The sequence below is a fragment of the Talpa europaea genome (genome assembly GCF_964194135.1).
Source record: "Talpa europaea genome assembly, chromosome: 8".
Taxonomy (NCBI): domain Eukaryota; kingdom Metazoa; phylum Chordata; class Mammalia; order Eulipotyphla; family Talpidae; genus Talpa; species Talpa europaea.
The window spans coordinates 61518605-61590693 of record NC_140075.1 but is presented as its reverse complement, the minus strand read 5'-3'; the positions used below and the strand labels follow the sequence as shown (position 1 = coordinate 61590693).

General features: G+C 43.7%; 1 gene segment (V, D, J or C); it reads right to left on the bottom strand.

Annotated features, from left to right (window-relative positions):
• Nucleotides 1-40135: 40135 nt before the first annotated feature.
• LOC311175356 (T cell receptor alpha variable 1-2-like) lies at nt 40136-40634 on the bottom strand. The segment is given in 2 exons: nt 40508-40634; nt 40136-40431 (listed from the first exon to the last, which is right to left on the bottom strand).
• Nucleotides 40635-72089: the final 31455 nt, after the last annotated feature.

Here is a 72089-nt window from a genome sequence, read left to right as displayed (position 1 = left end):
GCCAAGACCTTGGATTATTCCAGTCACAGCTAAGCACATTTTTTTTTTTTTTTGGTGTATTCTGCAGGATTCAAGATTTTGTACTCTTTGAATTTTTATGTTTTCTTTTAGAGACCATAGAAAATACACATTCTAATACTCACCTTGACATTTTCTGGGACAGTCAGGTTAATATCAATTCAAGTGATAAGTATTCTGAGTCCACAAGGATATTTTCCCTGGTACTAATGCCTTTGTATTTCTCCTTGCACACTGTCCCTGTCGCTCCGATTTTTCTTAGCTTCACTAAGTAGGAAGTACATGCTAGAGAACATTTTCTTTAGGCAAAAAACAGTAACAGACACATCTTAAGAGAAAGTCAGGGTACAATGTCTTACAGTTTCCATAAATGGACATCCTTGCAAGACCTTGCACAAAGTAGCAATGCCATTCTGATCAGCAGAATCCCGTTTCCCAGTGTCTTACATGTGGACAGTGGAAAGGTTCAGTTGCTCAGGACTGAATACCCATACACTGCATGATCACCATGTGGGATTCAGGTAGCAAGATGGGCAGTCAGTGCTATAGGAAGGCATCATGTCAAAGTTTGGGGTAGATTTGCAGTTTTTCCTCAAGTACATGTAAAGTTGCAATATCCACTTTCCAGTAATTTCCTTAACTTTCAACCTTCTTAAGTTTTAGTAGTAAACTGAGCTGTAATTCCCAATAGGAAGCTTTGAATCTCCAAAGATGCGTAGGAGAATGTCTCCCAGTCTCGCTTATTGAGCAGGTGTTAGGTGATTGATGGGATCACGTCTATGGGAATTTTTAAGAAACTGATTCTCATGCCTTGCCCTGGTGGACGCTTCCTGCGTAGTTGGCGGTTGTCACCCACATCTGTTGTGAACTGGCCCAAAGCCAACAAATTTTGTTCTCTTAATTGGAAAGGAACTCAAATTTAGGGGTACAGGGAACCACAGGATGTGGACAATCTGAGTCTTGGGTGCCGCATAAGGAAGATGCATCTGTTGGATTAAGCAGGTGGTGAGACAACTGAGTCAGCAGCAGACACAAGCAAATTCCCAGCACCCGGGTCCCATATGTCCCATCACTTTTCACCTCCCTCTTAAAACATGGACTTTTCAGGCTTATTAGCCAATATGAATAGTCAGGTCAGACAACTGGATCAGTGTGATGGCATAAACAGCGCTGAACAAGAAGATCCTGCCTCCAGATAAGATGGAGACTGGATGGTTTGGGGTATGGAAGCCAAAAGCTATGGCAGGCTCATCCTAAGCCCTTCTGTCAAGAAATCTATTCGGAGAGAAAGTCACTGTAGATAGACAGTTTTTCTCTTGTTGTTGTATTTTTTTAATCTATTAAAATAGAGGTTAATAAATTCTGGTGCAACTGTCTCCCCTCCAGACAATCAATCTGCATTAATACTTGAGTCAAACAGTATGCAGGATAGAATCTCAATTTTCATCATCAAATTCTCTATGTGCAGAAGCAATCTGGGAACTGGGAGAAATAAATCCAGATGGGAATATGAGGTGATCAGAGACTTGCTTTATACATAACCCTTGGAGTCTTTCATTAGAGCGAGGGGGAGATTTGACTTGGGAGTCAGCATCACTTATTTTACCTTATTTTACGTCCAGACTAACACAAGACCATGCTGACTTGCTCCAGGTTATTTCTGAGTAGAATAGGGCTGCCATGAATAAATACATTGTAGAATGTGGCATGTTATTAGGGAAAGAAAAGCAGACTGGAGAGCTTCTTTCTCCCAATGAAGGCGTGCAATCTGCACAGCTCCCTTTATAGTCCACCCTCTCCCCAGGGCATAAGTGCTTCATTTATCCCTGTGAATCTAAGTTTCAGTTCTGAGCCTTTATAGTAGTGATATGCAGCTAAACCAAACTTTTCTAATGACAAAATACAGAGATGAAGTAACTTGATCTGTATTTAGGTAGAAACTTCCAAGTCTTTCTGAGTCATTCAACTTTAAGATTCAAAATGACAGTGAAGTTGAGGCTCAGTCCCCAAACGCAGCTCTGGGGGTAGATCGCTGAGAAAAATGCCCTCCTATGGCGCAAGGTGGTGCTAACTTTCAGGCCTGCATGGGTTAGGGAGGGGAGAAGGATAAGACAGAGAAGCAAAACACAGGAAGAGGAAATACATTACTTCCTTATTGAGATGCAGGTAATCCTGGAACTATCTTTGTTGGAGGGCATAATGCTCTGGGTGATGAAGGTTGAGAGGAAGTGAGTTAGTAGAGTGTGAGAAGATTTTAAAGAAGAAAGTCTGATTTTATAAAGTGGAGATCCATGGATCTAGATTAGAGAAAGATATTTGGAAATAAATGCTGCTGATGACTCTAAGTGAGTGACTGCGTATGGGACAATAACGGCAAGAGCGCTTTTCGCTGATGTGGAACTGTTAGGGGGAAAGGATGTCCTGAGATAATCTCATACAGGCTTTGTGGACCCCATCCCCACTCCAGACTAAAGCCATCAGGACATTGGGGAAGACAAATCCCATCACCACCAAGGGGAGGGTGGCTGGGACCTGAGGGTAGAGTTGGGCAGCCAGGTTGGATATAAAAACCAAACACGTGGGCCTTGCTCACCCTCTGGCTCGCGATCGCTCGCCTCCTGGCTTCACCGCTCCTGGCTGGCGGCCAACTCTGAGAGCGCCATTTTTGGGATTCCTGATCAGCGGATCGGGTAGGACTCATTTAAAACTTTGTCTCCCACTTTTCTCCCAGAGCTGTACATTTCCTCATTTCCCCTTCCCTTGTAAATAAACCTTTTATTAACCTTTCACGTGTGCCTGCAGGAGAGCATTGATAAGTCCTTTTAAGCGCGCGGGTGAGGACCCACAGTCAGGCACCCCGTTTTGTATCGGGGTTGCTCTACAACAGAACTGCACCAAGGTCACGCAAGCTTGAGCTCTTTGCTCCTGAGAGCAACCAGGACAACAGATATGAAAGAGAAATAGCCACAGAGATTTCTGTAGAAATTAAAAATTTTAACTCGAACATTGACCTTGCAATGGAAATGAGAACACATCAGGAAACCCTGTGGGAAATACTAGAAAATAAAAATAAGCCAGGACATTTACAGAAAAAGAGGAAATTCCTTGTTTAATGAATGGTCAGATTTAACATAACTTATAATATTCAATTTTCCATCATAATATTCGTGTCAACACTTTAGTGAACTTAGGCCTGGAAGCCTTGTGTTAAGTAAAAATGGCAGCTGTTATTTTGTGTGAGTTTAATCAGGGAGACCTAGGGGACAATTAGTCTGATCATCATTCTGCTGTTTAGCAGAGCCTCCGTCTCAGAAGCACATTGAGATGTCTTGTGTTTGTCAGGTTTTTTAGTTTTGAATGCGGTTCAGGGCTGTTAATAATATGAGGACCTTGACCCTTACACTGTGTGTATGTCTGATGTGGGACACCCGTAATGGAGACAGTAATGACGTATTTGCAAGCCTTACCTAAGGCCTCATTAATATCGGTACCTCAAGCCATTTACAAGATTGGATTCTGAGACTATAATATAGGAATACAGACTTCCTGGTCTCTTCCTTACTGTTCCCAAATATAAGCAGATGATCTTATGGTTATTTGAGAGTCAAGTTAATTTCTTGCAGAGACATTCTAATGAGTTCTCTTAGAAGGCCTAAGAAGTTTAAGACTAAAGACAAGCCACAGCCTGAAGCCCAGGCTGCTGATGAGCACAGATGGGAGGATGTTAACAGCCAAGAAATATGAGGTCTCTGGCGCCTTTCCCAGAACTGCCAGGCTAAGACCTTGGCAGAAACTCAACAGGAAACTGAACTCTATTTGCATATCCTTTTATACATGGGAGATTAAAAGCTTCAACCTTGAGTGATCACAGTTTTTTAGAATCAAGATGAGGCATTAAAGAGGAGGAGGAGCATCCCAAGGGAGGTGAGCTGGAGGCGATGCAAGGTAGGTATGAGGTTGGCAATGACTTTCAATCCCCTTTGATTAATCATGAGTGTGTTTTGTTTAGTTCTTTTTTGATTTTCTCCTTTTTGGGTCACATAAAGGAAGCAGCTAGGCAGAAATCTGTGCTTCCTAATCCTGGAATCTGTCAAATCGGATCTCCTTTGTCCTACCACAGCTTCTCTTTCCTTTCTTGCTGGGCAGACTTACAGCTTGTTAGTGCTGAAGGCACCTCTGAGAGATCATCTACTATATGGTACCTAAAGAGGGTTACAGATTTATCTAAAATCACACACAAAAAAGTTAAGCATTCTGACTTCCAAACAATTTTTTTTCCCCCGACAGGATGCTTTTTTCTTTCTTCTTTTTTTTTTTTTTTTTTTTTTTGTAGGTACAAGTTTCCTCAGATCTCAGTTAGCTTCCTTCCAACATGCGATTTGGCTCAGATACTCTTCACATCTTCCCCCATCAGAACATGCCTTTCTGGCGAGAGCCACACTGATTCCCTGGCTTTTCTCCCTAGTTCCCTTGGATAAGGTCCTTATAGTTATTTGATAGATGTCAAAGGACTGAAATGAGGATATTTATCTTTGGGATTCATTTAGGTAAACTCGTAAGATAGCAAAAACTAATCCTATATAGACAGTGTGGGCAGTAGGAGAATGGAGAAATATCACCCCTCACAGGTTAGTATCTAAACCTTGTAGATTTCTTTGTAAGGATGGAAAATATTTCTTTCCTCTTAAAAGGTTGCATTAATTAAATGTATCCTAAGACTGCAGTGGTCTCTCAAAGATTAATATAAGGTGAGCTTTCTGAAAATTGAGACTCCATTGTCCAGCCATTGTCTTCGACATCTGAAGCCAGTCTCATACAAAAAGGTTTGGCAAGAAAAAGAATTCTCCTTGTTACTCTGGTAAAACCAAGACAGGACTGGTCTGCCTTCATCCGGTATAGACAAGGGGCCATGTAGACACAGTATGTTATTGCTGAGCCAGACGCTCATAAGGGTGGACTTGTCCTTGACACTTTTACTGTTGGTGCAAGGAAAGAATTTAGAGAGTTTGTGTGGGGAGATATTTACGATGAAGATTTTTCTAAAAAATGTGCTGGCTTGGCCACACTTTGGATTTCTTGGTTTGGAAAAATGTTAGTGGTCATTATCAGTGTTTCCTCCCACTTTAGATCCTTTATTCTTTTCTCTTCTGGGTAAAAACTGTCTACACCAGACCATTAAACGTAGGGAGGGGCAGAGCATTAGTGTTATGGAGCTCTCTTGGTGTGCCAGTCACCCAGCTGTGCCAGATGCTTTCAGACAATTATTTCATTTAGCCCTTGTAATAAATCTATAAAATAGGCATTATTATCTCTATTTTATGAATGAGGAAATAGAGGTTTAGAGAACTCTTGTTCAGAGCCCCATAAGAGTTAATGAGGAGTTGTGATGCTTAGCCATTTTTGTCTGATTTCAGAGCCCATGATCTTTTTACTACTAAAAGAATGCACATATAAAAACACACAAGCAGTTTATAGACTGACAATTTTTTTAGACCAAAATTTAAAATGACTTCATTTAAAAATAGACAAAGGATGAAAGAATATTGCCAAAGTTAAGGGCTCTTTTCAGATTGTTTTTAAGTTCAACTCTATTAATGCTTTGTGACTGATTGAATATGTTTTTGTATATCACTTTACTTATCTGCACTATATTGCCACCTTTTTAAGAGAGGAAAATACACCCACTTAAATTATGCCATGAAATTCTTTAACACAGTAAGGATGTTTTCATGGATCTGCAAATGTGAGAGAAAGAATAGGAGGTAGATATTTGGAACTCAGAGAAAGTTTGCTTTTTCTTTGCTTTTGCTTTTTCTCCTTCAATGTCTTAGAAATCAAAGGCTAAGAAAAGCAAGCATGATGGGAGGCTAGTCCTGCCTGAGAGGAAGGTAATTGTCAGACTTCTGGACCACCCAGTCATCTTTAAGAACAATTCCTCTAGCCAACAGAACTTCTGGAAGGCTCACTCAGGGCTGATTCCTTAAGGTCCCCATCATATTTTTCCTCAACCCTTTGGCCCAACTAGCACCAGAACCAGTAAGTTGGGAGATGAAAAGACTGGGAAAATTCAAGGACCAAAGTGAAGAAGTGGTGTTTCAGATGAAAATGAGAGAGTAGTTCCAGGGCATGATCAGGGTGGAGGTGTGGACCTGGGAGGGGGTGATATCCAGCTACACGAAGATCACTGAAGGTACATACAGATCCCCTTGTTCTGCCTCTCTGGGAGATCTCCAGCCACCTCAGTTTCTCCGTGGCTCACAGAGGTGAAAGCCCAATACTACTCCACGAGTCATCTAGTTCAGTCTGTTGGTTTGTAAATACAACTGATTGTTGGTGTTATTATTGCTGATAACAAATCTTCCTTCCATGGAAGATTGTCATGCTTAACATTCTCCTGAAGACTAATTTTGGAAGCACAGTCATGTGGCCTTTCTGGAGTTCAATGGTACCAGTTTATCCAGAAGAGTCAAAGTCAAAGCCAGAGGTGTTGCAGGTGATCATTAGGAAGTCCCAGCATTTCTCACAGTCCCTTTAAAGTCAGTGACTGGACCTCTGGAAAAGAGCACATTGATAGGAAGTGTAAGAGACAGCCATCATACTTGCTCCAACACGATGACTCCTGCATTATCCTGGAGAAACAGCTCACGGAGGACCAGTCAGGGCAGATGCCACAAGCTAGAGATGGAGGGTAGAAAAGTGCCCTCTCATCCCCACACCACGGAGGCTAGCCATCTTCTTGGATGCAACACATAAGGGCAGTGTCGTGGGGACCCAATGGGAAATAGTTCTGCCCTCCTTGCTTGGCTTCTTTTTATAGAGCAGAGGCTACTGTAGTCAGAAAGGCTGTTAAGTGGAAGGCACTGGACACATTCTTTTGTTTACAGTCTTAAATGATTAAAAACAACAACAACAACAACAACAAACCCAACTTTTAACAAGCTCCAGAAGCTCTCTTGATTGTGTGACAAGGTGATTTTGGAGGCACACTATTTCCAGGCTCAGCCACCCACCAACAGCATGACCTTGGGTAATGCCTTAAAATCATTTTGTTTTGTATCTTTATCTGTGGAATAAGAACAACGGGTTATTGTGAGGAGTAAACAAATTAAAACACGTGAACTACTTCTAATAATGACTTGCACACAGAAAAACACCCCATGACTATAGTCCATGAATTATTATGATTGTTATTAGTACCTCTTTGTATGCTGATGATTTCCATTTCAAGGAGAGTTTTATTTTTAACTTCGTTTTGCTGAAACTTCAGGATGTTTTCTCAGCTCACAGGAAACAGGGACGACTGATCATAGAATCATAGAGGCTGAGAACTGGAAGGAACTCAGGCTAGAGCAGTTCCAGCCTCTTCACCTTGGAAATGTGTCTGGGGAGGTGACGAGATGGACTTGAGTTCTCAGGGGAAGGACCCAGGTTTTGAACCCAGGTCCCAGTCTAGCAGCTTTCTTTTTCAGTGTGGAGTAAACATCACACTCTACAATTCAACATTTTCTAATTCTCCAGGACTTATTTCTGCAGCTACCTTGGGAATGTAGCAGGCCTGGGACCCGGTGGATGGGGCAGACCAGCGCTGAGTGTGACAACTGTCATCCATGTCATTGTCTAGACTCCCTGGCTTTCTTGTCCTTAATGTAATTTTCATATTGTTGTCTTGCCCTGAATTTGAAAAAGAAAGAAGGGGAGATTTTGTCTGTGAATGAAAGAGGTTTCTGGTCATCCATCCAACCATTGCTCAGTGGAGAGGATTAGAGGCACTGCTGGGGGATGGAAGGCAGGGAGTGAGTAGCAGAGTCCCTCAATGGATGAGGTTCATTTAGGCTGAGATGAGAGAGGGAGGCCAGTCTTTCTTCTTTCACCTGGCAACACATACTGAACACCACGGGCTCAGTGATGCCAGGTACCCATCAGAATGCAGAAGGACCCAGGGCAGGGTTTGAGAGTTCAAGGAGTTCCTTTGGAAAGAGGTAGAAAGCAAAGACTGAACTGTAGCCGAGCCTCTGAAGTTCTTTGAGGGCTCTGTACTCCATCAGCACAGAGGAGACTTCTTACTCTTTGAGCCTCAAAGGTGCTTACAAGGGACTCAGCTTGGCTGGAAGGAGGAAGATCTCCCAGTTGGGATACAAGGGAAGAATAGCTTTGTAGGGATGAAGACTGGAAATGCATGAGGAATGGGGTGTTTTCCTGCGACAACCAGGAGTCAGGCCCTGGCGGAGGGAGATTTTGACTGGGAGTTGGGAGACATGTGCTCTTTTGCTTGATTAGGTGAAGGTGGGGAAGTCATTTCATTTCTTCACTTTCTACATCTTCAGTTGAAGATGTTGATTAAAGTTCCTCCTTGTAGCATTTTCTTTTTGTGTGTGGGTAGGGAAGAGAGAAGAAGCTGGTCTGTAGGACTGAAGTAGCCTTTCTGTGGAAAGGCTATGGACAGGACAGTGGTGATTTGACGGAGACATGGACTGTGAATCCACAGGTTGTAAGTGGATTCTCACCACAGAGGAAGGTTCTCACCATGGAGCCACCTCTCTGATCCATCACACATTTGTATTGGCCCCTTTGTGTCCTTATTTATAAACTTGGTGCATGTAGCACTTCTTCAGTTGACAGAGGCAGTTAACCCACCATCAGTCACTCCTTCTGCAAATTCATGAGGCTTCATGAATCAGGAGATCTTGAACATGATAGAGCTTCTACTAACACACCCTCAGGCTCTGTCCCTTTGGTATTGTCCTTGTGCAGTTCATGCCATGAACCACTAGGCTAGTGGGGCCTCCCTTGGCTAGAGAGGCTTCATAAAATGAACATAATATGCTGACTTTCCTTCTCATGGCCTCTGAGTTGTGCTGTTTATGTATGTCAGATGGTGAGGGAGGATGGAAGCCAACTCTGGGGCCTGCCCTGGCTTGGAGTCACAGCACACTCGCAAGTCCCGAAGCTTTTCTAGGACTGTAAAGATACTTCAGCCTTATCCGCAGTTACTCCATATTCCAGGTTGATCTGTGACTGGCTTCCAGGAGGGAGGAAAACCCAAGAACCTCACTGAGCTGCATACATATTTTATTTCAGTCTACTGGGACTGTTTTGGGAGGAATTTTGATCTGCAGGTATGGGTGAGGCTGCAGGAGGAGAGTCATCTTGGGGGCCAGTGAGAAGAAGGCATCGTCTAATTTATAGCCTCTCCTTTATGGTGGGGGGGAAACACTCATTAGTTCATAGAAGGTGGTCACGTAGAGAGGGTGAAGAGACAAAGGGCTTAATGTTCCATGTCCCCTGTTCCATTTGTCAATAATTCCATTCTGCCATCTTCTTCTTCATGTTGTAGGTGCTGACCTTTTCAAAACTGCTTCCTCCCCACTTTGTGCTAATTAATGGAATTCTATCACTTGGTCTTGAAAAATGATAGTCTGAATTTGGTGAAAGAGCGCTCAGTAAGAGAAGAAAGGAAACTGCTGCCTGTTCCCCCAAGCTACAGAAAAGCCGGTATTATTATTGTGTCATAAAATTGGACATAAAAATGTTATTTCTAACAGAAAATTTTCACAAACAACCACTCCAAATCTTACTCTCTGCTCAGCCCCAGGCCTTTGGTAAAATATAACCCTCTCACTGTAGCTTTTCTTGATTCCCTGATTTAAAATCATTATCTTTCCCCAATCCCCATGACATGCTCTTTCTCTCTCCCGGCACGTCTCCTTCATCACCATAATCACCATCTAGCTTATATCTTATTTATTTTATTTTATTTTTTTTTGTTCACTAAACTCACGAGCTTCTGAGTACTGTATTCCCAGTGTGTCTAGAACAGTCACTGGCACATAGTAGGTACTTAATAAATTATTACTGAGTAAATAAACGAGCGCTGTTATATTCTATGAAAGCAATTTTGATCTCTGAAAGTCTCTACTTTGGATTGGTTTCCTTTTTAAATAATTTGTGTCCCTAGTAATATATTTATACTGGTATTTCTTTTTCTGAAAGCCATACATATTCATGAGATTTTGTCCGTAAGCCAAAAAAGGATAATTTAAACTTCTCTCTTCCCTCCCATGTGTCCAGGTAAATAAAAAAGTTACAGCTATTCGATATCATATTTACATAGAATGTGAGAACCTACCTTGTTTAAATTAATGCAAGCAACTGTGTTCTGGCTGGACAGCCTGTGTCCTGTCACCAGGCCCTTTTACTGGTGAGTCTGGCAGGCTGGGAGGCCAGGCCTCCACTAGCTGACCGTTGCCTGGAGAGATTTTGAACATCCATGGGAGGCCTTCAGGGGATTCCTTCAGTATTTCAAACACGCTGCTGTATGCCATCACCATTCATAATGTATGTGTGTGTGTATGAATTGCTAAAACAAATGAAAAAGCAAGACCCCAAGGGATTCTTCTTTCTTGAAGTACACCGTAGTTATTTGGTGGTGGTGGGGATGGGGTGAGAGGAAACTAGGAATTACTTTTTTGTTTAGCAAACTATGTTATTGTGGCATTTGATTATGGAATATCATGCCCCAGCAGATCTGTTTGGAGAGAAAAGTTTGTAAAATTTCTTTGTGAACTAAAATAGAAATGTTCAGCTTTCCCCCCGGCAATGCAAGTCACAGGGTGTGGGTCTTTTGATTAAAAGGAGAGAAAAGAGCAAAAGGCCCGCCGTTCTCCCCACTTTGTCCCTGCGATGGGGGGTTGTTCAAGGAATGTAGGAACACTGATGTCTGCTCGCCAAGAGTAAGTTATATGGCGTATTCTTTATCAGCCCTTCAGAAGACCATGTTATAGAAAAGAGCATTTATTAGTGGATAGATAGATGAGGCTTGGGAAAGCATCTCAGAGGGCAAAGTGAACACCCTAGCATCCTGCCCAGCGCAGGGTACAAAGTACTTACTCTTTAAATGCTTCACTCACTCATTCATTCAAAGCATTCTTGAATGCCTATTCTGTGCCAGACTTATTCTCAGTACGAGAGTTAGGCAATGAATGAAACAGACAAAATTCCTGCCATCTTGGAAAGCTAGGTAACAAAGAAATACGCAAGTAAAGCATAACACATCAAACGCTGATAAATGTGATGAAGAAATTAAGCAAAGGGGAGGGATGGCATTTGCTAAAAAATCAATGAAGTGCTCTGAAAAAAGATAAACTAGAGCTGTATAATTTTATCATTTCTGTTACTCTTTGGAGGTAATATATTGACTTGAAGCGTAGTAAAGAATTCTCAGTTCTGGAGTTGCCTCGCCTAGTCAGTGTGGAAATGGATTAGCAGCGCTTCTTGTTTGAGACGCTGCAGCGCCTGAGACCTGACCTAGAGAGGAGACAGTTTGCTTTCTTGGCATGGTGGTGCCTGTACCTAATTCACTACAGGGCTCTCTGGTGTCAGCTGCTCATTTTGAAAGCAGAGAACTGTGGTTGAAAGACTGCGCCCTTTTATTGTCTTGAACCAAGTCAGTGAAAATGGAAGAGACAAACCAGGACCCTTTGCCTCACAGTGGAGATGTGTGACGGTCGAATTAGCAATTCCATGGACCCCCAGAGACCTGTGGGATTTCTCCAGCTCCCATCGCACCAGCTGCAAATCTCCATAGCTGCCAATTCAGGCAGGCCCCTGAGAAGTAAAGGGGAAGCCAGTGAGTGCATTAACACCCCGGAGACTAAAGGTGTCCAACAAGATGTCACCTTTGATGAGCATCAGAAGGCAGGGATGTGTGTGCCCAGGTCGTGCCCCCAGGCTGCTGGCCTGGGGTGGTGCTCAGTGTGTGAGTGGCAGGGGACTGGGGAACAGTTGTAGTCCTGCAGCCAGGGCAGTGAGGAACTCAGGAGAACAACCTGGAAGCTGAAATTGCAATTGGTATTTTATTTTATTTTTTTTTATTATTTTTTTTAATAGAGGCATGTTTTTTTTTTATTTATTTGTTTGTTTGTTTGTTTTGTTTATACATGCACTGGGTACAGTCAGAAGCGCGGGAGGGTGAGAGAATTCACCAGAGCCAGAGCGGGGAGCAGAACAGGCAGAAGGACCGAAGTACACTGCTGAGGGGAGCAGCGGGCGGCAGGAGAGGTCTGCGCGCCACGTGGGACCCTCCTCCGGTGGCCGGGGGGCAACCGGGGATCGAACCGGCGCCGCAGTGGCCGCGGGCAGCTTCTCAACCCAGCGCTCAACCGCTGCACCACGGGGGAGGCCCTGCAATTGGTATTTTAAAGCAAGGAGGGTAGGTGTTAGATCCCACCAGCCCTATCTTCTCTTGTGGGGACTGGTCTACAAGTTGAAGGTAACCTCTGCAGGGCACATGACTGGGCTTCACAGTCATTCTTTAATTCTGATATAGTTTCAGGTGGTGCCTTTCTTTAGTGTACACAATAGCCAGGACAGTCAGCCTCTGGCTCAGACCCAGATCCTGGCTCTGCTTCTGTAACCTTAGGTAAGCTACTCAAGGTATCCCTATCCGTAGGCTCAGTATCTCTATCTGTAAAACAAGGCTGTCAATAACAACCTCATAGGGTTATCATATAGATTGAGTTGATGTCTGCAAACTGGTTGCATTTTATTAGCACTTATTAGAAGTGAATTTATTCACTTCTCAATTACTCCACTTTATAGATTGCTGTTTCTTATGATAAGTTAAATGTATTGAATAGCTGCCAGGTGCAATGCAATTTACTTACTTTCCTGATTGTTTTTTTTACAACACACTGTGAGTGGGAGCTCTTATTATTCCCATTTCATTTGGAGAGATACAGATGATTTTAGAAGACAGTGTGGAGCTTATGCTGCGATCACACTCTTAGGGTTGGGAAACATTTGCGAGATCACCCAGGCCCACTGCTCCGTGTCCCGGTTTCCTGATGATTGTCATGGAGCATCAGCCTGAACAGGCCTGGGGGCGAGGGTACAGTCCCCGAGGTTACACATGCCTGACACCTCCTGGAGACTGCTCCTCTCAGGTTCCCTCACCCCTGGTAACACCCTGTGTCCTCTCAAGCAAACTTTGGGGTCTGGAAGGTATAACCCTCTGTTATTAAGACTGTGGTACACCTGGGCAAGTGTCTTAGCTTTTCTGTCCTTTGCCTTAGGGTCCTCGTTTGTAGAATGAGAATAATAATAGAAAATGTATCCTAGATTGGTTGAGCAGATTAAATCCTATAATATTGTAAGTGTTCAGAATAGTCCTGGTATAGAATAAGCACTTGACAGATGCTAGAGATTATTCCAGCAAACACAAGCTTATCATTTATTCAGATATGTTTCTTCCTCTATCTCCTCAAAGATATGATTCCAAAACTTTGACAATATCTGCATAACCAGTTTTCAACCTTTTATAAAGTCACATTTCAAACTGGGAGAAGAGTTATACCCATTCAGCCTTGGAGATGAGCACACCTGCTAACATCCATTCAGGGAATAATAACTGGATATAAGTAGCAGGCAGTGGACATGATGAGCCCTGACAGGGCCTCAGTGGTAATATGGACACATCCTTAAGACAACGGGTGCAGCTTCTCAGAATGTGGGACTCAGGGTGTAGTATCTGGATGGGGCTCTGGGAACCTGATTTTATCCAAAGGCAGAGTCAATAGCCAGAGCCTTGCAGACAGTTCAGTAAAAAAAAACATCCAAATGGGGTGAAACTAGGTATTGGCTTATGTTGGGATCTGCACGCTAGGACAGAGTTAGTTGGAATGGAGTTGGGATGGAGAGTAGAAAAGGGAGATTCCCTGAAAGGTGAGAATGTAGCTGTTTGGGAGATAAATGATGAGAGCTCATGGGGAGCTCTAAAATGCTTGGAAAAATTATACATTATAAAAATTAATGTTACTGAACATAGTGTGTATGTGGTTACATATGTGGATATACATATTTCTTTAAATCTATAAATCTACGAAAGGTCAGGAAGGCTCATAAGAGGTAGGAAGTAGGAGGATGGGGAAGACTCTTGGTGGAACAGTGAGGAGCCCTGACTGGAACTGAACATACGTGTCTGAAATACATCTGTCAGCCTCTTTGTACCTCTATGGAGGGCAGGATCTTACATTTAAAAGGTAAGTTGGGGAACTATCTTCTAGGTATTGCCTGAAATAGTCCAAACAGGCTTTAAACATTTATTTTGAATTAAGAATATGATGTATAATAAACTGTATATATTTACAGTACACAACCTGACTTTGATATACCTGCAGATCCATGAAACCACTGCCACTGAACATATCTGTCACCAGCAAAAGTTCAAATGAGGCTATTTAGAAGCCTCATTTGATTTTCTAGATGAGGTCAGAAAGAAGGCTTTAGGTTCAACCTCAGAATAGCCTGTCAATCATCAAAGTCTGGAGAAGTACAGTGTTTAAGATAAAAGTGGAAGATTAAATTGAGCTGTCCAAAGATGGATAAGGAAGGGCCAGTGGAAAATATTTTCCATTGTTTTTTCCTAGCACATATAGAAGAAGTAGTAAAGGGGTAGGTGGGAGGGAGGGTAAAAGGCCATACTGGGCCAGCAATCCTGAGAATAGTACAGAATGCGAGAGATGGAGTCTTGTGTCCATGCTGGGCATGACAGAAGCTGGAGCGTACTCCATTCCTAACCTCCCTCCTCTGGAACAGTTAGATTCATGGTGTGCGTGGCTGGGGAGAAACCAGACGTCATCCACAGTCAGAGTTTGTAAAGGGCCTCTTCAATCTATGCCACATCCCAAGTACTTTGGGTATGCGAGCAAATAATTTTAGGAAGCTCCAAGAAAACAGTTAAAGAGTTGTTAAAAGCCAACATTCATCCAAATAAACTGAGAGAAGTAGTTTTATTAAAAGATTGATGAATTGGACAGCATCCCCTCTAACAAATGGAGAGGTTCTACAAAATGGAAGGTTTCAATAGTCAGAAAAGAGATTATTTCAGGCAAAGCCACCTTCCCCCTAGGAGAAGACTGGGATCTTACCTTGCAGATGACCTCACTCCATTCCAGAGGGTTGGCTTAGAATTCCACTTTTTAGGAGAGGCTAGAATTGCAATCAGGTTAGGTAGTAAGTTTTGGTGGGACCCCGGCATGAACACCACCATCTTGAGTCCCCTCCCTGCATTGCTGCCCCCCACCTCCACTTTAAACAGAGAATACAGTGAAAGTACAATCCCCAGGCACTGGTTCTGTCTCCCCTTTCCTGCCCCACACTGGGCCACAGGGAGGTTTCTTTCCCAGCACTGTGGGGACTCAGGGCCAGGCCATGAGTGGCTGAGCCTAAAGAAAATGCAGGAGTGCCGGCCTCTCCTCCCCCACTTCTCAAACCACTATTCAAGAGGAAATTGTGATCCAGCCGGGACTGCTGTTCGACACAGACCTCCCTAGTTTTTGAGCAGCTTGGAAGTGGCCCTGCAGCAGGGTGTTATCAACTGTACAGTAGTAAGATCCTTCATCTCCCTCCGATGCCTTGAGGACCTGAAGTGCAGCCTGGTTGTTTGAACTATCAATTTCACCTTTGAACCTGCCCTGGAAACCAGGGCCGTAGCGACCCCCTTCTCGGTATATAAAAGTCATTGTGTGACCCTGGGTCCTCCTGTACCAGCTGACGTAGTAGGCAGACATACTTCCTCCTTGCATGGAGCACTTGAGGGTGGTAGACGCTCCCACAGACACAGTCACCATTTGGTCTTGAGGCACCAACACGACAGCTGACATGCCGCCTGAGAGGAGAGACATGAGAGCACTCTGTGAGGGCCAGGCCTGAGATCACTGAGGAAAGGTGCTGTCTCCCAGCGCTGGGGTCTGGTACCTTGCTGCTGTGTCTCACTTCAAGTTCTGGGGTCCACCTTACCTGCCCAGAAGAGGGTGAGATGGACGAGGAAGCACAGCTCCTGCATGGCTCCACTCAGGGACAGCCCGACTCTCAGCTCGCCCTCTCCCTGGTCCCGCCTCTGAGTTAATATCTTCTCTGTGACGCACTCATGCCTGAGGAAACCAGCCCCTGGGCAGACAGCTGTTCTTCTTTCCTAGAGGGGGTTTTGTCAATCACCAGAGGGAGGTGCGTAGAGCCTGTGGCCTATTAATGGGGTGACTCTACCACCCTGAGATTGAGATCGTGGTTCAAATAAGGAAGGAGGCCCACTAAGAGGAGATTAAAGCGGCTTATTTGATTACTAATACGATTTGTGCTTCCTGACCTACAAGTTAAGTTTGATATTATTGCTCCCTTATCACATTAGATGTATATGCTGCATGTTCTGTGGTGATAGTTAACAGTTAATACCAAAAAGAATTACTGACATTTACAGTTATAATCAAAAGGATTGTCAAGCAGGGAGATCACACGTCTCTGCTGGTGTTGTAAAGACTGTTGTGTTTACGGTAAACTCCCTCCAAGCAAAGTTGGAGAAGGGTGATTCCCTCAGTATAAAAGAGCAACCCAGGGGGCACTGACTCCGTGAGTCTGAGCTTCCCAATCTTTATTGAACCCATCTATCTTCTCTTCTGAAGAGTTCTTAGGTCACCTATGTTGAATTACACACAGCAAAATATTGAAAAGAAACTTAGAAACTGAAAGTCTAGTTTCTATCTTTCACCATGCAATTGACTCTCTGTTTCTATCTTTAGGTGGTGATAAGGGTGTCATGTATGCAAATGTGAAAATATAATGCTGCACATCTGAAACTTAGGTCATGCTATAAACCATTACACCTCAATACAAATTTATTTTTAAAAGGGAAAAAAAAAACCCTGAGATCACCACTACATCCCAGTTCATGACAGCCTTCAAAAGAGAGGGGTGTTTGAATTCTTGGGACCTATGCTTTTGAATTTTAAGACCAATAATAGATGAAATTTTGAAATCAAGCTGAGAAATGAATAGTGGGACCTAGAGGGTGCAGCAGAGGCCGGAGAAGTTCATTAGGTAAGCAATGACACAAGAGCAAAGGCAGCCCCCGACATGTGAGGATGGGGACAGGATCTAAATTCTCTCCTCATCTCCCTGACCTACTATCCATTTTACCCACATCCCTAGAGGGCCATCTGCAAGCACTGGAGGTGGCCCAGTCTTTGCCATTACAAATTTGCACCACCAGTTCCCACATGACTACACAATGGTGCTGGTTCTCAATAGTTCTCTGGAACTTATGAATTTGGTCTTTTCCTATCAGGTGACCTACTTCATGGCACAGCCTATAAATATAATTTTTTAAAAAGATTTATTTATTTATGCATACAAGAGCTGGGGTACAGGCCAGAGATGTGGGGGGGTGGGTGAGAGGATTCACCAGAGACAGAGTGGGGAACAAAACAGGTGAATTGACTGAAATACACTGCTGAGGGGAGCAGTAGGGGAGACAGGAGAGGTCTGCTTCACCATGTGGGTTGCTCCCTGGCTGGCAGGGGATTGAACTCATGCTGCAGAGGCTTCGGATTGCTTCATAGTGCGGTGCTTAACCCTTTGCCCCACCAGGGAGGCCCCTGGTCATATTTCTTATGTACCATACCCCAAGGGTTCACTGACAATGCCAGATGTACTCTCCCCTCTCTGGAGCTTACACTCCATCACCAGTGCCAGTCATCACATCATGCTCTGCGTAATGGACTCCTCCGCGGCAGCTGTGGTAAGTACTCTGCAGAAGCAGGGTTATGAGAGCATGGTATAAAGGCCAGGAGGTCAGGAAGTCAGGGAAGGCTTCTCTGAAGAAGCGACTTTGTAGTTGAGAGTCAAAAACAGAAGTTACCCAGGTATGCTAGGTAGTGTCTGTCCTTCCAGAACCTCTCTGCTGCCGACCCCTGGAGGCTACCCAGATGGACACATCTGCCTGGAGCACTTGCTCTCTGGCAAGGCAGAGGCACCATCGGGGGATGGGGAGACAGGAGGAGCCTGAGGTGGGGTGTTGCGACCCAAGGTGCTCCCTGCCAGGCTGCAGATTGGCAGTGCCCACCTCCTTTGCTGGAGCAGCAGTTCCTCTCCTGTAGCTGCAGTTCCTCTTCTGTAGCTGCAGTTCCTCTCCTGTAGCTACAGTTTCTGTAAAGGTGCCCCCACTCCAAGCTTCAGGTGAAACTTCTAGTGGTTTCTCAGGGTGTTTCATCATCTTTCTTGGGGTTTCTATAACCCAGCTGCATTATTTTCCTTCTATTGTCTTAATAAAACATTACAAACTAGGTGGTTTAAAACTGAGGGGATTTATTATCTTGCAGTTCTGGAAGCTTGAAGTCTGAAATCAGCAGAGCCAAGTTCCCTCTGACACCTGGAGGAGGATCCTTTCTTGTCTCTCCCATGGTGTCTGGTGGCTTGCAGCAACCTCGGGGTTGTGGAGTTTGACTTGCACTTGAATCACTGCCATCAGGCGTTCTCCTGTGTGTTTTCCCATGGCTGCCTCTTACAGATATGCCAGTAACAGGATCAGGGGCTCAGCCCACTCCAGTAAGATCTTGTTCAAAAGGAGTATATCCATTGCAATGACTACCTCCACGAGAAGTCACTTTCTGAGGTACTGGGGGTTAGGGTTTTAACTTGTCTCTTTGGGGAGGATACAATTCTATCCATTGCAATTCCTACCTCTGTAAATTGTACCTTTCCATGGAGTCTCTCTAATCATGCCTTGGAGAGTACCCTGTCTCCTGTTGGGACTTCCTGATATGCCAGATGCAGGGCCATTCTGTATAAGAAATAGATAGTTAGGGAGGAGAAAAGAATATTCTATGTAAGAAGTGAGGACATGTTTAAAGAAAAAAAAAAAAAACACCAAAAACAACAACAAACCCAAGGCAGGAAGAACTGTGGGTTTAAATCTGCATTAATATCAGAAGAATGGTTAGCAGGACTCAAACAAGCCTGTTTTCCCAGATAACTGCTGTTGAACTATCTCAAATTATTCCAGAAGTCATTCTGAAAAATCCCAAGAATGTGCTTATGTTTATGACTATGATTTATATCTCCCACAGGTTAGAGGTAATTCCAAGAGTTTATTGCTAATGGGCAAAATCAGCCTTTCCCTAGGCCCGAGGAAGAGAAAGTCGGTGCAGATAATAAGTGCCAATTGAAGTCATCCTGGCCTTCAAAAATGCTTATTGAAGTGAAATGATTTCTTCTGCTCACAGGATATCTGACTAGAAAGTGTGTTGCCATCTACCATGTACAAGGAGACCAAAGACGGCCAGAGAGGAGTGGATTCCCAAGGCCATAGGCACAGGAAGAACCCCAGGTCTCTGGGCAGTGACTGCGAAGACAGCTCACGTCATCTCAAGAACTTCTGTCCTTCCCCTCAGCAAAGAGAAGGGTTAAGAAAGGCATTGCTGATACTAATACGAAGACAGCCATGAGTGCATCTTGCGTTGCTCTTAGTTCAGGAAAGCTGGAGATGGCTGTGGGACTGAGGTAAGTGGTTATTTCATTTTCAGGGCCAGGGTGGTGCTTGGGGTCCCAGGCCAGTCAACCAGCAGATGTCACAGCAATGGAGGAAGACCTATTTATTGTTCTCATTTGGAACAGACAAAAGAATGAAAGAGTTGAGGCTGGTAGGGACCTGAGCAAGCCTTTCGAATCCACGTTTCAGGCTTCACTTCCTTATAACCTCAAGCAAAGTAGCTCTTTCTGTTCTTCAAGTGAGTTCTTTGAACTCATACTCAGTTGCCTTGAATTTGCAGACTGTTGAGAACAGGCTGCTGGCTAGTGCCACCTTAGACAGAATGCCTCAGATAGGATGCTAATCTTGTGACTGGGTTGGATGGGGTCTTGGGGGTCCTCTTTTATCATTGCTTGTTCTCATTCTGAGGAGGCAGCTTTGCTTTGTGGAGAGACCACTGGATTTAGCTTTGAAAGATCTGGGTTTGCATCTGACAGCCCCATTTAATTGCAGGTCACTTAACTTCACTAGGCCTCAGCTTCTTACATGATAAAATGGGGCCATATTGTCTCATGTGGTTATGAAATAATGGATGTGATTGCACCTTGTGGACCTTCTCCTGTTAGGCCTGCATAGGGGTCAGCTGACCTGCATGGAAGGTGGGAGGGGAAACTTCAGTCTGTGAACTGCCTGGAGGCAGAGGGCAGCACCATGGGTGGGGGAAGTACAGGAATAGGTCCCCTCCTCTCTCATGGCAGTTTCAAGAATCTCCAAGGACAGTAGACTGGTTGACTTCTCAGCTCTAAGAGTAAGTTGCCCTGGAGCCAGGGCCAGAGTCTCTTGGTTGGTACATCAGGTTCAGGGAGCCATCTCGCTTTCTCTTATGCCAGTATATAGAATAATTATTTATTTTCTCCCCCGCCATCTGGCACCGCAAAATTTTGCTTCTTCCAAAAGGAGCTAACATCTCTTGCTGTTCCAACAAGGCATCTGACTTGATTCCTGAAAAACAAAATCAGCATAAAAGGAAGTTAGAGAAAGGAACCCTATCTGAGAATGAAGGGACTGAGGTACTTGGTGGGATTCCAGAGCCATCTTCCATTTCAGTCTTCCTGGGAAGTCTCGCAGCATAATTTCATCAGGGAGTCATTTACTCGTTTACCCAGTTATTGGGCAAACACTCACTGGCTTCTAGGGTGTGCTCAGGGCTGGTCTGGGCTCTGTGGAGGAGACAGTTTTGGGCTCTTTGGGGCCCACTGGACCAGGAATCTGCAGGGCCTGTTGTTCGGAGGCTCCTGGTTGTTCTTACCTGGGCAGCGGGCAGCAAGAGGGGGAACAAGCAGACCCTTGGCCTTTCTCTGGGTGCTGAAGGGCTCTGCTTCTGGCACCTCTCTTTTTTCCTCATCTCAGCCCTCAGCACCGCAGCTCTTGGGCTGGCTATGGACTATGCGGAGACAAGCCTGAATCAGCCAGATGTTCCATCCCCAGAGAACAGCCACCCCAGCTGCACAGTCTAGGACCTTTTTCTTTCTGCTTCTCAAAGCAGCATCTCCTTCCCAGAGCAAGGCCAACATTTTGGCAGGGAAGATGTTGATATTTAGCTTCAGGCACTTTTAATGCTTCTTTTTCCCATATGTGGATGTTCCTTTTATTTCTGTGGCAATATATTATTTTGGATCTTTTATTTATACACTAAGGGAGTAGCTTCCTAGGAAGGGAGATAGATTTTGCCAAAATGCCAATCTTCTAAAGGACAAGAACCCATAACTGTCACACAGAATTTAACAGAAAATATTATTGCCTTGGATTTAATTTTTAGTAGCAGTTAAGTGCCCACTATAGTACTCTGCTCATATCAAGAGCCCTGTCAATGTTGACTCTGGACTAAAAAGAACACAACAGAAAACAAACATAATGGGAAGATGGAGTAAGTGGAGCGGACAATGAAAGTTAAATGAGAAAAAGCAAAGTTAAAGCATGAAAAAGGTTTGATGGAGTTTTGGAGAATTATCTACTGAAAGGACAAAGACCAAACTAAAAATAAAATAACTTAGATAAGAGGAATGTGAAGGCAGAGAAAAGTTGGAGCAATGTTTAGGATGATTACTTCCATGCAGTGGTTCTTAATTTTAGCTGCACATTGGGTTTGCCCAATTGGGGGAGTTTTAAGAAATCCCGGCAACCTGGTACAAACCCCAAAGAGACTGATTTAATCAGTCTTGAGGGAGGGGGAGGTCTGGCCATCAGGATTTTAAGAAGCTCCTTATGTAATTCTGATGTGCACCCAGGGTTGAAAACTACCATGTAAGAGAATCCTTTGGGCAAAAGAAAAAAGCCTTGCTGGGCAGTAAAGGTTTACGGCAGTGCTGTCCCCAGGGGACGAGGCAAGGCCTGTGGCAGGGTATCACCCGGGATCAGGTGGTCTGCCCGTCTTGTGCTCCTTTTCCTTCCTCCAGGACCCCCAATCACCAGCTTCCTCCTTGGAGATTGTTACCTCCCCCTCCTTGCGACTCAGAGGGTGTGACTCCTGTTTAGGTCAGCATCTTTCATATCCTTTCCTCCCCCCAGCTCCTACAGCACAGCTGGGCACTTAGTAGGTGCTTAGGAAACTATGTGAGGTACTGTGGTCCTTCTTCTGTGTGATTTGAAATGGCCTAAGTCTACAGGTTTGGTCCCTCCTCTTAAGCTGCCCAGATCTCCCAGACCCAAATTCTGCCCTGCCCAACTCCCTCTGAGAGGTTGGATCAGCCAGCGGAGTCCACTAGCTTGATTCCTTACTTTGGACAACACATCACTCTGTGTGTGTTTATGTGCATGTGTGCGTGTGAGTATGTGTGTATGTATTTATACCAGATGGACAGTGGGTTCTTGTTATTTTTTTAACTTCATGTTCTCTTTCTCTCTCTCCCTCTATCCCACCCTCCCTCCCCCATTTTTTTGCCCTGTCATTCCCAGACTCCCAGCAGACCATAGTTTTCCAAGGGGACCTGCCATTAAGTATGACCGTGCGTCCAGTGTGCTGCAGTGGCAACCTGTTTTGGGAAGTGGTGAACGCTCTCCTTCTTTCCTGGAGTTGTTGATTTCACAGTGAAGACTTGCTGCCGTGGAGAAGGCTGTGGGTTGAATGTAAAATTATTGCTATCTCTGGAAATCCTCTTTGATTTCCCCTGCTTGCTGGAAGAATCACAGAGGCCCAATAGTCCTCAGGTAGAACATGGAGAGGCCAGAACAGAAGTTTTCATGATGATAAAAGACTAATCTTTTATGTTTGTTGTCTGCTTATAAAACAGCAGAAACAAAACAGGAGTAATTTTGTACAGCCATCTAACCATGTCCCAACAGAGAAGTAAAAGCTGGGAAAATCTGGATTGGGAGCAGATGCCTTATTAGTTAAAAGAGACCTGCACAGAAACCCCCCTCCCTTTGTCATCTTTCTCTGCACATCGGAAAAAGCACTCCTTACTTTTCTCCTCTGAAATGGACAGCAATGTTTTGCTGAAGGTTCTAGGTTGGGACTAGGGCCAGGAACAGGTCAGGGGGTAAGGAGGAGGTTTTTGTCCTCCTTTGGTGATGGGAATTTACAAAAAAGCAGAATGTGCATTATTATTTATAGGAGCGCTGGAGCTTTAGGACTATGCAACTGAGGAATTAAGATCTTATCATATAGATCTTATATCCTCCACCTGCCGGCTGTTTCTCAGGACAGGGATGGTGACAGAACTGTGCTTAAGGAAATTCCCTGCCTCGTCTCCCATAAAGAAGATAAATCCTTTATCCTTTAATCAAAGAGGGAGGGAGGGAGGGAGGGAGGGAGGGAAGGAGAGGAGGAGTAGGAGGACTCTATGGAAGTGAGACCCTCCCCATAAACCCTCAGTGGGAGTGAGATGACCCTGTCATCAGGTGGGCTTTATGCTAATGGAAGAGTGTCAATGCCAAGATGAGGAGGCCTCACCTCTCTCCCTTGGGAGAAGTGTGTGTGTGTGTGGGGGGCTTCCACAGCCAGCACTGTCTGACCCCATGCCGCTGCCTCCCACAACATCTAAATAACACATCATCATGCTCTTTCTGGGGATCTTCCTACCCGACACAGCTCCATAGGGGCTCCCTAGCTCTTGGGTTCTGAGCTCACACACTGGTTAGTTTTACCAGAGGTAGGGAGAAAAGAGGAATGAGCCTGAAAGAATGCCAGACACGTGGGTCAGCTATAAAGTTATGGCACTAATGAAGCAAGGGATGTAGGGTGTCTGGGGGAAGGCAACTGTGTCAATAAAAAAAGTGGCCCTGAGGGAGCTCTGGGAGATAGAAGAGGAGAGTCCCTAAGCCAATGGAGTGTTAAGTTAGTATTTGAGGGGATGTTGGTTGGCCTCATGACAACTTGGATCCCCATCCCCAGTGCCCTGGTCCCAGGAGCCACATCACACCCTGCCACACCCTGTGGATCCCTGTGTCTGGTTGGCTATGCAGGGTTTGTGGGGAGTCCTTGGTGAAAGTGGGGATGGGTGAAGGGCAAAGGCCTGGAGTAGATGCGGGATGAGCTATCCTGTCCACCCCGGCTAGAGAGTCCATGGCCAAGGTGGCTGTTTCACGGTCACTGTCGCGGTGCTGTGTTGAAGGCTCGTTTGGATGCAGGTGCAGTTCTAGCCATCCCAGAGATGACAAATTAAAGGACTGTTAACACTGAGCTGCATAACGAACACTTAGTATGAGTGAATGAAAAGATCATTGACTAGAAAGACAAGCTACACCTCGGCAGGGCTTTCATTGTCATGGAGTCTGAAACTTAGCTCACGTCCATGACTGAGAGTGACTGTGAGAACTTGGGAACTACCAGAATAGAAGGAAGGAAATATAGCGCGGAGCAAGAATGCCTGTTTGACGAACAACCTCGGCTTCTGTCAAACTGAAATAACGTTGCCAGTGAACTCACAGCACTTGACAAAGCACATGGTGTCAATCTACATCGACAGAGGGTCCAGGCTGAGGGGCGCCCCGGGGCTGCATGTAACAGAAGATGCAGGGGAACCGCCAGTGCTGAGGAGATAGACCCAGGAAAGGGGATTTTTGCAAGATTCAGCTGACAAGGCCCTCTCTCTGTCAGAATACCTTATTTTCTAAAGTGCAGTCTCAAGTCCCAGATTGCTGACCTGAGGCTGCCTGAGGTCACGGAGGCCTCCTCACAATGTGTTTGAGCTATGTTTGGGACTGCATAGCAAATGCCGGCAAGCAGAATTCCTACAGCCGCTGTCGGCCTAGAGGGCTCTTTGTTAATAAGTATTATAACACAAGCTTTATGTTTATCTAGGGAATTGTGATAGGGCAGGGATGCTGTTGGGAAAAGAAAATATATTTTAAGTTGTGATGGCAGTTGAAAAGTGCTTATTTTTGCAGAAGGAATGTAATCCGAACAGTTTCCCTTATTTTGATAGACTAAACCCAAAGTGGCAAGGCCAAGGAAAATATTTTTAGGGACACTGACATAAGAAAAAGCAGCCTGTGTGTACACACAGACACTGGGCCCTGGGGACCCTGTCCCGGTATAATCAGGGCCCCTGTGTGGTCATCAGGCACCCCTTGGGCATGTCATCAAGCACAAAAAGGCTCTTGACTTTTCTCGTAACAACACTTAGGTTGCTCTTTTCCGCTACAGGTGTATGAGACTGGGCTTGACTGCTAGAAGAGGCCTAGGGAGAGGCTTGGGAAAGAACAGCATCAAAATTCAAATGAGACTATGGTGATGGTGCGTGGGTGCGCGGGTGGGAATTTTACGGGGACTCCACTTGAGAGGAAAAAAAATACTTTGTACAAAAAGGAAGAATGATGTAAAATATATTTTTAAAAAATTCCCCTCCCCAGAAAAATTCAGAGGGAGGAGAGGTGCAGTTCCCACATGCTATTATTAGAGCCGCTGGTGAAACATCTTTTGCAATGCAGGGGGCCTTCCTCCTTTGGCCTCCTCTTTGGCTCTGAATCTAAACCAAGGAGTCAGCATTATGGGTAAAGCTGCTGCACTGGTTGGGTAGCAGAGTTCAGGCAAGCCCTGGTCATTTCCTTTTATCTCTTCATTTTAAAGTAAGGAGTAGTTCCAAGGGGAGACTGTTGTGAAGATAAGTCATCCCTGGCTGTAACATACCAGCGTCGCCAGATGGGGTGTGGGAATGTGGGCAATTTAGAAAACCTTTGTGGCAGCTTCTGTGACCACGAGGGATGATATTGTCTCCACTTAGCATTTTTAAATTTAAGTATTCACCTCATGCCAATATATGTAGCTGTGTTCCCTCATCTGAGGTTGTTCATTTGGAAACACAGAAGGATGAGGCATTATTTCTTTAAATAAAATATTCTCTTTCATTACATGCGTGTCTCAGTCATCCCTAAAGCAGAAATTCAGCTCAAACATTAAATTCAATAATCATATATGAAGCACTTACTATGCCATGCGCTGTGGAGAAACAGACCAAGGATCCCTGCCCCCGAGGGGCTCATAAATTAGGAGGAGCATAAAGGAAGTGTACAAACAATCATGGAAGAGGAGAGAACACGGGGAATGATTCGAGAGAGGAAAGTGCTGAAGTGGTTCCTCTGGGAGCGAGAGTACGTCCTGAAGAGGGGGCTTGCACTGGAGGTAGAAATTTGGGAGTTATGAGCACATAGACGGGCTGTAACACCATGAGCATGAATGAGATCACCCAGGGAGAGGTAAGGACAGAAAGAGGGACCCGGGCAAGGGCCCTGGGGGCTCTGTATTAGGAGAGGAGGAAGAGCCAGCTAATGTGATGACGAGAAGAGGCCAGTGATGTACATGAAGCCCAGCAAAGTGGGGCATCGCGGAACTAGGCCTGGAAAGAGCTATTTCAAGCAGGGGCCAGTGAGCTCTGGTGAAGCAGAGGGTGGAGAGTCTGCATGATGGACTGTTTCGGTGTTTGCTTTGTGTCTGTTCCTTTTATTTTAAACCAGTAAGTCTGTGAAGGCAGGGTCCTACAGAAGGGACCATGATTGTTGTGCTCACACTAGATTCCCAATGCCTGCCCCATGGCTTGGTACAGAGCAGGACTTAGTTGATGCATAAGATGCATAAGATGTAGGGCCTCCCTGGTGGCACAGCGGTTGAGTGCTGGCTTGCGAAGCTGCCCGCAGCCTCTGCAGTGCCTGTTCAATCCCTGCCATGGGGCGAGGGTCCCATATGGCGCGCAGACCTCTCCTGCCGCCCGCTGCTCCCCTCAGCAGTGTACTTCGTCAGTCTGCCTGTTCTGCTCTCCCCTCTGGCTCTGGTGAATTCTCTTACCCTCCCGTGCTTCTGACTGTACCCAGTGCTTGAATAAATAAATAAATCTTTAGAAAAAAAAAGATGCATAAGATGTAGTTGTTGAATAAAGGAAGGCAGAAGCGAAGGTCAGATTGAGATGTTTCCACTTATTCAGTAGGCCGGAGTAATCACTGAACAGCATTTTCAGATTCCTAATATAGAGATCTTAACAAAAAATACAAGGCTTCTTTGGAGGCTTGTACAGACCTGTTGGTCTCATGCAGACGTCCTCTCAACACCATAGAGTGCCCTTGGATCTGGATGCACAGAAATGAGGAAGCAGTAAGAAGCCTTCTGGTGATTCACTCATAATCCTTAAGGGCAGGGTTAGCCATTAGAATCTCATCAGATATTTATGGTTATGCCATTATAGAAAGAACTCTGTGATTCCAATCCTGGATTAAATAGGTATCTTTATAGAAAGAACTCTCAGAGCATTTCATATGATAATAAAGAAAAGTGAATATTAAGAGAGGGCTATTAACACAGGGCATTTTTTGACCTTGGAATTCTTTTTAGTTACTGAGTAACTGTTAACATCCTAAGGGATGGAGACATTTGAAGAACAATTTGGTAAATGTTGCCCCCAAATTTTCCTAAGAAAACAAAAATCATATCAATGTCTTTTTAGCTGACGTGAGGAGATTCCCCATACGGATATAAATCACACGGATGGAGTCAAACGGTAGGTTGTGTTATTATTCTGAAGTGTTTGATGCCTCCTTCCACGTGAGAGGATTATCAGCTTCTGCCCATTTCTATGCCACTGTCCATCAGTTCCCGCCCATTGCCATTCCTGCAGAACCTTCTGCGGGAGGGACGTGGTTTTGGGCTGGGCTGTGGAAGGACTGGTCCGTGAGAGTGAGGGGACGTGATGGACACTGTGAGCAGAAGCTTTCGGGAGAAGCCTGAGCTTTCGCCAGCAGCTCCCTTGTTCTTTGTCCTCTGCCAGGACAACAATGTGCCCCAAGCAGTGAGTTATTGTTCAGCCTGGATTCTGGCACGGGAGGACAGGAAGCAGCTCCTAGCGGTCACCAATGGCCTCCAACTTGTAGTAAAAACAGGAGCAAACAGTAAATGTTCCATGTTTAAGCTATTGAGATGTTGGTGCTGCTTGCTACTACAGCAGAGCTGACTAATACAAAGAGGAAAATACGCAAGACTGATCTGAATATGCTGGCTCTTCCCTGAGCTTCCAGAGGAGAGATGACTTTAGAGGAGAAGCAGAATGAGTGTCTCCTTTTAGATCTGATTTTATTTTGCCCTTCACAGGAGAAAAGTTGTACTCTTACTTTGACTAAAAACAATTCCATGAACTGAAACAACTTAATCAGCTTAGATAAAGATTTATAGATTTAGCGTAGGCGATAAGGTGCTGACATCTCTGAGGAAAAAAAATCTTGATATTTCAAACTGAATGAAATCAAAGAACACACGAAAGCAGAAGTTCAAGGCCAGCCCCACTGGCATAATTTGCCTCCCTGTGAGTACATTACTTTCCTAATAGTCTCTCCAGATTTCCTCACAGTTCCCATTAGCAAGGTGGGGAGGGGGTCTGCCTGGCAGTACCAAATCCTGAGAAACCCCGGAGGTTTGGGCAGGCTCTTTACTAAGAACAAAAAGTCAAAGGGGTGATCACCGTCCAGGGAATCATGTTCTCCTTTCTCTCTCCCTTTCCTCTTTGCTTTTCCTAATTTTTTGTCTTCTCAATCCACGCTGGTAGGGTTTTGGGGTATATAATAGCAGCATTTGGGGAAGCTCTAAGCTTTATTTTGTGGGATATTTGTCACATCTGTGGTTAACGAGGCCCGACGAAAATTCTGATAGACATTCCTCACAAAAGGAGACCGTCTTGTCTGAGTTCAGTATTTTCCCATTTATTTTCAGTTTATGTACTTATGTTAACTGTGAACATCATAGCCAAAGGGCTGTGTGCAGTACCCCGTGGTGTGTGCGTGTGAGTGTGTGTGTGTGTGTGTGCTGAGGATGTGTGTCTTCTCTCCCGGGTGATCTTAAGGACCCTCCAAGCACATCCACTGCCGGAAGCAAGTGTTTGCTCTGTCAGGAGTTGAGCTGGGCGGTCACTTTCTTCTCTCTGTTCTCACAGCTGTTTGTTCTTGCCTCTGTTATTAAGTCTCTATTTTCATGTCTGTTTCTCCCACTAGAAAGAGCACCTTAGGACAGGAACTGAGATCTTGTCGTTTTTGTAACTCAGCAAGCGGCTCAGCACCGGGAATATTGTCCTTGCCCTGTACATATTTGAGAGATGAGGCTATGCAGCCCCATAATTATAGACTTGTGTATTTTAATAATATAGCTACTGAAAACAGCACACAATATCCAAAACACCAAAAGGGCTCATCATAAGCCTGTCCAGGAGTCACTGAGAAAGAAGTAATCAGAGGGGCCCTCTGATTTCCTCATCACTGGCCAGCATTTTGGGGCAAGTTTCGCTTACCTGTCCCAGGTTGCTATGTGGAAACACCCAGAAATATGGAGGACGCTTTGTTCTCTGAGAAAGGGCTCTTGAGTATGTCAGGCCTCTTAGAGAATGGGTGAAAATCACTGGCCTTTGAGCACCCCTGGCCTCTGGCTGAGGGTGACTCTAGGGTTTCCAAGACTCTCAAAAGTGAGAGTACAGCAAGACTTGGACATGGCTATAGTCCCGAGTCAGTTATGATCATCAAACTCTGGGAAATCCTAGGATATTGGGAAGTTATCTATTAATTCATAGAAATTTATTTATGTAATTTGTCAGGTTCAATAATAAGCAAAAGCAGGTATAGTTCTTGATCTTTCAGAGCTTACAAATGAGTGAGAAAGATATTATCCAAATTTATGAAATATCATTACAAACTGATCATGAAGCACCTTAAAACAAAACAAAACAAAACAAAATCCGAACTTGCTGGGAAGATCTCAATTCTCCAAAGAATTGATGTGAAAACTTTGATCCAAAAGGTGGGTAGAGTTAAACAGGTGATGAAGAGAGAATACTATGTGCAAAGTTACTGGTTTGGGAGGGCATCTCCTGCCCTCCCAATTCAAATCCTGGTAGGACTAACTATTTGATAGAAATATGGCAAATGGGGGAGAGAGGTGTGAGGGGCTGGCACTGGGTGTGGGAAGGGACAGACTGTGCAGCATCTTAGAGGCCACGGTAAGGATTTTGGTCTCTTGAATGATTTTATTCAAAGGAGAAAATGGTAGCTTAGACCAAGGTGTTGGTAGTGGAGGATGGTGAGAAGTGCATAGATGTGAGATGATGATGTTATTCACCGAGGTAAGGAATCTTAGGAAAGGATGCTCTATGGAAGGAAGAGCTTGACTTAAGTCTTGGAGTTGAGTTGAACTTTCTTTGAGATAGATATCTAAGTGGATGTGTTAAACAGACATTTAAATGGGCACGTGGGAACATAGACATAATTCATCCATTCAATTCAGATTTATTGACTTCCCACCACAATGCTAATCATAGTACTGAGAATTGTATGGAATAGAAAAATACATTGACTGGATTCTCCTCTTGAGGAGCTTAAAACTTAAGAAAAAGTCATGAGAAATGGTTGAGGGTATTAGGTATAGAGAAATGAGGACTTGGGTGGTTGACTATAATAGCTATATTCAAATATTTGAAAATATGAAGAAGAAATAGAGTTTTGCTCCTGAATGTATAAAAAATACCAACATATAAAGTTATAGGGAAGCAGACTTTGAATTTGTAGATCTATTTTTTTAAATTGAGTAACATTGGGTTACATTGCGTTTGTGTATTAGAAGTATAGGATCTCCCCCTGCAGGTGCTGTTACCCCACACCCCCCCACTACCAACACTCATAGTCCATCACCATAGTCCATTATGCTTCCTCCCCACATTGCTCTCCTCTGGTAGTCTTAGTTCTAAAGTCTAGTGTTAATTCTTAGTTTGGCTTTATTTGACCTTTTGTTTGGCTTCTCTATATTCCACATTTCAGTGACCCATCCAGTATTTGTCTTTCTCCTTCTGACTTATTTCACACAGCACAATCCCCTCCAGCTCCATCCATGTTGCTGCAAGGAAAGGGTATGAATTTAGTGAACTCTTAATTACCTTTACCAATTCAGGGAGAAAGAACACATACAATATCAAAACGTTAGCTGACATTCATGTAACTCATTTGGCTTTCTGCACAAGTACTTGGCCACATCCATGTTATGCTAAGTCTGTCGGTGGCCCTGTTTTCACCTTCACGTATCATATCAAAAGCTTTTAAAATAACCTGCTGTTTAGCTCAATGTGTTGCTCAAGGTATTTAATTTTAATTCTTGTCTGGCTTCTTTTTTCATTGTTTTGTGTACAGAGTCTCACAGATCATTGGTGGACAGGCTAATTGTTTTCTAATTGTTCATCTTCCTTGGTTCCAGGGTCTGTTATGCAGGCTCATCCCATACCCATTTCAGGTTCTGAGTCACCCCATCCCATCATAAGTCAGAGGTTCATGTCCTCATCCCTCCTGCAGGACAAATGGACAATTAGAGACACACACTTTCATCTCCTGTCCCTTTTCTTCCCAATCACTCTTAATCAGACTCATGTTCTTTTTTTCTGGCTTGGTCTTGAGTGGAAGGTATGTGCCACAAGATCCTGGGCTGCAGTGCATAATCCATGAAGGGCATATGGTGTCATTATACAGAACATTGACTCAATAAATATTAACTCATTTTCCAGTCTTCCTGTGGATGAATTAGAAATGGTCATACCTAGAATTTATGTGATGCCTTCTGCCAAGGAGCATAGAAGGACATAATAGCACCTCAATGAGAATATTTATTATATTAGTAACACAAATAATTGGTAGCCTTATTTGGGGATGACTCATTGCTTATTGTGAGTCCTACACTTGGCTGCACTTCAGAATCCCTGAAGGAGCTTTTTACACATACAGATTCTTAGGTAGTGCTTGGGAAAAGCTGATTTATATCTCTCCACCTCCAAGAAATTTTTCAAAATGATGGCGTTTAGGCCAGTGCTTCTCAAACTTTAATATGCATATAACTCACCTAGAGAATCCTGTTACAATGCAGATTCTGATTCAGTATATCTAGGGTGGTATATGAGATTTTGTATTCTGACAAACATCCAAGTGATGTTAGTGTTTTAGCTCCAGAGACCCTATGTGGAATAGCAAGGTTTTAGAACTGAGAGGGGCCGATGGAAGGGTAGGGAGAGTGTTTGAAATTTCTGGGCAGCCAGAGCTCTATGCCCACACCACCTCAATCAAAATCTCTGGGTATGTATTCCAGACATTAGTATTTTCAAAGAATTCCCCCAGGTGATTGAAATACGCAGTTAGGATTGAGAGCCATTGTTCAAGAGATACCTTGATCATATCTAATGTCCATTTCTTAGCAGTCAGGGCAGGAGAAACTGGGCACATATTCCCTGTGTTAAAAAAACTCAACAGTTCTACCACTTCTTATGGCAGGATTTCTCAAAGCATGTCCGTTTGGACCATCTGCAACAAAATCACCCAGGGTACTTGTTATAAATACGTGTTCCTGAGCCTGTCTCCACATAGACTGAATTAGAATCTTTGCAGCTGGGCTCAAGAATTTGATTGCAAACAATCTCCAGGTGCTTTGCATGCACAGTAAAGCCTGAGAAATACACCTCATGAGATAAAATCTTACCTCTTTTGCTTTATACTCAGGGGTCTCTAAACAAGTTAGTCTTAATCAGAGTTTTTGAGCCTTCTCTTTTCCTGCTTTATTGTGTCTGCTCCCCAGGGTGGTAGCCTTCAAGATGCCCCCAATGATTTTTTAGCTTCTGGTCTTCAGGTTCTCATGTAATCCTCCCCACTGAGTCTGAGTTGTACTTACTGATTCACTTCTACTGACCAGACTATAGCAGAAGCAAAGGGTGTCACTTCCAAAATTAGATTTCAAGAAGACTGTGCCTTCCATGCTGGTTGCTCTCTTAGCCCTGGCTATAGGGACTCACGCTGCCAGGTTATGAGGAGCCCCATGGAGATGCTTGCTCAGGACTTGAGGACTGCTAATGTCTGCATGAGTGAGTTTGGAAGTTGATGCTTGAGATGACTGAAGTTCCAGAGACACCGTGACTGCAGCCCCAGCTAAGTCACACCTGGGTGGAAACTGTGGAAACTCTGAGATAAAAAAAAACATTTTGTGCCACTAAATTTTGTGGTACTTTGTTCAGTAATAATAGCTAACTAGTACAGCTACCTTGAAATGTGCCTCCCCTTCTACTTCCTTCCCAGTTATCCAAGTCTGATATTTCTCAGGTCTCAGCTGTTTTGAGAAACTTCTCTCATAATGATCGTTGGTTCATGAACTCCCAGAGCACTACATGTGATGTCAGCAACACTCATTGTACTTTTGTGCCTTTTTGCAACCTTTTATTATAATTTCCATGGCTCTGTTTTTAAAAATAAATTGTAAACACATCGATGGGACTAGAACTTAAGAGTTTGACGTAAAATTCTATCTCCATGATCTATCCTGATAGCGTGACTATAGCAAGTACCCAGTAAGTGTGTATTGTCCGTGATAGTGCATTGGAAGGAATATTGAATATCACACTTCAGAAGAGCTGTCTTTCTCACACTCGTGTATATTCTGTGTCCTCGTGCCTGAGTTTTTAACCTTATTTGGAGAGAGGTTCCCAGACAGACAGATGTTTGATTGTGAAAACAAAGAGCTGGTGTTTGGAGCTAACAGTATGAAAGCACTCCTTGATGACTCTCGCATGTTTCTATCATGACATCCTCCTGTCAATCAGTCTGCTCACTGGGATCCTTCAGGCCTTGGATCCCTATTATCTTGACAGAATTTGGCTCACTCATTTCAACTTGGAAATCTATTTTTTGCTTCGGTTGATTCATGATCAACTCAGAAATTTCACGTACCACAAATATTTGCCTCTGTGTTCTTTCTCAGCAACTGACATGAAGGAAGCCTGCATGTTATTCCTCCCTGCCCATCCTGCTGGGTTCCCAGAACTCTCATTAGCCAAGGGAGATCATAAATCATTCAATACCTAAAATAGTTACAGAAACTTTTCAGCAAGTGACTCTGTTTATCCTTCTTCACAGAGTAAGAGTGAAAGGTATCTCTAATAGCTTTGGAAATCTTGATTAGGGAGGTAATGGAAAACCATCCTTGCTTTATCTAGTTTTGCTTTATTACGCTTCCTTAATAAAGACTGGAATAAGCTACGGCACTCAGGCTAGTAGAAATTCTGTTCACCGCCGCAGCCGGCTTCCACATAAAGGCCCTTCTCAGAAAATTGTTTTTCAAGCCTTTCCCAGGAGACTATGAGAGACAGATGCAGGGCCCTTTCAGTGTCTCTTCAAAAAGCGTAACATCCTTCCCTGCCCTCCAACTGAGAGAGAGGCCCCTCTCTACCAGTCACAAAGATAAGGCCCTTGTCTCAACTCAGCTCCTGTCTCTCTTAATCAGATGTTACTGTTGAGGTTGGTCTCATCTCAGGTGTGGTCCACATTTTAGCAAAAGACGGTCTCTAATTGGTTCCTGCCACCTCAGACTGACCCCGGAGGGTTCTGAGGCGATCAGAAACGGAACTCTAGCACGGTGAATATCAGATCCACAGTAGTAAGTCCCAACGTCTTTTATTGTTGCTTTTGGAATATCAAGTACATACTGACTTCTTAAAATATCAATTTTCCCTTTGAAATTATTTATTATATTGCCATTAGAATTGTTGCTTAGTCTGTATAGTAAATCCAGCGTGTTATTTTCACTCTTCTTACACCAACTCATCTGATAGCTCTTCAAGTCTCCTCCTGTGAAGTTACAACGGAAGGTGGCAGGCTCCCCAACTTTAACAGTCAGAGTTTTGGTTTCTGATTCCAAAATGATATCCAATGGGCCCCCTGAAAAGGAAAGCCCAGAATTAGAGAAGTAGCAGAGCGTGTCCTCTTCCCGAGGGGAGAAAGAGTCAAGTCAGCAATGGTTGCCCTCAGGGTCCCTAGCAAATTGTCCCTGCTGCACATTTCCCTGAGAGGAAAGGCCCATGGCCCGTCCTTACCTGCAGAGAGCCTGGCGAGGCAGAAGAGGCTGAAGAGGGGGCAGGCCCACGGCATGGCTCCAGGGGGTGAGAGCCGTCCCTGCCCAGACCAGCTGCTGTCTGCCCAGGAGATGTTCGTCCGTTATGAAGGTGGTTTGGGGTGAGTCACTTCCCCTGATAGTGTAACAGGCCTGCAGGGTCACTGTTAGGCTGTGTGTTCAACAAACTTGTGCTGCCCACCAGCCACTATTTGGGAGAGGTGAAGCGGAACAAGGGCATGGTGTCTGCCTTCAAAGAACCCTCCAGGAGCAGTTATGCCTGATCCCTGGAATGGGTGACCCGGATGGAGTCTGAGAGTTGAGTGGGGGTTCATTAGACTCCGCGTCTGAGGACATTCCCAGGTGAGTGTGGCGAAAGGCACAAAGCCTCGAAAGCATGGAGGAACAAGCCAGCCTGCTTGAGGTCATTTAGCCTCAGTGTAGTCACCCTGCCTCTGGCTGAGCATCTTCACCTCCTGCTAGCAGTTGCTCTATTATTCCAAGTGTTTTTCCTACTTCCAGCCTCTTCCCTGTTTTGTCCTTTCTCTAGGCAGGCATCATACTGAATTTCCTTCAGAACAAAAGGGGTCAGGTCACACCTCTACTGTCCTCTTTTACTAGCTCCCCTGGGTCTTTGGCATAATATGAGCATCCCATGTCATGGCCATAGGATCTGCTTTCTCCTCCAGGCTCACTTCTCTGCTTATATTCAGTACTTGAGCTGTACAAAAATACATGATAACTTCAAAGTTCTACTATAGTCCTTATATGCCCAGTGTTTGCACTGATTTCTGGAAAAATCATACCTTCCTTTTCTGCCTTCTCCAACCTCCAGGCTCACTGAACTTGGGTTGTAGCACTTGTCACCTCAATTATAATGATCAGATAATTTGTTTTCTGATTGTACTCTAAGATTTTTTTTTTAGAAGGGAGATTTTATCGTATTTCTATTTGCCTTTTCAGTGACGAGCACAGAGCTTATCAATATTAGATGTTCAGCAGATATTTGCTAGTCCATGCAGGATTTCTGTCTGGAGCTCCTTGACTCCCATGGGGCCTTGGGGGTGCTTATCTAGTAAAGGCTAGGATTAGGAAAGGATTTGCCAGCAGCCTAAGCCAAGACCTGGGGAAGGCAGGTGTTCTACCCATTGTTGTAGGTGCAGGGAGAGGTGAGGTGCTCTGCAGCAGCAGCAGACAGCAACAAACTAGGAGCTGCTGGTAAATACTCATGGCTAACATTCTGATTGCCACCATTGGTGCCAAGGTCTTGGACATGCATAAGGAGCACTGACTTTGCAGGACTAACAGTTTGGGTTTTGAATCTTGTTTTGCAGCCTACCAAAGATTTGGGCAGGTCACATCTCTGAGTCTTAATTTCCTCATCTACAAAAAGGGTAATTGTAATTCCCTCGCAGGGATGTTGTGCGGTTGAAATCAGAGAGTACATGTGAGCACTCACCCCTGTGTCTGCCACGTATTTGCAGGTGCTCCACAGATGTTGGTTTCTTTCCCTCAAGGCTTCTGTTTGGCCATGGTTGGGTTAGTGATTGGTTCTAGCTCCCTACCTGAGCCATTGTCACCTGGGGAGAGATCGTGATCGTCAATTCAAGCCCAGTACAGAACATTCCTCTGAGGGAAGGAGCTATCAGCTGAGCTACATAAATCTGTCTTTAGGACTTTGGACAGGAAAGTAGCACAGGTGAACAGAGCCGCATGAGAGATGATGGGTAGGGGAGATAACTTCTTTGCCCTGAGGCAAAGCATTGTCTCTGGTAGCTAAAGATGGAGACCACATCTGTCTAGAGTCCCAGTCTTTTTTGACCTTGAGGCATGAAGAAAGAACGAGAGATCTTGAAGGAGCAAAAACCCCCAAGTTCAGATCAAAGCAAGTTCGTGCCCACACCGAGCGCTGTTCTCTCTGATGGTCTCTGCCTCTCTGGCTCTTTATAGAAAACATCTTGCCGTAGGATGGCTCAAATATTAGTGGGACAGAGTGCCTGCCAGGACTTCTGATTTTCTATCTGGAAGTTTCGGAATCTGCTCTGCCTTTGATTTGAGAATACCTCCACCCTGCCTTCACCTCCTTTGTGTTCTTTGGGTGGAAAAAAAAAATAAGAGCTCATTTTAAAGTGCTTTCCTTATTTTATCTCTTTCTCATTATCCTCACACTTCTCGCTTAAAGCTTTAGTAGCCGTGAAGTCAGACTGATGTGTGCCCGCTAGTTACCTCTGTAGCATGTTAGTTATCAGGTGTCGCCCTGTTCCTTGCTGCTGTCTTTGCTATCTGGTATCTCTGCACTACCACTGGCTGGTTGCATAAGCCACTGAAGAACAGGAAGAAGAAGAGAGGGAAAGTGAAGTTTCTCCTTCCTCTGGTCAACATCTCAGCCACCTGGTCTCCCGGGACAGCCTTCAGTAAGTACGTGGTTCTTGTCTGCCTGACTGATTTGGGCTCAGATGTCTGGGATTACTTTGTTTCTCTGATTTGTTTTTACTGAAATGTCTGAGCCCCACTGGTTGTTTTACAGCAAACATGAGATATTTTTGGAAATTAGTGAGGAATTTCAATGGGTGTCAAGGAAAATCACAGTGTCATTTGTATCTAAAAAGATTTTGGCTGCCAATATTCCATCTGTGACTCACTTACCCAGCTGTGTGGCACTGAAGGAAGCAGCTGCCAAGCACAACAGCACAGAGGCAAATTGGGACCTTTCTGGAGTCGTAACTCTGTTTCTGTTACTGACCTGGGATCTTGGGATGTAAATAAATAAACTTTTCCATCTTTAGTCTCAGTTCAGTTCCTTTAGGATATTTTCCTGGCTGCCAGCTCCCAACTCATCCTGAAATCTAAAGGTCCTAATTCCAATCTGCATGTTCCTCCTGGAATACTCTCATAATTATTACAACCAAGAACACTTGCTCCCACGTGGGCTCTCTTTGAGCCCCATTACAGAGTGAATTCCAGACTGGCAGAAGTTTTATGTCACGTGCCTTGGTATCCCTGGTTCTCGGCGTGGCATCTGGCACATGGTGGCCACTCAGTGTATGTTGTTGAATAAAAGACAAACCACAACACTTCTCTGCTCTGAGACATATGGCAACTCGATGAGCACTTGTTGAATAGTTTAGCCTTCCCGCTTACCTTTTCTTCTGTAATTGTCCTTCAAAGATCACATGGGGAGGTTGGAGGGTGTCCAGTTCAATAATGGGGTGTCTGGGATAGATTCTCTCAACTTTACCATCTGTGTCACCAGTTTTCATTTTGATTCCAATAGATCCCTACCAGGAAATCTGCCCTTGGGCCGTGCTCCCAATCAACGCCTGATTCTCTAACGACTTTGTTCTTCCTCCAATCTTTTCTTTACCTTTCATGATAGCAGACTTTGAAAAGGAAAAAAGATTATTTCTATCACTGAGACTGTTGGCATGGCAATATCAGAGGCATGGTGACAGGCAGAATCTCCTGTTTTCCTACCCCATGTGACATGGCATGGTCTTTGAACTTTGGTTTTGGGGAGGAATGACCGAACAGTTTATCACTGGCAGAGAATACAGCAAGTTTACTGGAGCTTAAGCGTCCTTTAGGAAACCTGTGTCTTCCACTTTAATATTTAGTGATCCTTGGGCTGTGTCCCCAGTAAACTCGAGATGCAAGGGCACTAGAGAAGGGCAAGCCCAGGAGGAAAGTGACTCACTCACTTACCAGAGGGCCTGTGCTCCTCCCAGCAGGGTTAAGAGTTTGAAATCTGATCTCCAAAGGCAATTTTTACAGAGAATTCCAGATTTTTTTATTCCAAGAAAAGCCCCTTTTTGTGTTATTCTGTGCCCTTGCAGGGCTGCTCTTGGGGAGCACCAGGGCTGATGAGCCCATATGTTGGCTGCAAATGAGAAATCCAGCAAGATAGCAGGGGATTAGGGTTCCCATGGTTGAATAAAAGCAACATCTGAAGCAGCAGGAGATACTTTATCTTCTGAAGAAAAAATAGAAAAGAAAGTTCTATTTACTCCCAGTTCTCAGCTCAGCAGTTTCACACCAAGGAGTTTCCATGGGTGGTTCCTTGAATAAGCAGAAGCCAATGTGGATGTGACCTTGTAGAGCTGATGCCCTTCTGGAAGCTGATGACCTTCATTTGACAGGTTTTTAGGACGCCATAAGGATAGAACTTGACTTGTAATCTTGGAGGTGGGAACTTCTACAGGTCATGGAGAATTGTTATGCTCTTATGCCTGTTATGCTGATAGAATTAATTCCTTATTGATAATTATATTCATAAACAACTTTAATTTTATTTCAAGCTCTACATTTATAAATTATTTCACTATCCATTTAATGAGGCTATTGTTTTATTTTAATATCTCATAAGGTCTATATTTGCTTGTTTTATGAGGGTCAAGGAGAAATTACTTCCTGCTGGTTTTATTTTTTTTTTTCTATGTAGGAAGACTTTAATAATTTACCAGCACCCAGTGGAAAAAGGTCCTGAAGGTCTTTTGAATTGTATTTCTCTGAACTTCCATTGATATTTAGTTCTTACTAGATGGGATTCTAATATAGGACAGAACATTTAATTGTCCATGAGACTGACTTATTTCCTACCAACAAATACCTACAGCCTAAACCAGCCCAGTAGCGGGGACAGGGTGACATTGTAGTCATCATCACCAGGATGTCATCACTGTCAGCAACAGCAAGAGGAGTTAATACTGAGTGCTTCCTATGTGCCAAGTTTTGCTCTAAGTGCTTGTAATCATTTACTTAATTATTACAACAGTCATCAGAGGTTAGTATTATTGCTATCATTCTTTTATAGGAGAGGCAGGCAAGGCACAAATTAACTTGCCTAAGGTCATACAGCTAGTGAGTTAGTAAGTATAAAGTCAATGCATAGTTCAGAATTCAATAAGTTTGGCTTCCTCTGTCTGTACTTGGGCTCAATCTTTGTACCATACTACCTACTGTCTATCTGTCTGTTTGTCTATCCATCTATCCGTCTATCCATCTACCTATCTACTAGACTTTTATATATATTGTTATTTAATATTTATATTTTTAGAAATGCTGGTTGAATTTCAATAACATCTGTGATTAAGATGTTAATTGCTGGCTATGACTTGTATGTGCATCCAATTCATTTGTCACTCTGGGTCTCAGGGATCATGCTTGTATTTGTCAGGTCAAAGATTCAGGTAATTCAACAGGATTTAATTTTCTCTTCTCAAGGTTTAGCTAGATAAATGTGAGGAGGTACTACTTGCTAAATACATTTTATCATTTAAGAAGTGTTTCTTTTATATCTCTGTATCCCCACGTTACCTCATGTGTCAATTTGTAAACCATAAGCACCCCTTAGTGTCTACCATGTTTTATTGGATGATCCTCTGAGTTTTCTGAGTTGAAAACTTGTTTGGTGGAGGTTTCTAGTTTTTGTTCAGTGTGCGATCGAGCATGCATCAGGGTGCCCGGACTGCACAGAAGTAAGTGGCTTTGTCTCTTGGCTGCACATGCTTAATGATTAAGGAGCTGGAGGACAATTCTCTGTCCACAGACAATTGGTAATGCTTCACTTCCACAGTACCTTGAAAGACATGGTAGATATATTTGAGCCTTTGGTCAGCTCTCTGCAGATACCAGTACACAGACTCATAGTTCTTATCAGGAAAGTTATACTGGCATTGAAGCTCCACATCCGTCCCCATCACAGCGGTCACTTCGAGAGCGTGTGCAATCTCAGTTCTGCAGGAGCCACCTGGCAAAGAAAAGAGGATAGACAATGAGATGGGAGAAGTGGTGGGAAATGGATCCATTTACTGGGAGCCACTTACAGAGGAAGGACAGCACAATGCAAAGAAGCTGGTCCATGCTGCAGCTGTGAGTCTTCTCAGTGCCGTGCAGCGCGCTGCCTGCTTTGCATGCACAATGCAGCCGGGCCACCTTATCTGCAACAGCCATGTGGCTGCTTCGTTGCTGCAGCAATAAAGGAAAGCGGTCCTTGGGGGTGGCTGGTGTTTGTGCTATCGAGAGACACACTAAGATTTGTTCAAAGGCAGCTATCCAGCAGGCTCCTTCAGAGGAGGCCCTGGTGCCCCTTGCCGCTTGGGGCCTGTGTTTTCAACGTGTGGTGCCTTTCTCTTATCAGCCCCCAGAGTCTTATTCTCTAAAAAGAAACAACTGGGGAGGTAGTCTTTTGTTAAAAGGTATTTGGTGCTTCATGATCTTTTGGGTCCCCGCTCTTGAGTTTTAGGAATCTAAGGTGCATAGAAGGATGAGGAAAATTAGGGACAATCATTTTCGCAAACGCACTGTGGCTTCCATAGTCCATTTGGTGGTTTCTGGTTCTGGGACTCACCATTCAAAAGTCAGGCAGAGAGGAAGTAATTTGTTCAATTTTAAATTAATTGATTAGTCAATCAGCCATCCAGTCAGCAATATTTATTGAATGTCAACTATGTCCAAACTTTCTGCTGGTGCTGAGGATACAATGGAAGCAAAAAATGCCATTACAGAATTTAAAGCTTGGTGATCATATTAAACTTCAAACAGGAGAAAGAGGTATAGTCCATCAGATAAGTGGGGCAGAGGTGGGTGAAGGGGGCCCCCAGAGTCTGCACACGCCCAGAAGGGCGATCTCCCAGTTGGCAGGGCTGGGTGTGAGCTCACCGTGGAGGAGCTCAGCTTGGGAGTTCTGGAGAGTCATGCCCCACCCAAGAGCCAAAGGGTTCCGTCTCTGCCTCCCTTCCTCTATAACCACTCTCCCATCAAGAATCATTCTGTTTGTGGACAATCCAAAGTCGTGGCGTTCCTGATTTAGCACTGTTGTCATTCTATTCTGGGAGTGGAATCAGCTTGGCTGCAATTGTTCCCATTGTGAGGATAACTACATCTTTCGTGTGCTGGCTTCCTTTGTGTACACAGGACTGCAGAGCTAGGGCATTTTAATTTGGGATAAATGATAAACTATCTTAGCTCCAATCTTATTCGTAGAGGCAGGGCTGATGGAGGTCAAGGATTCTTTCTCTTTTATCACCTTTCTCAAAGCTTTAACTCTCACCTCTGCTTCTAGCTCACCTCAGCGCTTTCCATCTCTCTTTTCCAAGACAACTCGTCTTTCTGACGAATACACTCATGGACAACTTTAAAGGGATAACAGGTTAATGAACAAAATAATAAGGAAACACATGCTGCATGATGTTTGGAGTTAGGGCTACACAGAGAGTGCTGGGGGTAACCAGGCCCCACCAGTGCACACAGGCTGGTGGACGGTCGTGGGTGTTCCTGAGCAGGGCAGCTGGTGTGACAGTGGGGGCCAGAGGCATGGCCACAGCTGGGTGGTGTCTGGGACAGTGGAGCTGGTTGGAAGACGTATGTGTGTCCTAGGCAGGCCCCCAAAGACCCCTAGGGAGGCTGGAGGGAAATGTCGTCCCAGATCTGTTATACTGGAGAGCAGGTTGAACAAGACAGAGACGTCAAGAACTCTGTTTGATTTGGGTTTCATTACATAAACCCAAAAGATTGGAGAAAAGATAATTCAGAAAAGGAAGCGGATAGAAAATGTGCAGCTTAGAGTTCATAATTAAACCGTAATCATAGGGTTTCAGGCCCGGGAGTTGGGTGTTGATTCACACAGCTGGATTTACAGACAAGAGTGGGCAGTCAGTCATGACATAAGTTTTGAGGAGTCCAAGAAAATACCTGCTCTTAAATGTCCTCTATTGGTACCTGAAATTCTCCCTTTGGAGTTTAATTCTTTGAGCCGCATAGATATAAAAAAATATTCCTAGGAGGATTAATATTTTAAGACTTAATGTACTAAAAAATAAGTAAGGCTCATTTTCTGGCAGCAAGCCCTTGGGACATGGGAACTAGAAACTCTTCCAGGACACAGCCAGGGGGCCATGAAGAGCCCCTGTCCCTCCACCTTAGCGCCTACATATCAACCGTCACCTTTTGAAGTGTCTTTTGAATTTGTTCCCTCTTTCCAGGTTCTTACTTCTCTCTGCCCACCTAAATTTTTGCCTTAGTTTTTCATTTAATCACACTGCTTTATATCTGATCCCATCTTCCCATCCATCGTGATCTTCCTAGAATGTTTCCCAAGTACATTTCCTCTTATGCACCTGTGATTTCTGCCTGTTCTCTCAGGACAAAATCCAAATCCCTCAGCCTGGTTCACAAGAGCATTTTCAATCAGGCTATACCCTACTCGCCAGCTATTCTCCTGCCCTAAATGACACACACTCCCATGAAGTGGATGCAGCCGTGGTCCCCTCCCCTGACCTGACTCTATCAGCCTCTGCCTCTGCCTGCCACGTGCTTGGCCCGTCAAAATCCTCCATCCTTCAAGTCATTTCAACTGTAACTTCCACCAGGGAGTCTTTCTCAGTCCTTCTGAACCAGATGATCTCTAGATCTTTTGGACAACTGTGCCTCATACTCACACCAACATTTTTCACAGTCTGATTTCGGAGTGATGTGAGGATTAGTCCATGCTCCCTTTGGAAAATATGCTCCATCCCACCCTTTCATTACCTCCAGGAGGGTCCATATGCCCCAGGGAAAGGTGGATTTCTCAAGGGGCTTCCCAGGGGCTGCCCATGTGTGCTGTCCAAGAACAGTCCAGCCACCAGTGTCCCCTGGGCCTGGCAGGCAAGCTGCTGCTCTCTGAACAGAACCTGAAAGGAAACATTTGTGACTGGATAATTTCTGGTGAATATATTGAAGGACATGGCTCCCACACTGGCAATACTTGGGGTCCATAGTCTTTGTTTGAGGCTCCTGGTGCTGGCAAGGCCACATAGTGTCACCATCTCCCCGGGGTGTATGGCATTTGGAGGGTCTGACAAAGATTTCTGCGATGCCATAGCAGTATAGAAAATCAACCTACCATTTAATAAACCCCACCTTGCTGTGTGGTGGCAGGGTTGTAAGCGGGGACTACGGTTTCAAGGGAAGCAATCTTGACACTTCTGACCTGGGATATGACATCAGTAAGTTGAGAGCTCAGAAAAGATTCTAGGTTTTTCAAAATCTCAAGGCAGGAGGACCTGTGGCCTGCTGTCCAGGTCTGGTGCACATCAGACCCGGCATCGAGGCCTGGGGCATTTTCTACCCTCTGGAGAGCTGGTCCTGGAAGTCAGGTCCCAGAGGCAGGTTTATATTTGATCACAGGGAGCTGAACTTGGGGGCTCTGCTTTTCTCTGTAGCCTTCTGTGTTGACTGTCAATCTCCTTTCTTATGGATATTTCTGAACATTGTTTTTCCAGGCATAGAACAAAGCTTCTACCCTAGAGGCCTACACCTTAATCACACTGAAGACATCCTGAGAAAGAACATACCTAGGGAAAGAACACACTTAACATATGATAAACTCAATTCCCATGGACAGTGATAAAAAAATGTCATTATTTGTTTATTAATTTTGTGGGACCCTTGCCTGTGGCCGGGGAATGAATCGGCGCTGCAGAGGCTGCGGGCAGCCTCACAGCCCAGCGCTGAGCCACTGCGCCACCAGGGGAGGCCCAGAAAAATGTTATTTTAGAATGAAGTTTTTTTTCCAATTTCTATTTGCTTTCAGGAAAGGTATCCTTTGATTTATAGCATTTTTATGAGAAGAGCAAGGAGCTTCTCATTCTAGCTCTGAAGACCTGGATTAGAACTGGAGGGAGAAATTAAAGTTTGAAATGTCTATATCAGGGCTATCTTATTAAAGGAGGACCTCCTTTTTTTCTTTCTTTCTCCTTTAGCAAGAGAACTGCTCCTTGAGGATTGCTGAGATTGTTGGGGTTCCATTGATCGACTCTAGAGGAAGGATTCTAGAGGAACTTTAGGACACTTCTTTTGTTGAGAAAGCTAGATATACTGAAATTAGTTCATTCATGTCTTAAAGAGATATCCACTTATACTTGTAGAGATATGAAGTCATCATAAAACAAACAGAGATGTCATACACTAAAATGGTAAGTGTTCTATTAAGAAACATTAACAGGCATCTTTCTAGTGTCCTTAGAATTAAGGGCATATGCACCTCAAAGACATCTTTACAGACACATCACCCAAAGCAGTGATAGTGAAGGCAAAGATAAACAGCTGGGATGACATCAAATTAAAGAGTTTCTGCACAGCAAAAGAGACAATAACAAAAACAAAGAGAAACCCCACCGACTGGGAGAAAATTTTTGCACACAGCACTAATGATAAAGGAATGATCGATCACAAAAATCTACAAAGAGCTGATGAGACTCAACAAAAACAAAGAGAATAATCCAGTCCAAAAATGGGCAGAAGAGGTAAAAAGAAATGTCTCTGAAGAAGAAATGCAAATGGCCAACAGGCATATGAAAAAATGTTCAACATCACTTGTCATCAGGGAAATGCAAATCAAAACTACCATGAGATACCATCTTACACCAGTGAGAATGGCACATATTAAAAAAACTAGCAACAGGGCCTCCCCAGTGGCGCAGCGGTTGAGCGCTGGGTTTCGAAGCTGCCCGCGGCCTCTGCAGCGCCGGTTCGATCCCCGGCTGCTCCCCAGCTACCAGAGGAGGGTCCCACATGGCGCGCAGACCTCTCCTGCTGCCCGCTGCTCCCCTCAGCAGTGTACTTCAGTCCTTCTGCCTGCTCTGCAACCCTCTCTGGCTCTGGTGAATTCTCTCACCCTCCCGCACGTCTGACTGTACCCAGTGCTTGTATAAATAATAAATAAATCTTTAAAAAACAAAAACAAAACAAAAAAAAAACTAGCAACAACAAATGTTGGCGAGGGTGTGGAGAAAAAGGAACTCTCCTGCACTGCTGGTGGGAGTGCAAACTGGTCCAACCACTATGGAGAGTTGTGTGGAGATTTCTGGACCTACTAAACATAGAGCTTCCATATGATCCAGCAATTCCACTCCTAGATATTTACCCAAATGACACAGAAAGAGTAATTCCAAAGGGCACCTGCACCCCTATGTTAATAACAGCACTATTTACAATAGCTAAGCTATGGAAGCAACCCAAATGCCCAAAAATAGATGACTGGATCAAAAAGATGTGGTGCATATACACAATGGAATATTACTCAGCAATCAAAAAAGATAAACACATGCAGTTTGCAGCAACATGGATGGCGCTGGAAGGGATCATGCTCAGTGAAATAAGTCAGAAAGAAAAAAAAAAATACTGGATGGTCTCACTCATAGCAGGAATTTAGAAAACCTAAATAAGAGACCAGGAAAAAGACTAATCAATACAAAGTAAAAATCAAAATCAATAAGCAACTATAAACCAGAGACACACTGGTGAGGGGGGAGGGTGGGGCAGGGAAAGGAAGGACTAGAGTCAAAATAAGGGGGGGGGTACAATTGTATGGGGAATATAACCAAAGAAAATGCATACATTGTGCAAAGATGAAAAAAGATGTAAGAATTATATAAAATAAAATATTTAAATAAAAAAAAGAATTAAGGGCATATGGCTCTGGCCCTGGTGAATTCTCTCACCCTCCTGCGCTTCTGACTGTACCCAGTGCTTGTATAAATAAAAAAATAAATCTTTAAAAAAAAATTAAGGGCATATGTTTCCTTACATAAGAATTTAGTCAGGTTATTGTTGTCCATGCACAGCATACTAACACCTAGTATCCCATGCCTGTTTTGCTAGGCCCTGAGCGGCTATGGGGTGGGGTGGGGGGCTTCCTGGGAGGATATGCCTTTTCCCCACTGTCAGCTATTACGGGGCAGGAGAGGAGTAAGCCCTGGCTCTGCACTTGGAGGTGTGGGAGAACCATGGATTTTTACTGGAATCACTGACTGGTCCCTGCCATGTGGTATCCCGTGGGAAGACATGGAGAATCTCACGTTTGGGGGGCTCAACACATGGACTTTGTCCTTTCTTTGAGCATCGAGCTGTGCTCTCAGTGATGGGGGGCAGGCTTGTCATACTGACATGGGATTCGCTAGAGGAGAGGACAGCAACATGGAGAAGAACCTCCTGAGGGGACACAAGGTGGCCTAAGAAGAGGTCTACTTCAGCAGATTTGGGGTGCCCCTTGGGGGCCCTATGTGGGGCATTCCCTGGGGTCAGAAATGATGCTGTATATTCCCTTGATAGAGCCTGTAGATTATCATGAGCTGGATATTAATGAAACAATGTCTGTATTTTGTAACCCACCTGCTGGTGAGGTCTGAGGACATATTATAAAATAATGAAGGACTTCCTAAAAATAAGAGACCTGAAACTCTTAAAGTGGCATTTGAAATAACATTTGTACAGTGAAAATAACTGGTTTCATTAATAATCTGACCATCCTTCACTGTCTTTAACATGAAGAATGCTCAGCAATTAATTGATGGCTTACACTTTAGGTGTTACAAGAGCTGGAAAAGAGCAACGGATCTGAAATTGACCAATTTGGGGCCTCCCAGGTGGCGCAGTGGTTGAGCGCTGGGTTGCGAAGCTGCCCACGGCCTCTGCGGCGCCGGTTCGATCCCCGGCTGCTCCCCGGCCACCGGAGGAGGGTCCCACATGGCGCGCAGACCTCTCCTGCCGCCCGCTGCTCCCCTCAGCAGTGTACTTCGGTCCTTCTGCCTGCTCTGCTCCCTGCTCTGGCTCTGGTGAATTCTCTCACCCTCCCGGCTTCTGACTGTACCCAGTGCATGTATAAACCAAACAAACAAACAAACAAATAGATAAATAAATAAGACATGCCTCTAGAAAAATTAAAAAAAAAATGAAATTGACCAATTTGAATTCATGCATATGCACACATGCGTCCTCTCATTCAACAAACACTGCTAAGCACTGTGCTTACTGCCAGGAATGCTAAGGCCCTCAAGGGGCTTCCATTTGAGTGGGTTGAGACAGGTAAGACTGCATCTTTCAGTCAGAGAGACAGATTGTTGCTGGTTAATGACACAAGGAAGCAAGTTCTCCCTCGGTCTCTTTCCCGGGGGAATGTGTCACCCACGGAGCCAAATGTTTTCCGGTGAATTGCCTTTTATTCTTATGATCCCAGAGGCCCTGGTAATAGGTCTGGCACTGCTGCTGCTCTTGGGGTGCTTCAGTGGTGCTTTGTTTGGCTTTGAACCAAAGGCTGCATTTGCAATGATAGAGTAAGGTGGGATAAAGATGGAGCAGGGTACCTACAGAGCTTTGGCCGGTCCAGCATTGCCCTCAAGTGGTCAAATACAGGAATGCCGGAAAGGAGGCCTTCCTAGAGTGATCTCCTGAGTGGGTGGGTGTCTGAGAATTGATGAGGGCGATCATGAATGCCCCACCCTCTACCCTAGATGAGGTCTGGAAAGCAGGAATTTGGAGCCAGAGCTGAGACGTTAAAGGGAGGATTAAGATTCATCAGTGCTGGGTGTCTGGAGTGAAATGTGTAGAGAGAACCGGAATCAAAGACTGTGTCTGATTCCCAATTTGAATTTTGTCAGGATAGATAATAGCTGGCTGATGAGATGACCAGGCTGCCTAGAGGGTTAGAAAGTGTGGTGGTGGGGGGCGTGCTTACCTAGAGCTGTACCCCCAGTCCTCTGTAGGGTACAGCTCTGTAGATTATCTGTAGATTTGTCAAGGTTCTGGAAGACTTTGCTCTAGAATTATTATCTTCAGATTGGCAGGCAGTTCAGGAATGAACATCAATTTTCTGAAATGAAATTGGGTGCAAATTTGTATATAATCATTTTTTAAAAATATATATTTATTTATTTATACAAGCACTGGGTACAGTCAGAAGTGCGGGAGGGTGAGAGAATTCACCAGAGCCAGAGCGGAGAGCAGAACAGGCAGACTGATGAAATACACTGCTGAGGGGAGCAGCGGGCGGCAGGAGAGGTCTGCGCACCATATGGGACCCTCACTGGCCGGGCAGGGATAGAACCGGCGCTGCAGAGGCTGCGGGCAGCTTTGCAGCCCAGCGCTCAACTGCTGTGCCACCGGAGAGGCCCCATATATAATGAACTTTAAAAAATTAGGTGTGCAGTGGGGTCTAATTCATAGGACGATCAATTGGTGCTCAGCTCTCCTCCTGAAAGCTAAATGGTCCCAGTCTTCATATGTTGTGTGTGTGCACGCGCGTGTGTGTGTTTGTGTGTGTGTGTGTGTGTGTGTAGATGGTTCAGTTACTCAACTTGGAGGTAAGTTTCTCTTTCTCAGCATCAGGAAGTCTCCTCCCCCATGCCCCTGTGTCAATGTCACTGGGAAATGCCCACAGCACAGTGGGACAGCACTCTGCCTCCCAGAGCGTGGCCCTATGAGTCAAGGTTGACATGGCCTTGACAGCCAGTCTGCTCTTGGCAAAGTCTGCAGCTAGTGCAATGTTTGCTTCCTTCTTTCTGTTCATCTTAGGAGACAGTTTCCTTTAGACACATCACCACCTGCCTTCTGAGATCATGGTGCTGTTTAATCCCCCACACTGAACCTTCTCCTGCTTTCTTTCTTCTATGATCTATGACTCAGCTTCCTGAAGCTCTACAAGCTTGAAATCCTCCCAAGCCCTGCCTTTGGTGCACTCCTGCCCTACATCCCTGAAAAGATAGAAAGATGGGTTAGAGGAACTTCCTGATAAAGTTAAAAAAACAAACCCAGCAAACAGTGGTCAGTTCAGGAGCTGAGTAACTGACGAGAAATGCATCCATGGTCAGATTGCTCACACATTTGCCTGTCAAATTCAGGCATATGCAAGTCCACCGCGGAAGACCCCAGTCTTTACGGAACCACCAATGTTCATTCAGTGAATCAAGGGCAGGATGTCGGAGCCTAGGAGGAACAAGGAAGGATGGAACATGGATCTCTTGGTTGTAGGAGTCTTGGGAGACGCCATGATTCCTAGTAACTGGGTATTTGTGCGTGTGGCTCTGTGTGCACTGGTGTACAGTCAAACAAATGCCTTCTGGAGCCCAGAATTATGTCTTCCCTCTCCCACTCACAACCCTAGTGCCTTGAATAGAATGAGTTCTGCATAATAGGTGCATTGCTCAATAGCATAGTGGTTAAAAGACAATACTTCAGAATCCAGCAACCCTGAACCCAGTTTCTTTTACTTTAAGTTGTTCAGCCTTAGGAAAAGTGTTAATCTTTCTGAGCCTTAGGGTCCTCATCTGTCGAAAGGGTGCTACCACCTGCCCCCACTGCCGTCCATGCACAGTATGCATGAAGACAGGAGGTGCTGGTGCGTGTGAGGCCCAGGGCTTTGTGCCGGGCCTGGCCAGTCCTTAGTAAACAGTAGCTCTTTGATTATTTCCATGTGTGCTTGTGCAGATCTCTGTGAGAGTATGAGAATTTTTCTGTGATAGACCAACTTAACTGCAAAATAAAATCATCCTCATTTCAGAAAATGAAAGTGCACAGGCATGGAGTTGACCAGCCTCATTCCCTACACACCCTTTGACATTTTCTTCTATAACTACAATGACTTTGCCCAAATTTCCAGGGACCAAGATGTCCTCGAACCCTGCCTAGTATGGGAGAACCCTTGTATATAAACATGCTTTCCTTTGAAGCAGGCATGAGGCAGCTGCCCTGCCCCTTCTGCAACCACTTGGGCACTCACCCAACAGGTGACACAGCTCGGTCTTCAGCCAGAAAAGTCAGTTGGGATTGACCCAGTCTTGGGAGCTGCCAACACAAGAGAGCCTCGGGAGCTATGTCTTCAATCATTATTGAGAGCCTATTAGAAGAACAAGGGACCACGAGGCCACTCGAAAGGCTGAGCGTCTGGAAATGGCCATTACAGAGGAAAACCCTTCCGCTTGGCTGACCAGGGCAGGTCTATGTCTTGAGAGCAATTGATGTGGATGTTGAGTGAGGGGGGTGCATTCATTTTGTGCTCAATAAAACCAGTTTTATTCAGGGAAGTGAATTGTTATCCCCTCAGGATAGGGGAAGATATAAAAACAGGTTGTAATTCTTAGAGAATCTAATTCCTCTGAATCTGGAGACAGAGTAAGAGAGGGAGAGAGAGGGAAAGAGATAGATAAAAGGGATTTCGGCTACCCTGGGAGTCTTGGGTTGAATACCCTGCCTGAATTTCTCCTGGAGCTTCAGGATGGTGCCAGATGTGTCCAGGCCCTCCGCACTCCGCCCCACAGAGTTAGCATCCAGAGCCCACCTCCTCCCCCTCCCCCACTGTGGCCGTTCCTCCTGTCTGGGAGCACATCAAAGGAGGTTTGATATTCATAACTGCTGTGAGTCATTTTCACATGGAGCTGCGGGGAGCTGCCTGCACCACCGCAAGCTGCATTCAGCCCTTTGTTGGAGCAGCTGAGCTGAACCAATCCCCCATTATGGGCGAGAGTAGATTCCTCCTGGGAGACCTGGATTTGCCCCCAGACTCCTGTGCAGAATAAAATGGGTCTTTTTATTGAGAAATAGTTATTAAAATATCCTCCAGTCTTGGCTATGCATCTTCACTGCCCATAGGGACAGCTCTGCGGGGTCCTTCTACCAGAGTGTGGCCACCTCCAGGCCCCGCTGTTAGTGTCAATAACATCTGAAACCTCCCTGCTTCCCTCACTCTGAGGACAAAGGATGTCAACGAGACTCCCACCAAGACCACATTTCTTCTCAACTGGAGGAGGAAATTCTGCTTGCTCCTGTTGAGTTTGCCTATTGTTGGGAAAGGCGTCTTATGTGACACACTTTGAGGGCTGCCTAACGTTTGTGTAATTAGAGCCACAGGACTGTACAGCTAGAAGGGGCCTAGTCATCATCGAATTCTAGTCCCTCCAATTACAGGGGAGGAAATGAGGTCCAGAGAGGTTAAGTGACTTATCGCAGGTCACACTGACAAGCGAGGGTTTGTGCCCCACGGAATTATGTTCCAAAGAGGGAGGGGGAAGAGAGGCAGCATGAATCCTCCTACTCTCCCACAGAGGCTGTGTCAGAGACCAACGTGTAAGAAAGGGGTGGGAGCTGAGGCACTTGAAGCTGTACCTCCGTTTTCCACCTCATTTTCTCTTTATGCAAAATGAGTGTATTATTTACCTTCATGGCATGGTTGAGGGGTTTGCAAGTGACTTTGAGAGGTCCTGAGAGCTTTGGGTTTGGAGGTGGGTGTGAGAACAGTCTGTCTGGGGAGGGGGGATCTGTTCCTCGCTCCCTACCCCACCTCCCCCGTTTGGGAGGATGGGAGCATGAAATAAGGAATGATCAGACTGGAAATGAGTGGTGGGAGAGGGGTGGGGGGAGAGAGAAGCGTGGGGAATGGGAAAGTGGGGGGAATCTAGTAATGAAATGTAGCAATACCTGCCTGCTCCATCCTCCTTGGCCTACTGCCGGTGGGAACCATGTCTCAGGAGAAACTGCCCTCTAAGTAAAACTATTCCCCCTACAGTCAGCAGAACCAGGCTCCCCACTTTGTATGGGGCAGCACAAAAAGGGCTCCCTAGCTATGTGCCTTAGAATGCATTTTAATTGCACGCTCTGTCTTCAGTCCTGCCAGAAAAGCAAGCACGGCTTGCTGCTGAAATGTCCAGAACTCTTTTTCCCATTTGGGGTTTGCGGAGAAAGGTCAGGCTCCAGAGCTGTCTGGTGGTAATCGGGTTCAGGATAAATGAGCCCCAGGGGAGCAGGGACGGCCGGGAGACCAGAGCAGCCCACTGGTGCCGCGACGGAGCCTGGCAGCAGATGCCACCTTGTCCCTTGGCACGGGGCACCCGCACGTGTGCTGGCAGTGTGCCCGCACCCCGGCGGGCGAGCCCAGAGGCCCGCGTCCTGACATCAGTCTTCTCAACTGCTTTCTCCTGTTATTACCTTGTCAACAGCAGTATCCGAGACACAAAGGACGGCTCTGCATGATGATGCGGTGAATGACTGGTTAGGTGCCTCCTGTTTAATAACCAGAGAAATATTGCTGTGCGGCATCTCTCCATATGCTGTGGCATCTGTGTCTAGCATGTAAGGGACTCATTTTCTTCACATATCTCATTAAAGATGTAAAGTAAAATGGAGGGGCTGCAAGCCTCTCCCCAGCCGCCTGCAGCTGACTTTTCTTACCCTCTGCTGCCATCTAGTGGCCACTTGTTTCCTCTGCGTTGGCGGTTTCAGGAGGGGCCTGGAGCCTTGGCTTCGGTGACACAGGAGCGAGGTACACAGGCCACACGAGGGGGGATCTCCTACGATTCCTAGTTGCCCCTGAGGGCCTGGGACACATCTCCAGATAACTGCCTACATCTCCCCGGGACTGTCTCCTGGAGCCTGCAAAGATATGATCTGTTGATTTTCTCACAAATCTGCTCATCTTCCTCATTCTGTGAATCATGAAACCTGGTTTATCTGCATGTCTGGCCAAAAGCCCTATGACCTGGGGCCAGATGGATTCCCACACCCCATGTTGAAATTTCCCCTAATATCTTGAGGACTCCCCAGAGGTTGGAATGGAGAAAGGCACAGACCAGAAGGGGAATTCCACGGGCCTTTTCAGCTCCTGCCTGGCTATTTCCACACAGAATCCTTGCAAGTGGAAGCCCGCTCCAGCTGGGGTCCCGCTGTCTCAAGCCAGGGCCCATGTTTCCCGAGACTCACCTTGTCTGACATTTGCTCCACTGCCTGTGATGGCTTCGGACTGTGTTTCTGACCCTTGTTCTCCAGCGTGGACTCGGGAGGTGTGCTGGGATGAGCAGATAGCTGTGAAACGCTCCCCAGGATGGAAGACACAGTGTAACACAAAGGACTGAACTTGTCATCACAACTCAGAAGAAGAGCGAGTGAAGGGCACACAGGGCACACGCCAGCTGCAGGTTTCGGCTCGGGCTGCAGGTGCCTGTGCATCACTGTGGACTCCCCACACAAGAGCAAGGGCTTGTTCCTCTGGGCTGGGGCTTGTCATCAAACCAAGCAGCTAATTTCCTTCTCTTTAAGCCTTGACATGTGTTCATTAATTTCATTAATTGATTTATTCTTCCATATGTGCTTAACTCTCAAATGTTCAGTAGACACAAAAAAGCAGTATATGACAGAGTCAACCTCTAAGGATCATTTTTTGCTGGAGAAGGACGAACAATCAAGGCAGTCTTGATGCATTCTCCCAATGAAGAAAACAGCTAGCGTAGGTAGTAGGGGTTCCGACGAGAGAAGAAAGTAATCACTAGGGGTGTGTCATGGAAGTGAAGGATTGAGGCCTCCCCAGGAATTTCAGTTGATGGTGACATCTCCCCAAGATGTGCAGCCTCAGGTCCCCATCACCCATTGGCCACTCTCCCAGGCCAGGAGACAAATTGGAATCTTCCAGGGCCCATTTATTGATCTATAGTAGATCGCTTTTTCTTCTCAATATTACTGTCCAGTCATTGATTGCTGTCACTCATTATTTACTCCTAGCACTGGAGTTCTAGACATAAATCTACAAAAATGTCTCAGTTTCCACATCAGCTTGACACTGAATTGAGCATCGAGCCAAACAAGCCACATCGCTGTCACTTGCATCTCCAGCTGCAGTCTCTTCATTGGCGAAATAAGTCGATTATTTCTTTGCTTTTGGAAGTTTGTCCCTGTGGTCTGTCCACCAGTCTCGGCTTCCCTAGAACACTGTAGACAGAGATGCAGCCCCAAATGTCTCCTGCGCTTTCTCACAACCCCCCTCATACTCCTGTCTTGAGGTGGGGGTGACTGGGGCTAACCCCAGAGCATCCAGTTGTCAGGGATGGACAGAAAGAATCTGGCCAAATAAAGAAACAAAATCAAACCAACCATAAACAAGACCCTTTGATCTAGTCTTGGTTAAATGTAAAATAGACTTAGGTTTGCAACGGTGTATGATACGCCTTATGAGGAAGAAATCCTATTATGTCAACTTTTCAAAAGTCTGTGCTGTGAAGATAAAGGTATTTACAGTCCATGACCACAAAGGGCTGTGAAAAGGGGCTGTTCGGAGACAGACAGTGGGAAAGGTTTTATGTAATTCAAATTTACACAGGGTTGGGTCTTTTCTGTGATTACTGGCAAGGCACAAGAAGCTTTGATATCAGCATTCCAGGAACATAACTTTTAACAGCAAAGTGTTTGATTACAAGAGCTCAGGAAAGTATTGTATTGTTCATTTAATCCTCAGAATGTTTGTGTAGTATATAATTTGTTGAGTTGAGTTGTAAACACACTCACAAACCTTTCATTACTTTAACTTATCTCCCTCCGCCCCCTCCACTCTCTTCTTTTAGTTAGAAAATCTTAGGCGTCCTTTTCTGTCCCCTTCTCCTCCCCCGGGGCCTGGTTTTTCTCTCAGCAAACCACAAAAAGGCTGTAGGAGACATGGCCCAGCGTGTAATTTCTCCGCCAGTCCTGCTGGTTAGGGGTTTATATTCAGAGATTGCCTGGAAAGGGTGGGTACCAGATAAGGTATGTGTTGCCACAGGTGCAGGGGACTCTGAGCCCGGTTGTTCTTGAACTTCAGGTGTGCCTGGAGAAGGGCTGGTTTCTTGGTATTATTCACACTGACCCCGCAAACTCCATCAGCTCCTGCTCTTGGAATCAAAAGGGAGTGAATAAGCAGAGTCTCCATCCCCGGCTTCCCTCTCTCCTTGTTTCTGAAGCTGTCACCACCAAGAAGAGAATTTCACAGGGTGGTGGGGTGCTGTGTCACCTGAAGTCTGATGTGGATTCATGGGAACCACCAGCCCTGAGCTCCCCGCCTTCCCCTTGATCCCCTGTGACATCTTCTCTGGGATGAAATGAGTTTAAACCCAGACTCTCAAGCCAGCATGCGGGGAGGGGCATTTCACTGTGACCGAGCACCAACTCTGCGCTTTCCACTTCACAGCGACACTGACTTAACTCTAGCTACTAAGGGGGTATGTGTTATATTCCTATTTGATGACTGAGGGGACCCTGGTGGCTAAGTAACTTTCCTGAAGTTTTAGAGTTAGTGTCAGGGAGAGACAGAATTTGAATCTAGAACTGAGATTCTGGCAAACTGGATGAGCATGGAGAGCAGAGAGGAAAGGTTGGGCAATACCCTCCCTCTCTCCTCAACTCGCCCTTGTCTTTGTTGAAGGACTGAGGAATTGCTTTCAGGTGGGTGACTCCTGAATAGTGTCTGGTGGCCCTACTGCTCCATTCCCAAGACCCTGCCAAGTATCAACAGTTTCAAGTTCCAGCAGGAGCTGGGACGCAAGGTGGGGCTGCATCCTGAGCTCGGCAGGATGCAGGGAACAGCACTATCACTCTTGCAGTCCTCAGCGGTCACTCAGAGTGTCCACTAGGTTGCAACAGCCAGTATCACAGCAGTTCCTTAGCTGAGTCCGTTTTCAGGGGACCGCTGAGCCCCCAAGGAGAAGGATGGGGGAGAATCACACAGCCAGACCCATTGCTGCCCTTTATCCTCTGACAGGTGGGACAGGAGTGAATGGCAGAGTGACCTTGACCCACACCACTTCCTCCCTTCCTTCTTCCACAGGGGCAAGGTGGGCCCCACTGGCTCTAGCCCAGGGGATTTCATTCCCACCAGGGGAGATGTGACAAACTTGGCTGAGATCCCCTGATGCCTCAGCCTCAGCTATACCCTGGTTTTGGAGGGTGGGAGGGAACTTGCCACTGATGATGAGCTCTGGTTTTGGGACAAGTCAGAAGAACTGACGTGAATGTTTGTGAGGTGCAGAGATGCCATGGAAGTTACAGCTCAGACAGCAACATCAGGTAGAGCTAGAGTGAGGGCAAAAAAAAAAAAAAAAAAAAAAAAAAAGGCCTCGCATGCAAGCACAGTGGACTTCAGTCAGAAGTTGAGTTAAGCCCTGTGCAAAGGACAATGGCTGTCCATGATTGCTTGCCCATGCCTGCTGGTTCTGAACTTCCTTCAGGAAGCATGTCAACCACTGACACTTCTGGCAGAGGGTTTGGTGGAGAGAAGGACATAAGACAATCTTTGATGGGAGGGAGTTTTATGAAGATGGGGGTTTTGGAAGTGGGAGACTTTCCTGTTGACTTTCCAGTGCACTTGGCAGTCTTAGATTGTTTCACCATCTGTTGGTACATAACTGGGGACTTTACAGGCTGGGTGGGGGTCACATAGTTTTCCTGTTTCCACTGACAGAAAATCTGATTGTCTAGTTGATGTCCAAGTCTTGCATAAGTAATTCTCGCCCCCAAACTTCTCTTCTGCTTTGGGTCCTAGGCAAGCCCTCTCTGGGCCTCAGTTTCCTTGTTTGTAAAACGTAACAACTAAACCATGTGATGGGTTGGATATCAATCCCATGTATCTAGAAGGCAAAGGTCCTGCTAGGAGGCCCATCCTTCCCTCATTTTCTGCAGTTTGCTTGGATAGCATGCTGCCTGCCCTCTGTAATTTGATTTCTTCTGGAACTGATTCTAGGTACTCAACCTAATTTGATTTCTCCTGTGTAAAGACATGAAGGGAGCCACGAAGAAGCATCTTCCCAGGATTGAAAGGCCTCTGAAACACCCTGCTTGTCAAAAGGAGTTTAGTCCTAGGGAGTGCACCTCAATTCCTTTTTGGGGTCTGGATTCTGTTTTTAAAGAATATGGTGTTAGTGATTCAATGAGAGAGGGAGGTCTCTCCTTTAATATGACATGGCGATCATGGTATTGATGATTTAGCCCCTATTTGAGTGTGGTTCTCTACTGGGTACTATTTTCATCCTTTAAATGAAACTGCCCTCTTGAAACCTCCAGTGTGATTCAACAAGATGGTTCTGATCTGCTAGGCTGACAGACAATGGACTCATGTAGAAGCACCAATAGGTTATCCCGTCCCGCTCAGGAGGTGACCATACCATTGACCTCATGAACAAGCACGAGCAGACAGGTGAGCAAGGAACTAAACGTGGGTGCACCATGCCTGTCCAAAATTCAGAGCTGCCAATGGCTCAGGAATAGATCTGCTGAGAGCCCTGGGGTGGCACCATCAGCCTGCTCCTCCCTGATGGGTGTGAGTGGAGAAGGCAGGGAGAATCTTCAAGGCGAATTACGAAACAAGAATTTCACATCGAGTTTTGTTTTCCACAGCCCGGTGTTAAAGATGGGGAAATGGAAGCTCACGTTGCTGGATGGCTTGACGAAGGCCATGAAGCTGGAAGTGGAGACAGACTCAAGACCAGGATTTTCTGCTCTTTCTCCCACACGTGGGGGAGTTGTGCTCATGTTCTCCTTTTGACATGGGCAGCAGGGGAGGGCTCCCCTTGATACTAATCTCACAGAGTAAGCTATATCCTCAGGCTGATTGCCACTGATAATATATCAAGGATCTGTCATACGTTTATTGATTCAAAATGACCTTGAATCTATACTTTGGTACCACTTTTTAATGTTACATTTTCACAAATTAAAACTACACTATGTAAAGTCAGTCTTCACTTATTGATATTCTGATATTATTAATCTAAATTTTTAATCTGCTAGTCTAACAATACTGGGGCACTAATAGGTGAGAAAACTCCCATATATTTTTCTCCAAGTACCATATTTGCAGAGTAACTTGAGCCTTCCATGGCTGAACTCCAGCCATGGTGTTCAGCGAATGGGCACCTCTGAGTTCAGCTGTCACAGCATGTTGGTGGGGGTACACTTCTTACAGTGGAGGATGCTTTTGTGTGTCAAATCTACTAACCTATAGGTAAGGCCAGTCCTGACCTTGAATGAGGACTTCCATAGCAGTTCAAATGCAAATCACGCTCGGGTTTTGATGTTAGAGAAAATGTGGAAGTGGAGCAGCAGGACGGGCCCTCTGGCCAGGTCTTCGAATTATGGAGGAGCAACGACCCCTCCCCCCAGTGGGAGTCTTGGTGGGAGCTGTCATCAGAGCTCAGAAGAAGGGAGCAGAGGACCTGTGGAGGAGAGTTCCCTTCTGTAGAAGCTTTTATATTCTTAGTCCTCAAAAATCTCCATGAGGTTTTTGGCTTGTTTCCTGGTGTATATTTCAGAAGGAGCCAGAGACCTCATTGGAATGCTGGATACACCCACAATGATAAAGGCCCCCCCCCAGTGGTGTGCTCCCAGGAAGATGCTGGCTGAGCCAGGGAGGTGAGAGCTCAAAGGTCTCCGAAAGGAGGATGAGCTCTGGATGGATGGATTCTAAGTGGAACCCAAAGCTACTTCCCTGGGGATTCCCACTCATGTGGGAGGTGTTCCCACAGCTGGAGGGACCGCAGATCATAAAATGCAGTCTTTGGGGGACCTAGCCTGTCAAGGAAGTAGGAATTTGGAAGAGATCTCACTCTCTGTGTCTGGTTGCAGAGTGAGCTCATGGTGTGCCTCTGGCCGCCGTGGGCGGCTCTGGGCTGCAGCTGGGTACGGCAGTGTCAGAAGTCTCATGTTTGTATCTTGCTCTCTGGTGGGCAGACCTAAGAACACCTTTCTCGCAGTGTCTCCCGCTATTTCTTTTCAAATTTATTTCCACCCGAGATCCACTTTGGCTAGGCAAATAAGACCCCTTGGGCCTCAGCCTCTTCAGCTCTGTGCTGCAAATGTTAAATCAGTTCATTGGGATGAAGAGAGAGAACAGCATTGCTTTGGCTCAACACTAATGAGCATTTTCACTTTGTCACAGTATAAATATTAAAGTTGTGAGACAGCTCAGGGACCAAGGAAATATTTTAAAGTTCCAAAGTGCTTGCAGAGTGTTCAAAATTCTGCATGGGAGAGCTATGACTTCATGCGGTGCTGGTGCTCCTGGGTCCCTAAGACCAGTCTTCCAGGTGCCTCCAGGGGCCAACCAGGCCAGAGCACCCCAGACTGGGTGGGGGGTGGTGAGGATCTGAGCTGGATGACTTGGAGTCTTCAGTGCTCTGCTCGGGTCAGTTCTGGGGAGCTGAGGCCAGAGGGCGACACTATCTCAGAGTTAAGTCTAGAGGAGCAAGGCAAGCAGGCAAGTTCTGCTGTGTGCCCCTTCTCACTCGCCCTCTGGCTAGGGAAAGAAACTCCTTGGTTGTCATAGTGGTGGTTGTTGTTTGCAGATTTTTGGATGATTTTTATTCCCACAGGAGCACCTTGTACCACCTCTGGTTCTTCCTGCTCTGGGGGCGCATCAGCATTCAACTGTCCTAGCTTTGTCCCCCGGCATGTTTGCCACCAGTCTGTTTGGTTTGGGAATTATTGGTAAAGTGATTCTGCTCTTTCTGGTCATTTTTTAGAGAGGCAGGAGTCTAAGGTGAATGTTTATGGCTCTTTGTTTACGCATCTTTAAACTCCCTTCTTCCCAGTCCTCACGAGCCAGCAGAGTACAGACTTGCTTGGAACCCGTGTGCTTAAGCTCCAAGGAGCTTAACTAGGGGTTAAAATGGTTGACTTCAATTCCATTTTCTCAGGACTGTGACCAGACATGATTCTGTGGTCAATTAAGACTCCTCCCTTTGTCACCTGCAGTAAGGTGTCCTCCTCCTGGTCTTGAGACACAAAGCATCACTTTACTTTGCAATAAAAATGCTTCATCAAACAGATTGTATTTGTAGTGTATGTTGTTGAATCAAAATAATAGGGCTTCACTTGAAGCTTGAAATAATCAAATTCAGACAAAAGGTAGTTCTAATTCACACAGAGGTAGTCGATTTTCAGAATTTCTTACTCCAGCGGTAGAGTATGTGAATGTGTGTTCTAATGAGATTCAGACAAACTTATTTATATTAGATAACCCACTTTTCAGGGAAAATAACCTAGTTTTAAAAGATGTTTTTATTTGATGATCTTTCTCATTATATGAACTCATTGAAGGAAAAATTGTGAATTATATATAATTATAAAGAAGAAGGAAATCATCTATGATTCCACTACCCAAAGATAATAACTGTTATTATACTTCCTCTCAGTCTTAAATATATTTTCTCACATTGTTGAGTTTCTATTACCTATTCAATTTTCAGCGTTTCATTTATATTAGAGCAAGATATTTTCTCCCAAATGATTTAAAACTTATCAAATTCTATTTTTTGATGGCAATATAGTACTCTATTGTGTCAATGTTCCTTAATTTTCTTAACTTTTTCTCTTATATTGGATATTTAGATTATTTCCAATTATTTGAAGTATAAGTAACATTTAATGGTCACCTTTGTTTATAAAATACCTGTTCGTGTAGCTCATGTAAAGATAGGTGACCAATTATTGGACCAAGAGGGGTGATCATTTTAAAACATCTTGATACCTATTACTAAATAATCCACTTTTGCAAGGTATCAGTTTGTAATCACAGCAGCAATAAATCTAAGTTTCCAATTTCATCGTCATTGAGTCGTGAGTTTTTTTAAAAAAATCTTTAATTTTTGATATGGATGACAGAGCTCATACACATTAAAATTTAAAGCATGTTTTGATTTTTCAAATATTCATTAGTAATTTATATAAATGTATATAATTTTTATATCTGATTTCTGCCTATCTGCCAGGCTAGTGTTTTTCTTATCACTTATATAAGTTCTTTATAAATTAGACATGTTAACATTAGACTATGATACAACTCATACACTTTTAAAAAAAACAATTTATTATTGGTCTTTGAATTAAAGCTATTTTGGACATTCAGAAATCTTTTACTTTTATTCATATGAATATATTCCTGATAATTTTGTTTGTAGCCTTTACATCAGAAATTCCTTTTTCTAACCTGTTTCTAATGGAGAGGACAAAGTTTGGGTATGGGAAGAACAGCTTTATGTTGGGAGGAAGAATTGAGGCTTGGATAGAGTTGATTCTATTAGCTGCTTTAATAGCCAGTTGTCTCCAGTGCTAACATGTTGGAGGGGCTCCCTCTGGGCACTGCAGCTGGTACCATTTTTCTCAGTGTGATAAGCCTTCTTATGGATTGAGAAAGTGGACTGTAGGCTGATAGTGAGAGATTGTGAAAGTTTGTCTAATTTAATTAATGCACTTAGGGAGAAGACACAATCCTCCCATTGCTGCAAGGAAAATGAATAGGTGCCTACTGACTCCAGCATTTTATCTCTAAGGAAAAAAATAATCCACAGGAGGACAGTAGTCAGCACTGTCCAGAGGAGAGAGATGTCGAAGCCTTGGATGCAGGTAAAATCCATTGTCAGAGAGGCTTCTGTTGGGAGGTGGGTTCCTGCTGGTTTGTTAGTGCTTAGTGGGGAGCACTCTCTCTCCCAAGGCATTTAACATCCTGAGTCTCAGCAAGCAAATTTTTTAACAGGAATTTGGCTTTTAAAGTATTATAGTAAGCAGGGGAAGGAGTGCTTTTGATGGGCATTAAAAGACAATATATATTGGCATTTATTTGGTTTAAATCTGAATCTCATCCCAGCTTATATAACTTAAGTTTGTCACGGATGGGCTGTTCACCTCTGGCTGTTTACTAAGATCATTCACAGTCTTGACTAGTCTCAGGATCAATTACTCAGTCATGAGTTTGCTCCAACCACCAGCAAACCCCAAAGCCATTTGGAAAACAACTCCTGGTTTTTCTTAAGTGAAAAGAAAACATGTTAATGAACTGGGAAAATACAAAGTAGAATTTACTCTCTTAATGAAAGTACCAATAAGAGCAGATAAAGAAGAGATGGGTTTGGGGGCTATCTTGCAAACTTTTAATGAGTGAGGTATAACCAGAAAAACAAAATACAAAGCAACTAATGTTGCAGTTATTAACTCAACTCAACCCATGAGGAAGCACAATTCTGAAGCAGGTTATGTTCATTTCCAATATTAATATTTTTCTGACATAGTTTTATGTTGTGGTAGGAAAGATACCTCAGCCTCACATACTTTCCTTACTACCAGGATAAAGCACTATATTAATTTCTTTTCATTATATATTGTATTTTGTACACTAAATAGTTAGTGTTGTTATTTCTCTTTTAACATGAATGTTATTTTCTGCAAATTTCATTTTTCATCATAAAATTAATATATTTTTATTAATTAAATATTTGGAAATTACAAGAATAGAAGAAAAACAGGTAATTACCCTACTCCTATCAGCTGAGATATTACATTCTGAGTTAGTCAATAATGAGATTTCCCCCTAGGTAATTAAAAAACTGTAATTTAGTAACAATTAACTTAATGACCAGGCTGCATTATGCTGCTTTGAAATTAACAAGGTAATACATTGGCTTAATAAATGGCTTAAATGTATCAGTAATTTAGATTATTTTAATTTCTGATTGAAAAATTGGAAAGCAAAGAACTTATGAGCTTTTTGTCAGTGACAATGAGAGTATTCCACATTTTCTTAAGTTTTTGTCCCTTTTTTGAATTGTTTTTTTTACAAAGACAAAGCTATCATTATTTTAAAGACACTTTCAAGGCTTGTTTGGAAATTATAATAGTATCAGAGACCATTAAAAAACATAATTGTCATAGTTATAATGTGTCTGGAATTTTTATGTGTCTTCATGTTTACGTGAGAGTTAAAAATGTATTTTCGATAGAATAATAGCTCAAAACATGCATTTGGACAGCATAAATTATGAAAAACACAAATTACATTGTAAAAAAATTAATAACCCATATTACGAATGACCAACTTTCGTAATATGATTGTCACCAAATACAAGATTGCATAATTTCAGTGGTGACTCGAAAGGTTTATAAATTGTTTTTACTCCTGCCACAAGGTGGCGCCACTTAAGCTTTTAAGGACATTAACTGTTTCAATGTTGTCTACTTTTGTTTTATGAGAATTTCTGGACCAGATTCAGTTACTCTTATACTATTATTTTTAACAGTCACTAAAAACTTTCAAATATGTCTTTTTTATTACCATTCTTTAAGAGTTGATATCAAAACACATGTCAAAAAATATGCACCCAGGGCCTCCCCGTTGGCGCAGCGGTTGAGCGCTGGGTTGCGAAGCTGTCTGCAGCCTCTGCAGCGCTGGTTCGATCCCCAGCTGCACCCCGGCCACCGGAGGAGGGTCCCACATGGCGCGCAGACCTCTCCTGCCGCCCGCTGCTCCCCTCAGCAGTGTGCTTCGGTCCTTCTGCCTGCTCTGCTCCCCGCTCTGGCTCTGGTGAATTTTCTCACCCTCCCGCGCTTCTGACTGTACCCAGTGCTTGTATAAATAAATAAATAAATCTTAAAAAAAAAAAAAATGCACCCAAATACACAACATTTAAATAGATATAAGAAATAATTTGGTGTTGTGAAGAAAGCAAAATGACTATCTGGAAATGCTTTATTATAAACTTAAAAAAAAGCAATTGTTAAATATTATAAATAACGTGAAGTAAATAAAGAGCAGCATCGAAACAGAAATAGGCTGCATAGTCGTAGATCTATGGAATCCCGATTTTTCCATGGGAAAATGAGTCTTGAATTATGAATAAGAATACTCTCTTAGCTTCCTCTCCAGCACTTGTTGTTGGGGGTATTTTTAATATATACCATTCTCACTAGTGTGAGATGATACCTTATTGTGGTTTTGACCTGCATCTCCCTTAATTAAAAACAGTGATGAACGTCTTCCCATGGGTCTGTTGGCCTTTTGGATATCAGCTTTGGTGAATTATTCAGACATGCTGCCCAATAATAATAATAATAATCACAATCATAATAACAATTTTTAAAAATTATTTAAGTGAATACATTCTTTGTTTATCTTGGATATTAACATCTTATTGGTTTTGTGATGTGTAACTATTTCCTCCCATTCAGTAGGATATCATTTTAATTTGCTTGTATTTTTTTCTCTATAAGATCTTTTTAATTGGAAGTGATCCCAATTGTTTAATTTTGCTTTTATTTCCCTTGCTGTAGGGGTCAAGTCTCAAAAAATCTTTATTGACTTATTTTTGATGTCATGAAATGCATCACCAATTTTTTCTTCTATATATTCTATTATTGCAGATATTATACCTAAGTCTTGAATACATTTAGAATTTATTTTTGTGCATAGACATATGTGCAGAGTTAGAGTGATCCAACTTCTCTCTTACATGTGGCAATAGATTTTTTTCAGCACTATTTGTTAAAGAAACCCTTATTTCCTTTTGTATGGCTATGAGAACTTTATGATAAATTAAGTATTGATAGGTGTGTGGACTTATTTCTGAGCTTTCAATTTTGTTCCATTAACCCATGTGTCTATTTTTATTCTTATAAAAATATTGTTTCTATTATGGTTGCTTTATAGTATAGTTTAGAGTCAGGTAAGTTGATGCCACCATTTCATTTTTTCTCAATATTGCTTTAGTTATTTTATGTCTTTTATGGTTTCATATAAATTTTAAAATTTTTTATTCAGTTTCTTTGAAGAGTATCATTGGTATTTTAATGGGGATTGCATTATATTTATATGTTGCTTTTGGTAGAATAATTATTTCTACTATATTGTTTCTCCCTATTCATGTTTTTCAATTTCTTTATGGTATGATGTAGTTCTCTTAGTAGAATCCTGCAGATTTCATTGTATAAGTCCTTTCCTCCTTGGTCATGTTAATTCCTAAGTATTGAATTCTTTTTGATGTGGTCATACATGGCATTATTTTCTTAATTTCTCTTTCTTTTTGTTCATTATTTGTATATTTAAAAATGCAACATATTTTGGTATGTTAATTTTGTAACCTGCCACTTTGCTGTATTTGTTTGTTTCCAATAGCTTTTTGGTGGAATCTTTTGGGTTTTTTACTTCTTCTTTTCTAAACTGTATTCCATTTATTTTCTATTGTTGTCTGATTGTGCTAGGTAAAGCCTCTAATAGCAAAATAAATCAGTGTGACAACAGTGGGCTTCCTCATCTTATTCCTGCTCTTAAAGGAAAGCTTTTAGTTTTTTACTGTTAATTATTATACTGTTTGTATGTTGTAATATATCGGTTTTATTATGTTGAGGTAGGTTCCTCTCCCATATTGTCAAGAGGTTATTTTTTTAAATTATAAATCGATGCTGAATCTTGTTAAATGTTTTCTCTGCATCTATTAATATTATAATGTTTTTTACTTTTGTTGATGTAATGTATTGTAGAATTTCTTGTGCTCATTTGTATTTCTGTGCTATCTGTGGTAATTACTGAGAATAGTGCTTATTGTCATTTTAGTATTTAGTTTGTTTTTCTCTTTTTATTTTTTATATCTTCCTTTTATGCTTTGTTTAGCTTCCATTTCTTTATGTGTAATAAGCAAATACTGCCTCAAGACTACAATGCCTTCCTTTGGTTTTTGGGCAAAATTAGTACTAAATGGGGTCTCCCTGGTGGCGCAGTGGTTGAGCGCTGGGTTGCGAAGCTGCCCGCAGCCTCTGCAGCGCCGGTTCGATCCCCGGGTGCTCCCCGGCCACCGGAGGAGGGTCCCGCATGGCGCGCAGACCTCTCCTGCCGCCCGCTGCTCCCCTCAGCAGTGTATTTCGGTCCTTCTGCCTGCTCTGCTCCCCGCTCTGGCTCTGGTGAATTCTCTCACCCTCCCAAGCTTCTGACTATGCCCAGTGCTTGTATAAATAAATAAATAAATCTTTAAAAAAAAAAAAATTAGTACTAAATGAAGGTCAGAAGTTGTCAGGTAATTTGAGTTGAAAACAATTATGGGAAAATGGAATCATCACAAGTTAGATGTTATAAGCATGTAAACTTTATGTATGATTAATACCATATTCACCATTCAGATGATTATACTGAATAGAGCTCATCTTTTGATAAATTATTTAATCACAGTTGATTAGCAATAGGTATAGTAGTAATTATGTAATAAAGAATGTTTCATTAAAAACATTGCTCTCAATAATGTACTGTTGATGCACAGTAAATTGATTGGCCCATCAAATGAGTAGATTAAAAATTCAGTACAAATTTGTTTTTGAACAAAAGAAAAATAACAATGAAAATCATGTCCAAACTCAGAAGAATCAAGTTGATAAATACAACCCAACACTGCATGTATTTTTCATCCATTCAATTCAAAATTGGTGGTTTAGCTTCAGCAAAACATCATGTATTATATTAAATTAAAACCATTAAAGTTTTATTGATTTGAAATTTTGTTCCCTTTTAACTTGTATTTTTCTACAGTTGGACTAAGAGCAGTAACATAGAGACTTTAAGCAGCATTTTATGTTTCTACATGTCTAAACACCATTATGTTAAACACAATGTAGTTAACACTGCATCTGCAAATGAAAGATGAGTCTGACTGGAGCTGAGGATCATTGTAGGACAGACTCTCACTCAGCAAGTCTTGTAGAGCCACTGCTGCTTCTAATTCCAACCACCCAGTAACACAGGTCAATGCAGACTCTCAATATATTACTATTTCCCAGGTGCCTCCCCAGCCATTTGGAGGAAAATCAACTCCATAGCCTCCTTTCATCCTAGAAGGGTCAGTGGCTCATTGTTACAGAAACAGATACCCATTCCAGGCATAGGTTTGTTCATCTGCCTTTGTAACCTCACCCAGAAATACTGTTTATGGTCTTTTGGAAAACCTGATTCACATACATAAAATTCCATACAACATTGCATTCAATAGGGGATTTATTTCATAACAAAGGAGGTACAGGAGTGGCCTGTACCTCCTTTAGATGTCAACTTCTGGAAACAGCCAACTTCATAAAGTGCTGGAATGGTCTATTGAAGTTGAAGTGACAACTACAGGACCTACCTTCCAAAAATGGGGTGTTATCTTTCTGGATGCAGTACATGCTTTAACTCAGAGAACTCTATGGCCCTGTGCCCTCTGTAGGAAGGATACCTGGGTATGGGAAGCCACAGATGGCATCCCCTTGCTCCTTCTCACTACCAGGGACCAATGAGGAATTTTCTGTTTGTTGTTCCCACAAGATTCTACAGCATGGAGATCCTGGTCCAAAAACTAGATTTTTTTTTTATCAGGGGACAAGCAAAGATTCCATAAAATTATAAGGTATAGCTAGCAGCTGCTTAACAAGCCACCCCAATCGTAGATGCTTCAAAGCGACACTTTATTGTCATCTCTTAAAATTCTGTGAGTTGAGTAGGCTCAGCAGTGAAGTTCTTTCTCAGCTTCTCTCCTGTTTAGAGTCAGATGCCAGCAGGACTGAAATTATCTGATAGTTTGGCTGGGTGTGACATCTTCCTTCTCCATCACATGATAGTGCTTGGGTTGGGGTGCCTGAAAGAACTGCAGGTTGACCTGATGCTTCTGTTTCCATTGGGCCTGTGGGGCTCCCTTTCAGCATGGTGGTGTAAGGGTGGTAAAGCAGCTTACAAGGTAGCTGCCTGCCCCCAGGGTAAGTATTTCAAGGGAGAGATTGCAAAGCTGCTTCTGATAGCTGCTTCTGATAGGAAGTCACAAAGCATAGCTTCTACCACATCCTCCTGGTTACAGTCAAGTCCATCATGGGGAGAGGACCACATACAACTCTGAATACTGAGAGGCCTGGCTGGTGGAAGTAAGAGACTGAGTGTCATAGTTGCCTTGAATACTGTCTGACTGGCAAGATGCTTGCATTAGTAACTCTTCTCTTTACTATTAAATATTTATGAAACCCCAGAGTACACGTAGAACCTTAATGTAAATAGAAGAAACAGAGAAGGCGCTTCACCTGTCTCAAAGTTGGTAGTCTACAATAGACTATTCATATTAACACTGAGGTTAAGAGCAAACTGGGAATACCAGAAGTGAGAATTAATGCACTGGTACTGATGGACAATGTGTGTATTATAGCTCTCTGGGGTGAAATAAATAGATTGATAATGGGATTTTGTACATAGTTGTATGAACAATAAAATGATGAAATACGTTCCTAGCTCAAAGTTTTTACAAACCAGTGATCCTTAATCTGCTAACCAACTCATTCGTCATAAGACCTGCCTATCTCAAAGGATTTTTACGAGGCTATATTGACGTGAATGTCAGCAAGGACTTTGTAAAGTATAAACAGTGATACAAATGTAAGAGACAGCTTTTAATTTTTCAAAAAAATATTCAGGTATTTGTGATACAAATATTTGTTGAATAAATGAATTAGAAGATAAATACATTTTTGAAACAAATTTAATATATGTTTACTGAACTGTTGCTCTTTTTCAAGTTTTAATATTATTGCTTACTCAGCTTTATTTAACTTTATAGTTCTTGGAGTTTTGTGTCTCGATCCTTTTTGTGTACCAGATTTATGACTTGATGAAAATAAAAGCAGACAGAGGGATATAAAAGGCAGAGAGACCATGTCATGTGCACATAATGAATGGCATCATTTATTTATTTATACATGCATCAGATTTTTATTTCATTTGTTGAATAATTCAGATGAAGTCCTGAGCTTCTTGATGTTTATGTGTGAGTGCTATCTTATATAGGATTGAAGAAAAGACCTCTCTAGTGATGTGATGAGGGTCACACGGAGCAAGAATATTCAAGAACAAAGACCCAGAGGTGGACATCTGCCCGGGGTGCTCAAGGAACATCTAGACTACTTAGGGGTTAAGTGTGATCACAGTGAGTGAGCAAGGGTAAGAAAGATAGGAAGTAGCCACTAAACTTGAGGATCTTCTATTCATCATGCCTTGTGTAATCCTGGGATTAGGAAGGAAAAGGAGACATAATTCTTGCCTTCAATACAGTATCCCAGAAGAAGCAGCCATTGTAATGCAAAGAAATAATTGCTGTTCTGGAGGAATGTACAAAGAGGAGAAACCTAAAATTTGCCTGGACGATCAGAAAGACTTCAGAGCAGAGAGACCAGGGGGCCATGCGGGGAAGGTCATAGTGAGGTTGGAAACTCCAAGCAAAGGGAAGGGTACGTGGAAGCATGAAGACAAGAGGAGTGATAACACATGATTTTTCTTGGGCTTAGTAGCTTGGTATTTCTAGGTCAGTGCTGATGAGAAACATGCCAGGAGATGAGACTGGATTGGTAGTTAAAAGCACCTGGCCTGTGGGTTTGTCCCATCCCAAATCTGAAGAATTTTGGGCAGTAAATGAAAATAATAAAATTTGTCTTTTACACAGAGCTGTGAAGAAAGGTGTTGCCATTAACTAAGGAGAGAAACAGTGGTAGAAGACTCTGGAGGTGGGGTCATGAAGGGATGATGGTGTTAGGCTTATACAGTTTAGATTGCCCAGTGGCCATTTGACCAAAAGAGCTGGATGTATCCAGAAGTCTGGAGCAAATCAAGGTTACAGGCACAGTGGCCAGCACAGAGGTAGTAACTGCAATCACAGTGCGGGCAGAGAAGTAGACTAAGGTGACAGCCAATAGAACAGCCGCATTTAAAGCAGGAAGGAGAGGATTGTTGACTCTAGGAATCACCAGAGTCTCACTGAGTACAGGATGTTTTATTTGTGAGCCTAACTTCCCAAATAGACTGTGAACTCTTTGAAGGAAATAATTATAGCTCATCTTTTTTTGTGCTTGGATTCTTAGCAACTGTCCAGTGCTTGCACACAGGGTACTTCAATATATGTGTATTCAAATGAATGAGTGAATAAATAATTAATGAAAGGGCTCAATGGCTTGACATTTCTATTTGGTGCTTCCATCAGCTAATGTGACATTTCACAGTAGTAGTTCTTTGTGCCTCTTTATTGTTATCACTTTTTTTTTATTAGACAAGAAACATCTCTATTGAAGGAAAATTAGAAATAAAGGAAAGCTAAAATTTGCCTTTTATCCCACTACCAGGAATAATCATTGTTAACATTTCTTGTTTATTCTTTTAAACCATTGCTAGCAATAAAAATACACTTCGAGCCATATACATTTAAATGCTGTTTACTAGCTACATTAAAAGAAAGTGTAAAGAAATTATACAAAATTAATTTTAATAATTTGTTTTATTAAACCCAATCAACCCAATATATTATTATTTCAATGTATAGTCAACGTAAAAGACGTTAATGAGATTGCGGACATTCTTTTTTTTCAACTAAGTCTTTGAAACCTGGTGTGTATTTTACACTTGCAGCACATCTCAGTTAGGACAAACCTCAGTCCCAGTGTTCAAGAGCCATAGGCAGGTAGTGGCATGGACAGCACAGTTCAAAACTCTTTGATGTATCTTTAAGATCATGGCTATTCAGGGCCTCCCCGGTGGCGCAGTGGGTTGAGCTCAGTGCTGTGAAGCTGTCCCCAGCCTCTGCAGCACGGATTCAATTCCCGGTCTGCCAGGGAGATACCCACATGGTGCCACATGGTACGGCAGACCTTTCCTGTTTAACCCGCTGCTCCCCTCAGCATTGTCTTCAGTCTGTCTGCCTGTTCTGCTCCACACTCTGCCTCTGGTGAATCCTCTCACCCTCTGGCCTGTACCCCAGTTCTTGTATAAATAAAAATAAATCTTTTAAAAAATAAAAAAAAAAGAACATGGCTATTCAACTTTTCAGCGAACAAAAAAGCGAAACTCATGCCAACTGTGGCAAGATGGATGGAGCTGGAAGAGATTATGCTAAGAGAAGCAAGTCAGAAGTAGAAAGATAAATATGGGATGATTTCACTTATATGTGGAATATAGAGAAACCGAACAAAGGGTCAGGAAAAAGACAAAACTTGCAAGCTGACCATAGATCTGAGGCATCCAGCAGGAGGTGAGGGTGAAGAGGGTCAAAACAAGGAAAACAAGAGCACAAGGGACCATCGTGATGGATCACAGGTTTTGTGGTGGTGAGAGAACTACAGGGACTACGCCTGAGGGGAGAAATCAAATACTGTCCCCACACGAACAATGATGTAAGAAAATAAATAAACAAATAAATAAATAAATAAATAAGAACTCAGCTATTCATAAATTATAATTCTCCCTTCTGATGAAAATCAGGTCCTATGTAGATCAAAACCTACAGTTTCCTAAGTTTTAAAAAGAAACTTAAAATTTTAGAAGAGTTTTGGATTGACAGATGTGTCCTGAAGAGGTGGCACCATTTCCAGTTACCTCACACCCACCCTCCCTTCTTGTTAACATTTTAAGATGGTGCTTTTGCCACAATTAATAAACCATTACTGACACATGGTCACTAACTTAAGTTTGTTCTTATTCAGGTCTGCTTAGATTGTAACTAGTGTCGTTTTTCTGTGACCAGTATGCTTGGTCACTGTGTCTCTGTAGGATTCTTTTGATGACCCTGACAGTTGTGAGGCATCCTCCTCAGGTATTTTGTAGACTGTCCCTCACTTGGAATTTCTCTGATGATTTCTCATGACCAAACTGGGGGTATTTCTCACCACATCCCACCAAGGAGACCTGCTACCAATATGATGCTGACTGTGATCACCTGGCTGAGAGGGTGTTTGTCAGATTCTCTACCTTAAAATAACTTTCCCCCTCACCTTTTATATACAGTCCTCTTTGGAAGGAAGAAACTACATTCAGCCCACACTTAAGGAGCAGCAAGTTATGCTCTATTTTCTTGAGACACCTAAATTATTTAGAAATCTTACGCGCAGGAGATTTGTCTATCCCCCCCCCCCATTTATTTCCTCATTTATCTCTATCCGTACTAACTCATGGATATTTATTTTATTCTTTGGAATATTAATACTATGTTATTAATATGATCACTCGAGTATTGCAACTTTGGCCAAGGAGCTTTTTCTGTTGGCTTGTCCTTTTGTCACATC